Raw genomic sequence first — 71,280 nt, forward strand, 5'->3', positions numbered from 1 at the left:
GTCCCCGGCGGCGTGGAGAGCCGGGGCGCCGGGCAGCAGTGGGAGCCCACCCCAGCCCCAGCTCTCGGGCCATTTGAGCCACCCACCCGCCCGCGCCTATTGACATCGGGGAGAATCACACAGGCAGATTAAAGGCAGCATATGGCCCCCCAACTGGAAGCCAGCGGAGCTGAACCAACACTGGCAAATTGTGTTCAAACCGCATTGAGAATCCTGGCAGCTGCACCTGGCATGGGGAGCAGCCGGCGACCTGCATACAAAGGGAGTTTTATACACAGGGGGAGGCGGTGGCGGCGACGGCGGCAGCAGCGGCGGTGCGACACTGCCACCTCCTCCCTCCCACAGCCCGCTCTCTCCTCCCCCTCATCCGGATCTGGGCATCGGCCCTGGGAGGCGGAGAGTTATTTGTCCAGGTTTCTGAAACTGGAGAAAGGAGGCCGCGAGGGCAGCTCCGCTTTAGAGCTTCAAAACCAGGACGGATTGATCAGGGTCCTCTGCTGCCCCCCACTGCGTACCTATGTGCCCCCCCCAATTTAACAATGGCCAGATTCCCCTAGCCGAGGAGGCAAGGAGCCCACAGGGGACAGCAGGAGGCCTGCAGCCTTCCCAGCCTGACCTGTAAGGAAAAGGGGGCAGTGCATCCTTCCCAGCCTCTGTGGGACAGCCCAGGGGAGGGAGCCTCCAAGGGTTCCCCAGTGCCAGGGGGACATCGCTTGTCTCCCTCCCTCCAACTCCAAGTAAGAATTGGGAGGCAGAGATGGTTTTTATCTCATGAAAGAGCAGGAAAACAGTATGTTTTTTGATATATAGAAATCAATAAAGTTATTAAAATAAATAACGGAGTATGACGGAGCTGGGTAGGGGTGGGGAGACCAATGAACTTGCAATAAACCAACTGAACAGGTGGGGGCAGCGTTTGTCGAGTCAACATGCAAACTGAGCCTGGGTTCCAGCACCTGGGTCATCTGTGGTGCACTGCCGGTCCGCTCCAGACCACTGAACATGCTCAGTGGTGAAATCTGGTGAACCAAGGGGATGTGAAGTGGGGGGTTGTGTGTGTGTGTGGCAGTTTTGGGATAGGATGAGACAACACCATCTCTTAGCCTCAGATTCTTTCTCCAGCCGATGAGAATCCTAATTATTTTTTTTCCCCAAAGGATGCTCCGTCCTGGAGGATGCTGCTACCACATGACGTCATTAAAAATGCCCTCTTGTCCCTCCCCCGGGGCTGGCATTTGGTGTGCTGGAGGGGAAGGTCTAGGGAAGGGAAAAATTCAAATTCTTTCAATAATGCAGCTTCTGCACCGTGGAGAGGTGGTGTGCGGGGCCATGGTTTGACCTGCTCTCTGGAACCTGCCGGGATGCACCCTGACAGCGGCCTGTGATCACCCCCCAACCACCGCCATGGTGATCCCTCCTTTCCTGTCAGGCGCCTCCCCTACCCCTGCCATAGTGAGTGAGAAGTAGGGTTTCCAGGGACTGTTGGGATATCCTTAGACTTTGGGATGGCTCCTGGGCAGAGGAGAGGGAGGCTATCTGGAATCATGCCATAATGGCCCTTTGGATGAAGGGAGGGCTATTAGATGGGCTGCCCAAACAAGGGTTTAAAAGCAACCTCTGTGCCCTGTTACCCTGGCCTAGGTTACAGAAGCTCTCTTGTCTAGTGGCTTGGGAGAGACAGCCATTTTGAAAGACAAGCCTTGGTTGTTAAGTATCTTCTACGTGCTCCGAACTGTCTGTTGTATGCAAGCGTTAGGGCAGGGGTCCCCAACCTCCTGGCCGTGGACCGGTACCGGTCCGCAGCCTGTTAGGAACCGGGCCGCACAGCAGAAGGTGAGCAGCAGGCGAGCGAATGAAGCTTCATCAGCTGCTTCCCACTGCTCCCCATCGCTCAAACTACCGCCGGAAGCATCCCTGCCCCCCTCCACCGTCCGTCCGTGGAAAAATCGTCTTCCACGAAACCGGTCCTTGGGGTCAGAAAGGTTGGGGACCGCTGGGTTAGGGCCTAGGATGCTCTGGATGGCCCTGCAGGAGGGCTTAATCTAGTCTTTTTTTTTTTTTTTTTTTTTTTTTGCGGTACGCGGGCCTCTCACTGCTGTGGCCTCTCCCGTTGCGGAGCACAGGCTCCGGACGCACAGGCTCAGCAGCCATGGCTCACGGGCTCAGCCGCTCCGCGGCATGTGGGATCCTCCCGGACCGGGGCACGAACCCGCGTCCCCTGCATCGGCAGGCGGACTCTCAACCACTGTGCCACCAAGGAAGCCCTATTCTAGTCTTTTTACTTAGAGGAAGAAACTAATTGGATGAGGCTAAGTAACTTGCCCAGGGACACTCAGCAGTGGTCGGTGGCGCTGACCCAGGCCGTCCAGCCCCCTGTATAAACTTGTGCTGTCGGTGTGGGTGCTTCTCTTGCCATCCATTTAGCTGTGATGGCTGGCCTTCCACAGGTGACTGGGGCAGGACAAACCCCCACCTTCCTCCCAGACAGACAGGGGGTCACCTGTGAAAGGGCACAGTCAGCTTTCCCGGGGCAGGGCAGAAAGGGAGACTGTGGAAAGAGTCATTTTCTGCCTCCTCACCACTTTCCAGCCCTGATTTTCAGCGTATCAGTGTTGTTGGGGACAGGGCCTGGGAATCACCGTTGGCCCGTAAGGGGTGGATGGGTCGGGAGAGGATAGCACTGCCACAAACCCGGCTGGGGGCACCCGGCTTGCTCCCCTAGACTTGCAGAAACCCCCGAGAGCTGAAGATGTGGGCTCTGTTCTGGACCTCCACGGGGAGACTTCATGCTAGAATGTTCCCTTTCTCTGGTCTGCATTATTAGAAACCACACTCCTGCCTGGAGGCATCTTGTGCCTTTAATGACTGAAGTAGCTGCTGGTTTGGGCAACCAGCTCTCTTTTCTGGTTTGAAAATGAAGGCACCTGTGCGGTCACACACGTACGTTGTCGTTGTGACAGTAGTTCGTGGGCAAGACGTGTAGCGGTTGTGACCCTCCATCTGCTCACATCGCCTTGGATTCATCCCCTGGTGTCGTCTCCTCTCATACTGATTCTGGGCTTGGCAATGTGACTTGCTTTGGCCAAAGGGACGCTATCAGACATGACTAGCAGAGGTTTGCAAAGTGCTTGTTACTGGGACTTACCCTCTGTTGGTGTTCTTGGGACCGCCCCCCCCCCCCCCGCCCCGTAAATACCAAGCTGTGAATATACCTCGGTTATGACAACACGTTCCTGGATTAGGCAGCTGAAGGTATGTGGCTCAGACTGCTGACACCCGCACCGACCACTAGACAGGAGTGAAGCCCTCCTCGGCCAACCATTGTCAGGCGACCTGCTGGCTGACCACGGCTTCTTGAGCGAGCCCGGGTGAGTCCAGCAGAACTGCCCAGCCTCGCCCAGCCCAAGCTGTGGACTCATAGACTCACGAACTGATAAATGGTTGCTCTTTTAAGCCACTGAGTTTTTTTTTAATGTATTTATTTAATCTATTTATTTTTGGCTGCGCTGGGTCTTCGTTGCTGGTCGCGGGCTTTCTCTAGTTGCCGTGAGCGGGGCTACTCTTCGCTGCGGTGCGCGGGCTACTCACTGAGGTGGCTTCTCTTGTTGTGGAGCACGGGCTCTAGGCGTGCGGTCTTCAGTAGTTGTGGCACGAGGGCTCAGTAGTTGTGGCTTGCGGGCTCTAGAGGGCGGGCTCAGTAGTTGTGGCACACGGGCTTAGTTGCTCCGTGGCATGTGGGATCTTCCCGGACCAGGGATCAAACCCAGGTCCCCTGCATTGGCAGATGGATTCTTAACCACTGTGCCACCGGGGAAGTCCTGCCACTAAGTTTTTAGGATGTTTTTTATTGTGGTAAGATGTGTATTACATAAAATTGGCCATTTGAACTTTTTTTTTGCCTCACTACGTGGCATGCAGAAACTATTTCCTTGACCAGGGATCGAACCTGTGCCCCCTGCAGTGGGAGCAGAGAGTCTTAGCCACTAGACCACCAGGGAAATCCCCACTTGAACCATTTTTAAGTGTATGGTTGAGTGGCATTAAGTACATTGCCATTGTTGTGCCACCGTCACCACCATCCATCTTCAGAACTTTTTCATCATTTGTGACGGTTCTTTACATAGCAAGGCTCACTGATTTATAAGCTGTGGGGGTTGCCCCCACCTCCCTGACTCTCTCGCAGTGGTGAGCCTGCCTCTGAGGGGAGCCAGGTGGGAGGCTCAGGCTAGGGCACAGAGCTCTGGAGCGTGACCCAGCCCGAGCTGAAAGAAAAGAGGCTCCCGGTGCTTCAGCTGTGGCCACCCCCCACCCCCATCCCCAGCCAGCTCAAGGCTTCTGACAACCCCACTGTGGAGCCTGCCTGCTTCACAGGAGACAATGGGGCTGTTCTTGACTGAGGTGGTAGGTGATTAAGAATGACACTGGCTTCTTGCCCTCAGGCACACTCGCTGAGGGTCCTGAAGAAGCGGAAAGGAGAAAGACGTGGAGCATCTCCATAGTGGAAGGACCTTGCAGAACACAGGTGCGCCCTCTGAGGAACGCAGGGAGGGACACGCTTGGCCCTGGTGTTTAGGGTCACTGCCCCGGCCTTGTGCTCGGGGGATGCGCTGTGTGACTTTGAGTGAGTCACTTACGTTTCCTGAGCCTCAGTTTTTTCATCTGTTAAATGCAGATAATAGCAGTGCTGGATCTCAGGGTGAGGATTAGATGAGCCAGTGCCGGACAAGCTAGCAGATGCTTAATTAATATATGTGGCAGGCCAGGTCCCCTACCCCCACCCAAACTTACCATCTTTCCTCATCCTTTGTGGAAAGGGGTCTTTAGAAAGAAGAGAAAAGGGACTATGTCAGCATCAGAAATTATGCCTTGAGGGGTGCCTTCAGTACTGGCTGGAGGAGCACTCATTTGTCTTGTGGGTGTTCAGTCTGAAGGTCTATAGTTTCTTCAGCCTTGGTGTTCAGGTGGTTGAGAGTATAGAAATAAATTTGGGGGGTGGTAAGGGAGGAGGGCAAAGGAACTTTGGGATGCGGGGCAGACTGCTGTAATATTCATTTTCTTCATCTTCTTTGGTAATTGAATTCCTGATTTTTAGTTCAGTACATAGTCAGTCATCTAGAATAAAGACAATGTTTCCCACCCTCTCTTACTACTAGGTATGGCTACATGACTAAATATTAGCCAATAGGATGTGTCATGTCCTGAGACATCCTTCACGAACTTCCTTAATAGGGTCATGCCCTTTGCTTTTCTTCTTCATCACTCCCAACACCCTGCTGTCTCAGATGCAGATGTGATGGTTGGAGCTCTAGACACCATTTTGAACAATGAGGACAAGGCTATCCCTCCCGACCCACCCACCCAGGTATGGCCGAACAATGAACTGGATGGAAACTGAGGGCCCGTTCCAGTCACTTTTGGTATGTAACGCCTCAGACTTCATGGCTTAAAACAGCCATTTTACTGTGCTCATAGATTATGTGGGTCAGGAATTTGGGCAGGGCTTGGCTGGGCAATTCTTTCACCCTTGGTGGTGTTGATTAAGGTCACTCAGTGGTAGGCCGAAGGGCTGGTCTGGAGGATCCAACACAGCGTCACTTGCATGGCTGGAGCCCGAATTGGATGACTAAAGAGATTAGGACTGCCAGCCAGAGCATCTACGCATGGCTTTTCCGTGTGGCTTGGCGTCCTCACAGCTCATGTCTTCCATGAGCCCCAAGCAGGAATATTCCAGTGAACAAGGAGGAAACTCACCCACTCTCAAAAATCTCTCAGCATCGGTTCTGCCAACTCTATTGGCCAAAAACAGCCACAAGTCTGTTCAGGGTCAAGGGGAGGGGAACTAGACTCCCCATCCTGATTGGAAGAGCGTCAAGGTCACATCGTCCAAAAGCATGAGGGATGAGATGTACTGTGGTGCTCAGTTCTGGAAAATACCACCTGCCACATTCCCTTAGAGTTCAGGGAGAGAGCTACCATACCAGCCTCAATCACCTAGCTTGGAAGTCGAGTGAGAAATATACTCTGACTCTCTTAAGGCACTCTTATCTTTGGCCTTCGTTACTCAGAGTAACTAGTACTAATCATAGAGATCTGCTCTGTGTGGGATTTTAAGGGACTTTAAGTAGAGGACCGTTTAGCCATCTCCTGGACTTGGTGTGAACTAGTGTTTGACTCAAATAACTCTCCTTTTCTAATACAATAGTAAAGGACAGGACTTCCACCTTCCTGCCCTGTCCTTCAGGGGCTATAAACTAGAAAGGATCTTCTCTTATGTAAACCCAGGACACTGTGCTTGCCGTTCTCAGGCTACAGGCGCCTTCGTTGGAGAGTCCTGTGATGGGCCTCTGGGTTTGGAGATAAGGTCTTATCCTGGGCCCTTATCTCCAAACCCCCAGGCCCTGGCCCTGGAGGAGATGGGAAAAGTGGTGATTTTATTCTTTGCCTGAGGTTTCCAATTCCAGTGTGAGAGGGGGCGGGGCCCACCGGGAGGCCCATCCCCAGCACATCCAGGACCTCTGTCACGTGGCCAGGGGCACGCTCAGTGCCACAGGCTGCTTCTGGTGGCCCAGGGCTGAAGCTCAAGTGGCCCGGGCCTCTGCAGCAGGTGAGTGTCATGGTGGTGAGAGTGGGCAGGAGTGTTCCAGGCTCTTTATCAGCCGGGGGTTGAGATGAAACACAGCTACCAGGTCATCACAGGTGAGGGATGTTCCCTTTGGGCTGGACTTGACCTGGGAGCCCAGAATCTACTAGCTGACGAGGTTCCCAGGGAGTCAGAAGAGAGTGAGGAGAGCCTTTCACCACCTGGTGGTTCACCTGGACGTTTCTGGAGCCGGCACCCCACTGCCGCAGAGCAGGTCACAGGTGCAAGCCAAAGTCAAGGGGTGGAGAAATACACTCCACTTTCAGTGAGAAAAATGGCAAAATCTCATGTCAAGGGACGTGGGTGTATCATTCTAATGCAGGGAGCAGAGAGGAATTGGGGAATGATGATCCACTGACCGCTCTATCCTGCAGCCTGTAAACCAGCCATTAATACCATCTGAAATCTACCAGAACCAACCCCCCAAGTTCCAATGTTAGTGGTTCCAAAATGTGTGTGTGGGGTGTGTGTGTGTGTGTGTGTGTGTGTGTGTGCGTGGTGGGGAGTGTGTGGGGAAGATAAGGGGCCCACTGTTCCTCCCCACACCCCACAAACCCCTGCCCTAACCCAAGTACCTTGTAACTTGCTGCTTTGGGCTCAATAAATATTTGTTGACTGACTGATAAATACAGGCTGACATTCACAGGGACAAAGTGAATCCCACCGGGGCTTGGATTGAATGTCAATGAGTCTGAAGACGACCTCCTTGCTGTGAGTACAGGCAAGACCCCACCTCAAGGTTCTATGGCAGGAATGGAGTTTCTGGTGCCCCTTCTTGCTTTTTTTTTTTTCTGACTGCCTCAAACTGGCCCATCTGGCGGCTCTGGTATGTCTGGTCTGAGGCACACACTTTCTTCTCGATTCTCCCCACTCGGGTAGGATGTCTGGGGCTGGCGTGATGCTTCCACCCACCATAACCTTCCAAGCTGTCTGCACTGCCCGAGTGTTTCTAAGCTTCCGGTGTCGGTGTCGGTGTCGGGCAGCCAGTGGGTAGATGTGTTTTCGGAGGCGGGTTATCTATGTCAAAACGTCAGCTGCTGTGGGTGATGGCAGGATGTGTGCAAGGCACGGTCTGCGCTGGGAGGAGTGGGGATAATACACACGTGTCTGCCAGATGCTGGGGCAGTGAAACCAGGGGGGTGTGCGGGTGGGGGGGGGAGGTGGAAAGGATGGGGGTGTGGCTTGGCGTGGGGGAAGCAGCTGCGTCTCCGCAGTCACTTAGGACCTGCGAGGTCCAGTCAGATACTGATGGAGAGCTGCCAGCTTATTTCTTCCCAGTGATCAAAGTAAATCGTGCTCTATTGTGGAAAATTTGGAACTCACGGAGAAGTGTAACAAAGACACTGAAAACCACCTATAATCCCTAGCTAGACGTCACGGCCGTGAACATTTAACCCGTCTCCTTCCAGCCTGTTATAAGTGTGTACACAGCGCGGTGGTGAAGAGTATGGGAGAGGAATCTTACTCTCTGGGTTCAAATCTGTGCCCTGTAACATCAGCTGCGTCATGTTTAGATAAGGTATTTAACTTCTCTGTGCCTCAGCTTTCTCGTCTTTAAAATGGGGATACGAAGAGTGCTTACCTTATAGGGCTGTTGCAAGGATGGAATGAGATGATTCCTTAAGTGCCGGCACACAACGAGTGCTTAATAAATGCTAACTCCTACCAGCCTATTTCCATATATCACAATTTAGATCAAACCCTTAAAACATGTTGAATGCTACTTGTTTTCCCACCGAATGTTTTAGTATGAGCATTTTCCTGTACCATCAAAAACTCTTTCTAGAGCATCACTTAATTCTTCACTTTTAATTTATTTTATTGAAGTATAGTTGATTTACAGTGTTGCGTTAATTTCTGCTGTACAGCAAAGTGACTCCGTTATACATATATATACATTCTTTTTCATATTCTTTTCCATTATGGTTTGTCACAGGATATTGAATACAGTTCCCTGTGCTGTACAGTAGGCCCTTGTTGTTTATCCATCCTGTATATACTAGTTTGCATCTGCTAACCCCAAACTCCCAATCCAGCCCTCCCCCACCCCACCCCCTTGGCAACCAGAAGTCTGTTTAGAGCATCATTTTAAATAGCTTTCTTGTGCCCCATGGATTCATCTTCATTTACTTAGCAATTTTCTTGTTGCTGGACATGGACGCTGTTCTCAAGTTTCTGTTAATATAAATAATACCGCAATGAACACCTTTGTCAGGGGTTCCTTGGATTTGTTTCTGACATTTGTTTCCTTCTTATGAAAGTACAATATACTTGGTTTAGAAAAACCATCGAAAAATACAGAAGAATGTAAAGAGGAAAATAAAAATTATCATTGAGAGAGAGAGAGAGAGATTGAGAGCAGAGACTCTCTCCCCAGGAAGAAGGTGTCTGGGCCACTCTGCACTCTGTCCTAGAGGCTCCACCCAGCGCCTGGCAGCATAAACACGACCAGAGTTAAATAACAACCCAGCACAATATGCAGGACGTCATAGGGCTTTAAGTGATTAATTGCCAAGTAAGCGCTACGAGTTTCCTAACCAGCAGTGTTTGCTCCTAGTGACCAGCTGGGACAGGGAGAGTCCTTAGCGTTTTTTAAAGAACGCGTTGTTCTGTTGTGTGACAGGTTTCCCAGAGTCTTTACCAGCCGGGAAGCTTTCTTTCCTAAGGGCCTTTAGGAAAAGGAGGTCTCTAAATCATCCTCAATCAATCAAGAGGTCCCTCTCCCTCACCCCATCCTCCGGCCCTAGTCAATTTGGGGGCTGCCTCAGAGGTGAGAGCCCACTCTGGCCTCAGCCATCTCCCCAGATCTCCTCTGAAAGCCCTCAGTATTCTGCTCAGGTGGCTTCCTCCCAACCCGCTGAAGGACGTTCTAGGGCAGGTCTGAAAGGGATGTACCCAACCCAGAGTGGGTCCACAGGGGGAGAGATGGCCTTGAAGAAAGAGCCTTCTGAAGGGATGTGGGCTATGCAGCCTGCAGGAGCTGAGAGAGAGGGGCCACGATGGCAGACTCTACAAACGTAACCGCCACCAATTTCTCCCAGCCCTACGCGTGCGCGCTGCTACTCCCATCCAAAAGAAGGAACGGTGAGTCTATTTCCCCTCCCCTGGAATCTGGGCTGGCTTTGTGACCTGCCTGGGCCAACAGAATTCATCGGAAGTGTTGCCACGTAACTTCTGAGCTGGGGCATTAAGAGGTCCGGCTGCATCTGTTTTCGTTCCCTCAAACGGAGGCGCCAGGTGAGAAGCCCAGGCCATCCCGCCGGAGAGGCCGAGTCGGGGAGAACAGAGCCCCCTCAGCCAACAGCTGCCGCCAAGTGCAAAAGACGTGAGTGAGGCCGTCTGGGATGTCCCAGACCCAGCCAGACTCCCAGCTGAGTGCGGTTGCGTGAGCAACTCCAGCCGATGTGGAATAGAAGAACCACCCGCTGGGCCCAGCCAACCCATCAATCGTGCGAAAAAGTCAATTGTTGTTTTATGGCGCTGAGCTTTGGGTTGCTTCTCAGGCAGCAGTGGATAACCAAAACACTGCTGTTTCGAATACAGCTGACGCTCCCACAACATGGGTTTGAACTGCACGAGTCCACTTACACGCAGATTTTTTTCCAGTAAATGCGTCTGCACGATCGTAATACACGATCTGCAGTTGGTTGAGTCTGCGGATGCGGAACCGTGGAAACGGCGGGCTGACAGTAAAGGTGCACGTGGATTTTTGACTGCGTGGGGTCCGGCGCCCCTAACTCCCGCGTCATTCAAGGGTCAACGGTATTTGAAGGGCTGTTGGTGGCAGAGGAGTGAGACTTGCCTTGCAAGCCCCTGGGAGCAGAGCAAGGGAGCAGCCCCTTTTGGCTCAGTAGAGGTGGGGACTCTGAGACATCGAAAGCCATTTAAATGAGACCATGTGTGACCTTGGTGCGCTCCCTGCGGGGCAGGAGGGGAAAGCCCAGGCTGCTTGTCGGCGTCTGGAAGGGGACCTGGGGGACCAGATGACTGGCACACCGTCCCACCCGAAGCTTCTTCGATTCTTTACTCTCCTCCACATTCATTCCATCTGTTTCCCACACAGGGAACTCTGCCGGCCCCGCCACTCCTGCTGAAGGGCAGAACCAGTCCTGCTGTCTGTCCCATCTCCACGCGCTTTTCTCAGCCTAGGCGTTTTTGAAGTTCAAATGCCACCTCTTTCGGAAAGCTTTTGCCAGCTACGGTACCTGGATGGCAAGCTCTCTAAAGAAAGGGATCCTGTTTTATTTATTTCTCTGTTCGCCCAGTGCCTAGCACGGGGCTGATGGCTCGGGCTCGATCCAGGGGTTTGGACTTAGCAGGCAAACCACACACCTGGAGGCTCCCTTGCCACGTCAGGACCAGCTTGGAACAAGGGGGTGAAGGCCGGGCAACCCGGGGAAGGATCTCCTGAATCCGGCAGCCACTGGCTGGTGTGTCACATCTGTTCTCCGTGTCTGTGGGCCCCACGAGTGTTCAGGAGGGTCTCTGTCAAGCTGGCTGTGGAGCTTGGAGAATCCTCCTCAGAGAAGCAGGATGTGTACACACACACACACACACACACACACACACACACACACACAGACTCAGCACTCAAGCACGGAGACTGCCTCAGGGGAGACACTGTCTGCAGGAACCAGACTCCACAGCCTCCCAAGGGACTCGTCATCACATCTCTCGTCAAAGTGTCACTTGTCAGGCGCGGTTCTAGCTCAGCGGAACTCACACTGAAGGAAGGGCCTCGGAGGGGAGTGGGCTCCGCGGAGTTTGCAAGCAGACACCGCGTGTCTTGTCCTTGGCCCGGCCCCAGAAAGCCTAATGAGCCGGTGGCGTGAAGAACAGACACCATGGGGGTTATCAGAGGTGCGGGGCTTCGGGAACCTGCCCCGTCCTCCGCCGCGTGCGGGCGTCACTCAGTCAGATTCCCAGCAGTGCCCAGAGAGGAGCAGGTCTGAGAAGTACTGGTCCTCTCCTTTGTGCACAAAGAAGAAAAGTAAAAGGGATCTCGGGTCAGTCAGGCAGCAGCAGGGAGGGGATGGGACTCAGGGAAGACGGTCTGAGGGTGAGCGGGTCGGGCGGCGGCCTTTAGCTTCCCAACGGCCTCAGGCTTGGTCTGAGGGGTTTCTCTGTAGAAGGGGAGCCCTGTTGCCAGTTTTGATTCGGGAGCCTCTCGTCCAGCTCAGCTCTACCCTGAGCAATTCTCCCCGCCCAGCCCTGGGGTCTGAACTGCAGCCCCCGACTCTGACCCCAACAGCCCGGAGTAGCCAAGCCCGTGGCCCAGGTTTCCTTGAGAAAGGCCTGGATCAAAGCTTGCACACGCTTCTCAACTACAGGTGGTAGTGAGCGTCCGCTCGTGTAGGGCCTGAGCTCTAGAGGGTCACCAGAAAGAGACAGCAAACGGAGGAATGAATGCTGGGCCAGACCATCTGGCCACACCCCGGGCTGTGATCAGGCATCTGGGGCCACCTCCCCTCCCAGGACCTCAGCCCAGCTAATGGGCCTGGGCAGTCAAGGCCCCTAACCCCTGTCCCTTCTCGCTGATTCTTCCGCTCCCCAGCCCTGCCCTCTGTACTTAGGAGCCCCTGGCTGTACCCAGGGAGCCATGCCCCTTTAGCCAAGGGACTGGACCCAGTGGTGTGCTGGAGCCGCCTGCAGCTCACAAGAGCCGAGTCCGGGGCTTCCCTGGTGGTGCAGTGGTTGAGAATCCGCCTGCCAATGCAGGGGACAGGGGTTCGAGCCCTGGTCCCAGAAGATCCTACATGCCGCGGAGCAGCTAAGCCCGTGCGCCACAACTGCTGAGCCTGCGCTCTAGAGCTGGCGAGCCACAACTAACTGAGCCCGCGTGCTGCAACTACTGAAGCCCGCGCGCCTAGAACCTGTGCTCTGCAACGGGAGAAGCCACCGCAATGAGAAGCCCACACACCACAACGAAGACCCGATGCAGCCAAAAATAAATAAAATAAATAAATTTATAAAAAAAAGAAAAAAGAGCCAAGTCCACTGTGCGTATCCCTTCCCACCTCTGTGTTCAGGGACAAGTAGGTAGCTTGGAACTGGCTAGGGTAGGAGGATTTCTTCTATGGAAAGTGGCAAATGCTAGAAATTGAGACTCCTCTACCCCAGAGCCGGCTGTTAAACCTTCACCAGCGCACCACTGGTTAGACCCCCAGAGCGGGCAGCCGAGTGGGTCACTGCCAACCCCTGCAGCCTCTCCTGGAGAAGCTCTTCGCTGTGAACGTGGGCAGGGCCAGGCTCCGGCTCAAGCAGGCCTGGGGTGGGCTCCTCTCTCTCCGTCCTGCACTCCCCACCCAGAAGCCTTCTCCCCAGGCAGCCTGGCCTGGCGGTTTGCCTAAGCCGTTCTCAGGTATTCTGCCCCCCTGGTTGCAAACATCATCTTTCAGACTTTTGAGCCGAGAGCACAGATCACCTTGAAAGCCAGGAGAAAAACCCCACCTTTGTCCATGGGCGTCTTGGGTGGGCAGTCCTGGGACAGGAAGTTAGCCTGAGGCACGGGGGGACACCAAACATCGAGGGCACCGGAAGCTCCCTTCTCTGACCCCTCACGCCAGCACTCCATTTCTTTCTGCTCCTTGCCATTTCCCGTCTGGAATTTTGCTCAGGACATTCCTCTCCCTGGAATAATCACCCACCCTACCCGCCCGGTGAATGCACTCTGTCCTTTCAGTTCTGCTGCAGATGTCACCTTCTTGTGAAATCTTTGCCAGCCCCCAGCTCTCCCCCCTCTCCCTGCCCCCAGAATGCTCCCACCCACCCGGTGGGTCCTCCACTGAAGCAGCTGTCACTCGCTTGTAGAGCTATAGTCTCCCCCATTAGGCTGTGACTTTTGTCCCCCTCTTCCCAGGGTATTTTTTCCACAGATATGTCCTGAGTCCCCATTATGTGCTTGGTCCAGGCACGGGGGTGTGAAGACGAGTGAGGGAGTTTGGCCTCTGCCCTCGTGGGGCAACCAGTCTGCAGGGAAGATTACACAGACAGTAGCAATACCCAGTGACACGTGCAGTCCTGGGGAACTGGGAACCATGGCAGCACACAGCAGGGACCCCCAACCTATTCGGGGATGGGGGGGTCAGGTAAGTCTTCCTGGAAGATAAGCCTTTTCTTTCTTCCAGACTTTTCAGTGGAGGCTTCCAAGAGAATCAGAGTTCACAGAGTTGACAGCGTGTGCAAGACCTGGGGCATGGAGAGGGTGCAGGTGTGGGTGCTGGGTGTTCGTGGCTGCGAAAGACCAGGGAAAGATGAGGGTCATGCAGTGGAAGGGGATGAGAGAGAGAGAAGGACACGTTAATTGCTGATGGAGACGGTGAGGCTGGGGACACGGGAGGACAGGGACTAATGTCTAGAGTTGCACTGTACAGTACGGTAGCTACTAGCCATGCTCAATTCTCTCCATTAATTAAAATAAACAAAATAAAACGATTCAGTTCTTTGGTCAGACTAGCCACATTTTAAGTGCTCGAGAGCCACACGTGGCTAGTGGCTAGGAAAGTGTAGAACAATTCCGTCATTGCAAAAAAGATCTACTGTAGATCTCTGCCCTAGAGTTTGAGCTCCTGGGACTCAAGAGCTCAACGGGGTTGGCCACGAGATGAGTGAGAGGATACTTCTCCCTTGGCACTGGAGGGCAGGCGGACAGGGTGGTGTGGACAGATGCTGGGGTGGGGGATGGGATGGGGTTAACCGGTGACTCCCGTGGTCTCTGTGAAGTTGGAGCTGAGTGGAGAGTAAGAAGTAGGTGTGTGTCAGGTGGGAGAGAGCTGGCTAGGGGAACTGAGGACCCTCAGGAAAGTGCTGGGCTGAAAGGACGGAGCCCAGAGCTGAGCGCCTCAGAAGAGGGGTGGCTCTGTGTACCGTGGCAAGCAGGTCCATGGTGTGCTTGGAAGGAAGTAGGGGGCTGAAGAGAAGTCACTTGAGTGGGAGATCCAGCTATCTACTACTGGGTAGCAAACTATTAGTGACTTACAACATCCATATTTAGTTTGCTCATGAACGTGCTACTTGGGCAGTGCTTGGCAGGGACAGCTTGTCGCTCCACTCAGTGTCAGCTGGGTAGCTTAAAGGGTGACGCCACTTGGCATTGACTAGGGTGGATCAAAGGGATCGTTTGAAGGCTCCCTCTTTCACCTATCTGGTGCTTGGCGCTGGCTGTCAGCTAGGACATTAGTGGGAACATCAGGCTGTTGGCTGGGACACCTATCTTGGCCTCTCCATGTGGCCTGGGCTTCCTTACAACATGGTGGCTGGATTCCACGGGTGACCATCCCGGGAGAGAAAGAGAGTCAGATGGATGTCATATCACCTTCTATGACCTAGACTAGGAAGTCTGCAGTATCACTTGGGCCACATTCTATTCGTGGAGGTAGTCACGAAGGCCAGACGTGGCTCAAGTGGCGGGGAAACTCCTCCTCCTAAAGGGGGCTAGTGGCAAGGTTCTAGAAGAGCATGTGAGGGCTTCCCTGGTGGCGCAGTGGTTAAGAATCCGCCTGCCAATGCAAGGGACACGGGTTCGTGCCCTGGTCCGGGAAGATCCCACATGCCGCGGAGCAACTAAGCCCGTGCGCCACAACTACTGAGCCTGCGTGCCACAACTACTGAAGCCCGTGCGCCTAGAGCTTGTGCTCCACCAGAGAAGCCACCGCAATGAGAAGCCCGCGCACCGCAACGTAGAGTAGCCCCCACTCGCCGCAACTAGAGAAAGCCCGCGTGCAACAACGAACACCCAACAGAGCCTAAATAAATAAATAAAGTACAGAAGAGCATGTGAGACCAGAAATACTGCTGTGGCCATTTCTGGAAAATACGATGTGTGCCACAGAACCCAAGGAGTGAGAAGCCAAGGTCTTATCTGCTTCTGGGAGAGGAGGTGAAGAAGTTGGGCCAAGTTCAAATTCCTTCAATTCATTCATACAACTAATACTTATTGAGCACCTCCTATGTTCCAAGCTTAATTTCAGGTGCTGGAGATACGAGATGGACAAAAATCTGTCCTTATGGAGATTACATGGTAGTGGGGAAGACTGATACTGAACAAACAAGAGCTTATTATATTGGGTGATGTCAAATGCTATAAGCATGACTGATGGTCAGTAACAGAAAGTGCAGAATGGAAGGAGGGTAGAAGAAGTTGGAGCAGCCAGGGCCTCCCAGAAGCCCGGATTTTCGGATTTTCTCCAGAGGGAGGAGGGTCTGCAAGTTACAGGGAGGATCTGGAGGGTTTGGCCATGCCTTTGAACGCTGTATCCCAGGCACCTAGCTGGTAGGGCTGGATAAACGTGGCAGGGTGTAACCGAAAGGGCTCCCAGGCGCTGAGTCTTTGCCCAAGGTCACCAGCTAGTTAGAAGCAGTGCAGGAACCGGGCTGGCGAAACAGGGAGCACGTTTGACCCGTCATCCCCGAGAACTCTTCCCCCTGTCCAGTTTCGGAGCCAAACAGACCGGGGGCTTCTTGAACGGTACCCCGGGGTGTGTGTCTAGCCGCCGTGGTTCTACTCGTGCAAAAAGCTGAAGGGGCCGAGGAGGAGCGAGTTTGAGTTGGAAAGGGCTCAGAGAGGAAAAAACGTGGGGATTTCATTGGACTCAGCGAACCCTTCCCGTACCAGACGGCGCAAACACTCAGAGGCGGCCGCCAGTGCCTGGCTCTGCTCCGGGCCTGGGGCACTCGGCGGAAGCGTGGTTGCGGAGGGGGGCGGGGCGCAATCCAGGATCCGTCCTCCCGCTACATCCTTGCGCCTCCCCGACAACCTGCCCTGGCTGGAAAGCCACCAGGACTAGGCTGCTGGCGTGGTGTGAGGACAGGAGGGGACGGAGAGTCCGTGAGGGGTGGGAGGGTGTCCGGGGAGGCGGGGGCCTCCCCGGGCTGGGCAGAGGCTGCGTGGGGGGCTCGGTGGTGGGGGAGATTGGGGGCCCCCGCGGCATCTCCGACACAAAGGGCGGGGGAGCTCGGCCCGGCGGTCTCTGCAAGCAGTATTGATCGAGGGGCGGGCGCAGCGAGCGCGCCGAGAGCGGCTCCATCCATTAGGGCCGCTGTTCGCCTCCAATTAGAAAAAAAATCATTACTCAGCAGCCAGCAGCGGCCTGCGCGCCGCCCGGGACCGCCTGCGAGCGAGCGAGCGAGCGAGCGAGGGAACGGCGGGCCTCCCCCCCGCCTCGTGCTCCCCACCCCCAGCCCCCGGCGCCCCGCCTCCCCCGGCCCTAATGACAACTATTAGAACTGCCTCCCCGCACCCACCGCCCGGCGAGCACAAAAGCGCGAGATTCATTTGGTAATCGGGGTAATTACAGCGGGGCGCGGGGGCGCACGCGGCGATGGCGGGCGCGCCGGCAGAATGCTAAGGGACCGGGCGCGTCGCCCGGTCCCACCCCGCCGCCCTCCCTGCCCGGCCCCTCGCCCGATTGGCGCCCGGGGCCACGTCTCCCCCGCCCCTGCCCTTCCCCCCACCGCCAGCCGTGGGAAGGGGGCTGCCGGGGTGGGGGGGCTCCTGGGGGCGGGATCAAAAGTCCCCCCGCTCCCCTCGCCACCCCCCGGGCCCCGACCGGCTCGCCATCGGCCTCGGCAGCGTGGCCTGCGGCGCTCAGGACAAGATTTGCCACGTCCGGGAGCCGGAGAAACCCTCCGAGGCCCGGACGAATAATAAATACCGTGTGTAATGTATTTACTCTGCTGCCCCCAGTTAATTCACACACCCGCGCCGAGCCGTGCTCCCTCCCCCCGCGCGCGCCCCGGCATGTCGTTCCTACTTACAGGCGCGAGGCGCTGTCCCTCGAGAGGGCCTTTTTTTTTTTTTTTCTGAGCGCTTTAGGATGGATGCAACGTGTCATTAAACCTGAAAAGGGCTGTTACTTATCTGTAATGGTGTTTTCCACAGGCCTTTCTACTTACCTGTGCGGGCCCAGGTACTACCTGGATGGCGAATGGGGGTTGGGAGGTGCTCCAAAGCCCGGGTAGGGTGGGTAAGCGGCATATGAGCCCAGCAGGATACGGCTGAGGGATCGCTGGAACCCAGCCATGCCCCAAACCGACACCGAGGCCCCGTCTCCACAACCTGGAGGCAGCCCCTCTTTTGCCCCGTACCGTGCTGCACCCCGGGCAGGATTCTTCCTCCACAGCGGCCCGAAAGAGCATTGTGTTAGGGGGCCCCTCAGAAAGGCTTCCCTCACCTTAGCCTGCAAAAAGTGCAGCCTCGGGCTTGGCCATTCTTGCAGCAGAAAGGCCCCGTATGCCTCCGGCACTGGACGGCCCTTATCTGGGGCGATTTCCCATCTGCCTCTCGGGGAAGCAGGATTGTCTTCTGCACAGGACTTATCTTGTTGGGAAGCAGAGCTGTGAGCTAGAGGCAGGCCCGGCGAATGGAATGCTCACTCGGCCTTGTGTGTTCTTAATGACCCAGAACAGAGTCCTCAGAGGTGAAAAACAAAACCCTACACCCCCTTAACCCTTCCATGCCCAACCCGGCTGAGAGATTTCCTCATCCTGCTGTGGTGGCATGCAGACTCCTCTCAGGACTGCATCCGGGGGCTGCCTCGTGGACCTCAGCCCCAGCAGGTCGGAACTTTAGTCTGGCCTGCTCCCACTAGGGGTTGGTGGGTGGGGTGTTCACCCTGGTTTTGGAGGGTTTGGAGGAGGGACTCGTCATGCACTGAAAGCTTGGGGAAAAATTTGAGTTGGTTAGCATTTTTCTGAGAGGAGGGTTCTTAAAGGGATCTGAGATCGCCCCAAAGGTTAAGAACCACCTAGCAGCTGTTTCACCTTGCTCAGATCTTATCTCCGAGCCCAGCTTCATTATCGGGAAGAATGAGGCTACTCCAAAGCAGTTGTTGTGATCAAAACAATGAGATAATGCTTTAATATCTGTAAACTGTACAGAGTTCTACAAAGATAAATTATTAACGATGCCAAAGATGGCTCTGTATGTGTGCGTGTGCGTGTGTATGTGTGTTTTGTGCGCGCACGCGCATTCATTTGTGAATGGGCAGTGTGTGTGTGAGGGGGGCGTTGGGATTACATGCTCCATCTTAGGGAACTTCTGAACCCCTCATCTCTCTACCTCAGGGGTGGGGGATGGAGGGAGTGGACGGCAGGGTCTTCCTGCTCCAGCTGCTGTGGTACTCAGGAGACTCGTGGCCTCTCTTGGGCACAGAGCCTGTGCTGAGTGCACCTTTGAGGAATAATCAAATCAACGGGTAGCTGAGCGGTCTTGGCCCACCGCACCTCCCTTCTGGACTTGCAAATACAACTCTGGACCCTTTCCAACTTGAATGTAATTATCTCTGGGGTAGAGGCCCCTCAGTCCCCAATCCTTTCTGATTTCCGTATCTACCTTCGAGGAGCTCAAAGATGAAAATAACCAGAATCCAAGGGTGTTCAGGATCCCATAGAGACGAGGACAGATGAGGTGACAGCTAATTCTCTTCATCCACACACCGAGACAAAAAGGGGGGAGAGTTTGTCTGCGGTCAGGAGACCAGGGTTAGAGCCAGTGCACCGCACCCTCCCATACAGCCTCTTGCTTTGGCACAAAAGCACTGTGGCAGCCATGGGGGGGCCCTGCTCAGGCTTCCCTTCAGTGGAGAAGGTTCTGGAAGGAGTGCTCTTAGCTGACAGCCCCCAGCTGCTGTACCTCCAGGAGCCACAGCAGCTGAGACCACAGGCTCCCCAGGCTGCCCCACTCAGTGACCGCAAGATGGGGACACCAGAGCTGGGCCACTCTGCCGGACGTGGGACGTCTCTGATGGGCGGTCTTTGCTCCGGGGCTCCCCATCGGCCTGGTGCAGCCTTTCTCAGAGCTGCGCTGTGTCTGAGGCTCTTCCCACCCCATCCTCCTTCCTTTCCCCTCCTTTCTCAGGGATCAGACCTGTATCTTGGCCTGAAGGCGCTCCCACCTACTCCTTCTCCCTCCCCCGTGATCCTTCACTCACATTACCCCCAATACATCTCCTGAACTTCTGATTCCATGTTGGTGTCTGCTACCTGGAGGACCCGGACTGCCACAGGGACCAACACTCCTGTGCTCTCCATCATTTTAGGTAGAACGCTTGTGTGTGCAGGGTCACATAGAGTCAAGGGTGAAGCTCGGAGCTCTCGGCTACTCCTTTGCCCCTGTTCCAGAAGGTTGTAGGCACCAGACGCTCTCCCACGTGCCTCTAAGGCTAGGTGGCACGCTGCCACACTTGGGTGGTCGTGATGCTTGTGACTTGTATTTATTCTTCCAGTTGCTCCTGGGTACAGTCGGACTCATCTCTGCCCAGGGCCCCTGCTGCCAAAGAGGCTGACTCTACCCACCAGCTTGCCCGGCTGCTCTTGGAAAGTCAGTCCTCAGGCCAGGCTGCACTCTGAGGCCCAGAGCTCCTTCCGAATGGCCACTCCGAGCATGAATCTGAGAGTTGAATGCCAACCCTGCAAATCTGTACATCGAATCAGAGGCTCCCCTGACCGCCTTCCACCTGATGCCAGGGTGAGCCAGTAAGCCTGGGCAGCCCTGCTCTTTAGAGACATGGACTAAAATCAGATTGAAAGGAAGGGAATCAAGGAGAAAAAACATCATTGGAAAACAAAAGAACTGCTAGACTCTCCGCCTGCTCCTGGAAAGGCAGTCACCAGCCTAAAGACAGATGAAGTGGAGGGCTGTTTTTTTTTTTTTTTTTTAAAAGGCGGGGGGCAGAGGTCATTAGCTCAGAGAATGTGTTATATTTGACATAAGGAGGGTGGTAATTTGAGGCTGGAAAGTGCACTCTGGTCCGGGAGATGCAGTCCGCAGATACTATTCGCTGGGGAGAACGGACAGGCCCTCGACTAGGAGAGTGGCGGAGAGGGAGGCGTTGCGGAGGTCTCCTGTTCTGCCAGCCATTCACGGCACCTCTGTCCATCCCCCCACCTTTCTGAAGAGGACCCATCTGTGAACTCTCACTTGTGCCATCCCTGGCGACTGTGAAGTCTCACGGGACTGAGACCAGCACCCAGTGACCTGGGTTGTAGAGCTTCCAAGACAGCCAGTGCCACCCCTGCGGGCTGTTTGTTTTGTGTTTTGTCCTCGGAGCCCGGCTTTACTTGGCGGTGCCAGGCTGCAGCCCCGTGGCCAAGGGTTTTGGGGACAGTACTTTCCCTCGGTTCCTGGGAAACCAGCCTGAAGTGCACATGCCCTCTGAGGGGCTAGCAGGCTTATCTGCTGCCGGGGACCCCTGGGCACTTGGTTCTTCCCAGTGAAGAGAGACGGAGGCTACGGGGGAGAAACTCCTAGAGGACGTGCTCATTCCGCGGTCCTCATCCACTCCTGCCCGTCCCCCAGACATCGGTTACAGATGGAAGGATGCAAGGGGGCAGCCAGCCAAGCCTGCGGAGAGCTGGGCGAGCTGCCTCGGATTGCGGCGCGCTAGCTCCGAGCGCATCGTCGCCCGGGGCCCTCTGGATCAAAGGCCGGCTCCTCCAGCTGCACTCAAACTTCATCCACTTCTCCAGGCTTTTCCGGGCCTTCGCTTGGGCCCTGCCCTCAGCCTCAAACACTCTTATCTAGCTCCTACCCTTCCTTTCGCTTTCAGCTTAAGCTCCAGGAAGTACGGGTAACCTCCACTGCAAACAAAGGCAAACGGTTTCTTTATCCGGAGCCTTTACTATGCTAATGGACACCGTGAATCTTCGGGGGGCTGGGGGGAGCGCCAATCTTTTCCAGAGTGTTCGGCCACAAAAGGCCTCCGCCGACCCCCTCATATCTATTAACCCTCTCCCTGAGAAGGAAGGGATTGGGAAAGGGTCCTCTGAGAGAAGCTGGGGCCGGGGAGAGCCGTGCGTTTCTCTGCTAGATCCTACTTCTTAGGTAGCAGCCCAGAAACCCCTCTTTCCCCTCAGGACGCGGGGTGGTGGGAAAAGAGTCCCTGTCCCGTGGCCTGAACATTAAGCTTTATTAGCGTCAAGGTAAAATCCACACCTGTGCAGATGCTTAATTATAGGCATACGTGCAGCTAAGACGCGTTCACACGTTAAGCGTGGGTCAAGTGCACGGTCTGGGACAGCTCTTCTTTGACTCTTTGGTATAGCTGTGCCAGACCACGGCCAGCCTGTCGTTTGTTCTGCCGGGCCAGGCCTCAAGCAGGGGAGTGGTCTCTGGCGCGTCCTTTTGGGGCCTGCTGCCCGGTGAGGGCAGCACCACATTGGTTGGGCAGATCCTTTTGCCGCGCCCCCCCCGCCCCCCCCCCCCCCCCCCGCAGATCTGCTGTCTGTGGTTCCCAGGAGGCTGCTCGTCGTGGACCAGATCAGTTGGGTGGCCTTGGCCACTGACTCCTGGTTGGGTTAAGGTTTGGCCAGTGAGACGCCCCAACGGGCAACCTGGCTGGCAGGAAGAGTCAAGAGGTGGGAGTATTTATTTCCCTGGCTGGGCTGCAGTTTGGTGCGGGCTACATTTCTATGCCCACAGCAGCCTTCACCTATAGCCCTCTCCTGTTCGGCTAACAGCCCTCAGCCCTCGCCTCTTCAGCCCGGGGCCTGGTAGTAGCTTCCCACTGTGACTAGTCCCAGGGCACTTCCCCGTCCCTTGTGGTTTCTGTAATCTTCCCACACCTCTGTAAACAGCCCCTTTGCTAAACTCTTTCCAATTCACCGTCTTGTTGAGTGCGTCTTGTTGAGTGCGCCATCCGTTCCCCACTGGGGCCCTGACTCAGGACAGCGAGAGCTGTGCTGTGGGCGGCCTCTAAGTCATCTCACCAATCACAGACAAGATAGCTTGAGTTCCCTATTGATCAATTTGAATATGCAAATGCTAGGCGTCAATTACTTGGGGTAAGCTTTCCGTAACAGTCTAGAGCCTGGCTGCGGACCCCCTGACTCACCCCTGTTGTGACATTTAGCGCTGAACTGGCTTATCTGTGCAGGGTCCCCACTCCTACTTGTCTAGATGAGGTTATGGGAGGAACATGAGCCCTTTCTCTCCCAACTCTCTGTTTTTTGGAGGTGGGGGAGGACATCGTCCTTTTCGGGGAATGTGATAAAACTGTCCAAAGTACATGAAAATTGGCCACCTAAATTATGAGCTTGAATTCTGGTTTCAGCAGTGTGCTGGTAAATGCTTAACGACTGGCTGCCCCACCCACTTCCTTTCCTGAGCTGTAGCATCTGTTGATTTCCATGATGGAAATACTCCAACCCCGGCCAGTCTCATGCTACTCAGGCGCTGGCTCTGACTGTGGAGCTGGGGAGCGACAATAGCACACCATTAAGTAGCATTTCCACCACACAGAAGCACAGATTAGCTAATCTCAGAAACACAGATAATAGAAACGGCAGCAGAGTCATCAGGAAGGCGTGAGTTTTGAGTATTTATCACCGTTGTTTTTTAATATGGTTTATTCGATGTTCAGTTTTTAATTACTTTAATTGTAATTTAATTTTAGTGATTTTAATTTCATTTGTATTGGGGCTTGCGTTTAACAATTGGCTTACAAAACTCCTGAAAATTTAATGATCAGCTCTCACAAACTGGTCCTCTCCAGCTCCAGCACACCATGGAAGGCTTCTATTTGCTCTGTGGCAATGGAAAGAAAAATTAATTTTCATCAAGATAGAAAACAAAAACAAAGAAAAGCGACGAGTATTTCAATTGCGCCACCTTGTGGCACAACCTAACACTACCACACCCCCTTGTCTGAACTCCCCCACTTTGGACACGTTGGATCTATATCTGGGGTGACCAAGGGTCCTGGTTTGCCTGGGACAAGTCTTGCCTTATGCCTACAACCTTGGTTTCACTATTAATCGCACACCCTTTTGTTCTCAAAAGCGTCCTGGCTTGAACAATAAATGATGGAGTCACCCTCCCTGTGTCCCGCTAGACTGTAACTTCCCTGAGGGTAAGGGTTGTCTTGTTTGCCACTGCGTCCCTCTGGCCGAATAAGTCTTTGACTGGGATCTGTTGAATGTGCAGTGAAAGTCAGGGCTACAGAAAAACTTGGTTCTTTGGTTCTGTTGACAGCGACTGGGATTTGGACATCTTTTCGTTTTGCAGAGATTTTTATTGTAATGTGGTTGGCCCTGTAATCTCTGACCCTGCAGCCCTCCGCACATGAAAAGCCAGGCGGATAGACGTCAGAGCCCCGTCTCCCAGGGGCGTGTGGCAGCCAGAGGGTGTTGGTCTGGCCATCTGGTGCAGGAACAGTGGAGCCGTGTGGGAGCCCAGCTGGCATGGGAATCCTTGGCTGTCCCCGGCAAACAGCACGGGGAGGCGAGCTGTGGGATCAATAGTAATTTCCTTCAGAAGAACGGCGATGTAGCGCGCTTGGCAATGGTACTGGGCTTTCCCTGGCACGGAGGTCTCTAAATGCACTTGTGCACTTGGTCCTCTTAGCTAGGAAATGGACTTGCAGCAGAATGCTGGACGGGGAAGGAAACAAGGACAGGACTTTCTTGGCTTGAGCCCAAGAGAGATTGCCAGGTTGGCCGTGGAAGCAAGCGTTCTCTGTGCCTGCCTGTCACGGGCAGAAGCCACGTCGACACTTTGAGGCACTGACAGAGTAGAAATCGTGGAAGCTGGAACATTCCCATGGACCTGCTGGTACCTCCCATGCAATGTCCATCCACTCAGCACTTAGGGAGAGACTTCTGTGTGGCAAGGACAGTGCTCCAGGCTCAGGGGGTCCCTGGGAAGTAAAGGTGATCCCTGCTTCTCACTGTGTAGACACGGAGAGTAAGGAGTTGTCTGACTTTTCTGAAGCCCAGGGATCAGTACTGAAATAGTGGCGCGTCCCAGGCACCTAGGGGGTGGCTGGAGTCTGGCAAGGATGGGGCAGGCTGGAGCTGTTAATGGAAAGCTGAGCAGGAACTTTGTACAGATGGGGCACTCGATGCGGTGGTATACCACCTAGATCCCCCCTTCAGGGGTTAGTGGGGGACTGCTGTCCACTTAGAATTGCCCTTAGCTGAGGGGTGCTGAGCTGCCGTACCCAACGTAATGCCCCCCTACCCCGGGGGGGCCAACTTGTACTCAATGACTGGTCTTGGCGGGGGGTACTAGGGCACACCCCCTTGCCTCAATTTGAGACACCTCTGAAGGGCCAGCCCAGCTCCAGAACTCTTGGTCGGCTGACGTCTTTGTTGCAGCTGCACGGTAGTTCAACTTATCTGCCCCATCCTGTGGCCCTCAATCCCTCTCGGGCGTTGTTCCCGAGAGCACCCTCCAGCCAACCTGCCAAATACTGGTCTCCATCTGGGGGCTCATCTCCCAGGCAACCTGACACAAGACTGGGAGGGAGGGAGGAAGGGAAGGAGGGAGGGGAGGAGGGAGGGATGGACAGTCCTTCTGAGGGAGAGAAACAGTGTGCAGAGGGGCACGGAGCATGGAGAGCAGGCGTTACCTGGGGCAATGCAGGAGAGTCCAGATTTCCTCCTGCGCATGGGGACCGGGTCTGTGATGGGCTGGTGACAGAGACGGACAGTAAGTCCTGGGAAGGTCAGAGGAGGGAGGGAGTGTTAGGATGGGCGTAAGGAAGATTGGGAAGGGGCTGTGGGCACAGAAGGTATCAGGAAAGTCTGCAGTGCACACAGTCAGAAGGAAAAAAAGATAATCCTGGGAAGCAGGTTCTTGATCCCTAATTTCTAGTGGTCAGCGAGGATTCATGGCCCAAAGGTCTTGCATTCCTGTGCTTCTGACCGAGGTGTAGCCCGTAAGCGTTACTTTTAGCTGCCTAGTCAGACTTTGGGCTCTTCTTAACGTAATTTATGTGTTCCCGCAATGAGCCACGTGTCCCCTGGCCTCTTACTTTCTTAGGTGGGCGCTGTGTCCCCGTTTGATCTGGAAAGAGGGTTTGAGAGCAGCTGGGGGTGGGTCCAGATCCCTGCCACTACAACATAGTAGCCGTTGTGGAACTAGGGGCAAATGCCTTGACCCTTTAGAGTGTTTCCTGCAAAATGGAGATAGTGCCTCCAAACGCTCAGCGCGAGGCCTGGCACATGGTAAACACTCGATAGTCACCTTCATTTTCGGTCCTGCCATTTCGGGTTCATTTGCTCTACCTTGTACCCCTTTATCAGAACTGTTTGGTGTATGGGTCGGGGGAGTCATTGCGGGGGGGGGGTGGTGTTGGTAGGAGTGGGAGAGGCAGAATACACAGACAGACCCCCCCCCCCAAATAAGTCCTTTAGAGATCCGGCCCCCTCCCAAAGCCATCCGACGTGCGGGGCAACCTGACAGTGGAAGCGGGCTTGCCTTTATCACCTCCATTTTCCAGAGGGGAAGACGGAGGTCTGGAGGAAAACTGACTTGGGCAGGTTTCAAAGGAATTGGGGGGGCCCCAGCCGTTTGCCCATCAGGTCTTGTGACACCATGTGCAGGTTTCTGTAATTCCCAGAGGCTTACCCTTGCTGTTTCTGCAGCTGGTTCTCCCGGTCTCCCCAAAAGCTGTGAAAGAAGCTGCAGCTTTGGGGCATGGGCGGGGCTCCCCATGGAGTCAGGCCCCGGGCCAGGAACTGCTCTTGTTTGTTCCTGAGCTCGCCAGAAGGACACCTCCTTCCTCCCCACTGATGTCAGCCGATGACGTCTGGGCGCATTCAGGCCGTGCTGTCATTTGTCCCATGCTCATTCAGCTGATTAAAAGTCATCAATTGTTTTTTAAGCCGGCAGCAGGCGAGCCACCAGGCGCCATTTGTTATTGCTCGGCCATGCTGTGAGATGCTGTTTAAACTCATGGAGCAAAGCTTTCACCAACCAGAGGCCAAAAGTGTTTTGGGGAGGAAAGAAAATAGGAGAGAAATGAGTGGGCCCACATCTCCGCCAGAAGGAACAATCGGGCCAGCCAGCTGAGGGGCTGGTCCCCCTTTTAGCAACTCCCACGCGGTTCTTTTCAGGGCCTTTCTTTTGGGGCCAGAGCTCCCCTTCATCTCTCTCCCCGGCAACATCATCACCGCTGTGGCTGACAAATGGTTCATTTGGGGACTTTTTCCCTTGTCGCCCCACCTCGGAGTTACTCCCTTGCTTTTTGGCCAGGTTAATGTTCCCCAAACACAGCTCAATGCCACCCCTGCTCCAGCACCTTCGGTGGCTCCCCACTGCTTATGAATGAGGAGTAAAGCTGTCGCCTGGGACAAAGGCCTTGCCTTCTCCACGGGGTCCCCCAGGTCCCCCTCCGACCTTCCCAGCCACTGCGCTTCGGCCAGGTTGCACCTCTCAGCCTCCCGCAGACAGGACCCTTGCTTGGCTGTCATTATTCGTGTAGCACCATCTATGTGAAATGATGACCTCTTCCCCACCCCGCCTCAGTCAACATACTGGATTCCAGAGGACCTTTCGAGGACTATTTCGGGAACCCATCTCTGTCCTGGTGTCTTTACTGAGGTCACAAGTCCGTGTCCTCTTCTCCCCCCCGCCCCCGTTTCAACCACATGTGCAGCAGATGTTACGCGTGCCTCACCCCCATCCCCTTGTGCTCACATTACTTTCTTTCTTTTTTTTTTTTTTTGGCCGCACCGAGGTATGTGGGATCTTAGTTTTCCGACCAGGGATCGAACCCGCGCCCCCCGGCCTTGGAAGCGTAGAGTCTTAACCAGTGGGCTGCCAGAGCTCACCATTTCTGTTCTCAGCTGCCAGCACCTGTGTCTAGCCACCCAGGAGCCAGGAAGTACCGGGGGATTAATGCTGCCTGGGAGCAGCCCTCAACCAATGGCTTCTGGGAGCTGGTGGATAAACACCCCGGCTCCCTCACCCCGTGGTGGAACATTCTGGAGTGATTGCCCTGTGCCGGCTTTCAGAGGTCCCCAGTGGGACTGAGCCTCGATTGTCCACAGGGTAACCTGCTCACTGGCTGCTTTCACTTCCTGGCCTCCTACCAGATAAACCACTTGTCTTTGTCTCAGTGGCGGCTACCGGGGGACCCAAGTTCAGATGACATGTCCCTTTGTTGCGATCCTTCGTCCTCGCTTGTTCGGTCCTGGTCTTGCTGAACCAGCCTCAGATCCCCTGCCTGACCCACAACAGGTACCCTGCAGTGGGTGCCTGGTAAATGCTGAGTGGCTCCAATCTGTATCAGAAAACCCTCTAAATGAAGTAAGCAAACGCTGTTTTTCTACGGATCGTTCTCTCTGCTCGCACAGGCCGGGGGCATTCCCACCCCTGCCTGGCCCTGCCCTCTCAAGTGGGCCCACCCCCAAAGCTCTTGAATTGCTATTGAATTTAAATAGAGCCATTCAGCTTTGCCCTTGCCCCTTATTTGTCACACGTGTTAATTTTCTCTCTCCTCTGGGCTCTCCCATTCCCAAGGGTGAAGGCCCATAATCCCAAGGGTTTCCTGTTCGTCACTTCTTCTGCACCCGTGAGGAATCAGAAGGTCTGACTCCACATGAATCAGAGAAGTTCAGTGTCATCGGCAGAAACATCTGTTTTGCCAGCCATAGCTCAGACCTTTCCTGAGTAAGAAACCTACAAGCCGAGGCAAGGCCAAGGCCGATTTTGGTGTCCACGGGGGCAGGGGAGGTGGGATGCAGAGAGACGGGAAGGAAGAAAGGGTAGAATGGCTGCCGGCTATGACCTGCCTTGGCCCCGTGAGCTTTATCACCCTGTTCTTGGACTTCAGTGAGAAGTCATGAGTCCCACAGGGGGCGTCTATCACCCAGCTTAACGCACCCCCCTTCAGCTGTCGGGCCAGAGCTGGGCTGCATTAGGCAGCGCAGAGAGCTGACAATCACAGGGGAGAAAGCCTTACATGGACAGCGGTTCCCAATGCTCGCCTGCGGGCCTCCCTCTTCATTTCCAGGTTTCCTTATCAGATGGCGGAAATGTATCTTGTTCAGGCAAGAAGGACACTGATGCTTTATCTTTGCACCAAGGTCAAAGGGGCACAGTCAAGCTCTCTGGGCCTGGAGTCACTCAGGCACCTGGAAAGAGCATTCCTTCCCCTTCGAGACACAGTTTTCATTTCCACCTTGCTCCAAACAAAAACCAGGCAGCTGGCCTCCAGCTCCACAGTGGAAAAACAGACTCCAAGCAGGAGTCCCTCTCACATCTCTGCTGGCTTTTCCAGACCGCAAATGGGGACGTGCTGATGAACAGGAATGGGTGGATTTATGACAAGACAACAGGAAGAGGTATGGGAGGCAGGAGGTATGGCCTTAAGTGCACCGGGACTGGTGGTGTGTCCTCACCGTGGGTGCTGGCTCGTTGGGCCAGGACCAGGGGGAGTGTCCCTCAGGCTCCAGGCCTGTGTCTCTCCCCAGTGGCCTGGACTCTGAGAGACGTGCAGGACAGGAAAGGCCTCGCTTCCTTAGTGTGGAGTTGCTGTTACCCTGGAAACGGCCCTTCTGGCCTACAGGGCCTAATAACATTCCTCAAAGTTTTTAGGAGTTGTGAGTTTTGGAATGATTACATAAACGTGGCTTTGTGGGCGCAGAGCTCTGCACGGGTAATACCCTTGGAGTTGCGAAGAAAAACACAGCAAAACAAAGGAGAAAATGCAGCCTTGTGGTTTCGAAAGACTGGGGTTGCAGAATCGTAGCTGCCGGATGGGAAACTTCCATGCGTTTTTCTGCGTCTGAGATGGTAACTCTTTGAGGTGCCTTAGAGCAGTCGGAACTGGGATATAGATGCGGGTATTTTATTTTATTTTTTGTTTTCGGCCACGCCACGTGGCATGCAGGATCTCAGTTCCACCCGTGCTCCCTGCAGTGGAAGCACAGAGTCCTAACGACTGGACCTCCAGGGAGGTCCCCAGATGCGGGTATTTTAGAATGGCCTTGGCCACGTGCAGGGGTTCCTCTTTCTCCAAGCATTTGCCCTCTGGGTCGCTGCAGCTGTGTGATTGGGCAGGAAAGCAGAAGTTGTCGTATTAGATAAACAGTCAGTAATGAACTGACCACGTGAAATCGGTCCCTACTCGAGCATCCCTCCCTGCTTAGCAGCCAAGTCCCTCCCGAGTCCCTGAATCTCCAGGATGCGGGCTACAGCCCAATACAGTGCAGTGCAATTGCGAAGTGAAGTCAATAACTGCTAGATTTCTTGAAGTCAATGAAAACGATGCCAGAGAGTTGCTCCCATCACACAAGAAGCCTCTAATTGGGGTCTGGTTGAGTTGGCCAGATTCTCAACTGGAGAGACTGTTCACAAACAGGGAGCATGATGGGAGTTTCCAAAAGAAGACCCTTTGAAGAACAGAGACTCAAGAGAGACTTGGGCTAACTCATGGAGGCCTTGAACCATTTTGCCAAATGACCCTCTTTATGATGGCATGTGAAATTTAAGGGTGAATTAGAGGTCGTTGTGCCACTAGATGCTTTGGTGGGGCGGGGGGAGGGAAAAGCTTTGAACTCCCAACCAAACTTCTTAGTACTTTGCTACTGTTAAGAATTAGTGCACAGCTGCACTTAGAAGCTCTCTTTTGTTAAAGATGAAATAACTTATTTTTATGATTCAAGTGTCATTTTTGAGATCGAGTCCCAGTTAAAAAAATTTCCCCCTGTGTACTTGGGAATGTTGATCTCTATTTGAGTGGTTTCAGGGTAAGTGGGCTTTCCCCATGTTGGCTGACCTCAGGTGACAAAGGTCTCCAGTATTTCCAGGAGCTGATGAGCCTGGGGGCTTTGTTGTTCTTTGGTGGGGGGAGAGGGCAAAGACTCAGGAGGATGGAGGGATGTAGGCTGCCTATGCCCCAGCCCAGGGAACACAGCAGGCTGCTCCTGCCTCAGGGCCTTTGCACTTCCCCATTTTAGGGTCCAAAGCTCAGAAACAGGGCATGGAAGCCCAGTCATCTACCAACTTCCTTGACATCACCAATGGGATGTCAGAAAGGCCCCTCCAGCGTGGCCTGGTACCCCCCTCCCCAGCGCCTCTGATCTCCAATCTCCCTCCATCTCAGTAAACAGCTACCCACTTCGTCCTGCATCAAAGGCCCAAACCCTTCGAGTCCCCCTTGGCTCTCTTTCTTTACTACTCCACATCTGCTTGGTTAGTAAATCCCATTGGCCTCACTTTCAAAACACCCCCAGACTGTTTTCATGGGTGCCTGCCACCAGCCTGGGTCGAGCCCTGATTTTCCCTCTGCTGTGACTCCCCGCTTCCCTCTCAGCTTCACCCCTGCCCCCTGCAGTCCGGGTTTCAATGAAGAAGAAGCGGGCCCCTGTCGGGTCATATCATTCCTCTGTTCAAAGCCGTCCAAAGTTTCCCAGCTCACTCAGAGGGAGAGCCTCGCTGATGGCAATTCTATTGCCTCTTGGTGGTGTCTTATAAGGGCTGCACCACCCAGGCTGCCACCTGTCTGACCTCATCTTCTAGTCTCTCTTCCTTGTGTCTCTGCTGTGGCCACACTGCCTAGAACACAGAAGGCTGCTCCTGCCTCAGGGCCTTTGCACTTCCTCTGCCCTCTGCCCGGAATCTTCTGCCCCCTGACACTAGCTGATCCCTTCCTCCCTTCAGGTCTTTATGCAGATGTCAGCTTATCAGGGAGGATTTCCTTGGCTGTCGACTCCCGCACACCCTGTCCCCCCTCCCTGTTTCTTGTACCTCTCGGCATTTATTACCATCTGAACCACAATATGGTTTATTCGGGTATTTATTTATTTTTGATGTGGACCTTTTTTTTTAAACATCTTTATTGGAGTATAATTGCTTTACAATGGTGTGTTCGTTTCTGCTTTATAACAAAGTGAATCAGATATACATATACATATATCCCCATATCTCCTCCCTCTTGCGTCTCCCGCCCACCCTCCCTATCCCACCCCTCTAGGTGGTCACAAAGCACCGAGCTGATCTCCCTGTGCTATGTGGCTGCTTCCCACTAGCTATCTATTTTACATTTGGTAGTATATATAAGTCCATGCCACTCTCTCACTCCGTCCCAGCTTACCCTTCCCCCTCCCCGTGTCCTCAACTCCATTCTCTACGTCTGCTTCTTTATTCCTGGATGTGGACCATTTTTAAAGTCTTTATTGAATTTGTTACAATATTGCTTCTGTGTTATGTTTGGGGTTTTTGGCCGCGAGGCTTGTGGGATCTTAGCTCCCCGAGGAAGGATCGAACCCGCACCCCCTGCATTGGAAGGCAATGTCTTAACCACTGGACCTCCAGGGAAGTCCCTACACGGTTATTTTGTTTACTTGGTTATCTTATCTCTGGCCTTTTACCAGAATGGCAGCCTCCATGCCGACAAGGGTTTTTGTTTTTTTAAATAAAAAGAGCTGTTTTGTGGTTTCTTGCTGTATTTTCAGCATCTAGTTCAGTGCCCGGCACAGAGTAGGTTCTCAATATTTGTTGAATATGTGAACGAGTGGGGCTGGGGGCAAATACTGGACTCGTGCGTTGGTAATAAAGTGGGGCTGGAGTGTGAGAAAGAACTACTCTCTCCCCACACCCAGCCCCTCAACTCCCTCACCCCCAACTCCCATGTCTTTGACCGAGGCCTTGCCTGGCCACCCTGATGGCCCCGGGAGTCCTGTATGCAGTGCTGTCAGGAAGGCCTCCCCGCTTCCCACCATGGCTGGAGGGCCCCTGAGCAGAGCAGACAGCTCAATGCTGGGCACCTGGGAGGCCCTCTGGGGGTTTCAGGAAATACCCAGGGGAACTTTGGCTAGCGCTCAGCTGAGGGGTGGGGTGGAGGGATGACTGGGGGCATCTCGCTGTTGCTGCCAAGGCTGTTTTCTTTATGCACACTGGTAGGTAAGGCTAGATGTAGGCAGACCCTTTTCTATCTACCGCAACCCCTAGACCAGCTGCTTGGGCTCTTGCAGATGTTTTAGCTCTGTTTTTGTTGAGTGAGAGGGAAAAAGACAGAACAGCAGGTGTCTACACTGGCTGATCCCGTGAAAGCAGGACGGGCGGTCTTACTTCAGAGAGTTCCTAGAATCCGCGTCTCATCTCTCTAGCCCGCCGCTGGCCCGCCTGCGGGTTTCTTCTTTTGGAGAGCCTTCCTGCCCTGGCAGTGCCCCGCCCATGCCTGCAGCTGGAAGAGGAAAATTGTTTTCCCAGTCTGCCGCTGTGGGGTATCACTGCCAGCTAGGGTCCTCAGTCCTGGTCCTGTTTTCCAATCATCGGGGGAGAAACCAAACAAAAAAATCCCTATGCCTGGACCTGACCTCACTCAAATTAAATCCTAATCTCTGAGGATGGGACCCAGGCAGCACTGACTTAATCAAATCAAATCAAAACAAAACAAAACAAAGCAAAAAAATCACCTGGTGCGGTGCTGCCAGGTCTGAGGCCCCCGGGGGGAACCAGTGTAACCGGTGGAGAGATGTACCCTTGTGCCCTGGATCCGGGCCTACTGATCTTTGCCATTGGGCCCCCTCGCCTTGGCCAGTTTACATCTTGCCGGCTCTCAAGGCCCATCTCTGGCCCTCGCGTTTGCAAAAGGCTTCTGGACACAGGGTCTGATCCCACCGAGGGCTCCCTCTCGCCACGTGCTTGCTTTTTTTTTTTTTTTTTTTGAGGTACGCGGGCCTCTCACTGTTGTGGCCTCTCCCGTTGCGGGGCGCAGGCTCAGCGGCCATGGCTCACGGGCCCAGCCGCTCCGCGGCATGCGGGATCTTCCCGGACCGGGGCACGAACCCGTGTCCCCTGCATCGGCAGGCGGACTCTCAACCACTGTGCCACCAGGGAAGCCCACGTGCTTGCTTTTGGATGTGGGTGCTGGGTTATTAATCACTCCTTCCTGGGCCTGATCTGACCCTTGTGTTATTATTTATCTTCCCCAGTGTTTACTACTTTGACTCGAAGCCGGGTTATGTACTCTCTCCTCTCACTTAACCCCACTTCCGCTGGGTGCAGAATCAATGCGACAAAGAATTTGGAGCCGCAAATGCTCCCATTTGGGAATGAAGGGCGTTGAGAGATGAGAAGGACAGTCCTGGTCCTCTCAGGTCGGCTGGGGAGGGCGAGAGCCGCCCGTAGATCATTCGATTGCAAGGCAGGCGGCAATAAGGGTTTTTGGAGTCGCACCAAACTCCTGGAGGGGAGCTGGCCGGGAAGAAAGTCTACATTTGGGGCTTTACGCTAGCTTTCAGGTTCGGGAGGGGAGGCCCGATTACATTTGGGAAGCAGAGGAGCGCCCCTCAGGGGTTGCCAGCCTTTTAGCACAGGGTGAGCCCACATTAAACATGTATCGATGGGTTGAAGACAGCTCCAGAGGCAGCCGTGGAGCTTCTGGGGACAAGCACACAGCCAGAGGCTGCAGAGAGTGCCTAAGTGCGACCTCCTTTCTTCCTCAGAGTGGACCAGAGCCAGAGGGAGGAAGTAAGCTCTGGAAGGCCACCCAGTGAGCTCCTGATACAGCCAGGCCCCAAATCCAGCCCAGCTGCCCCTTCTCCTTCTAGGGCCTCCGGCTGCTTCCTGGAAGGCAGGATTATTAAACTGATAGACGCCAGAAGGTCCGTGAACTTGGATGAGAAGAAAATTTACATCTTTCTTTTCACTAACCGCTAGCGAAATCTAGCGTTGCCTTTAATGGACGTAGGAAAGAAACCACAGTGAGATTGGCAGTCGCTGTAACTCTGTCACCAACAGAAATCACAGATATTTTCGTATCACATTACCGTTATTGCAGATAGTTGCAAATATCATGTACACTCATCATTATTTTGAAATTCTAGCTGTTATTTTGCCTCTCTATTTAATGCATTAAATAAGCACCTATATGGCTATATCACAAGGTATTTGGATGCCTCTTTCAGTATAATTGGCTTGCTTGGCAATTCATGGTGTTTTATTGTACGCGTTTAAAGCATTATCCTGAGAAGGGGTGCATAGCCTTTGCCAGTCTGTGGATGCCACAGGGATCCGTGGTGTAAGAGAGTCCCACCCCTTCTTAAGGGCCGCCGTCCATAAAACACACAGGACACCTTTTGTGGTAGCCTCAGTTTGATGGGAGGGTTAGCACTCAGCCTTGGTGACAAGAGGGCTGGGTTCCATTGTTAGCCGCTACTCAAGCTCTCTGAACCTCAGCTTCCTTGTCCATGAAATAGGATAATAATTGTCCCCATATTTCCGGGCTGTTACGAGGTGAGGGCACACATGCAGTGTTGGTAGAGGCTTGGTCCAGCGTAAGCGTTCAGTACATACTATGGTAGTTGCCAAACCCCAGTGTGCTGGCCCGTGGGGTCTTGGCTTGGCGAGAATCATTTCTTATCTTGGCTGATTCAAGAAGAAGAAGAAGGAGAAGGAAAAGAAGAACATCTTTGCTGATTTGTCCAACTTTTTCAAACCTCAGTTCCCAGGTATCAAAAACTATCGTCTGAGGTCACATGGACTAAAATACATTTTTTTGACTGAAACTGTAACTTATATATCAGAAAGTGCACTTATCTTAAGTGTACAACTCAATACATTTTTACATATGTCTACGGGCACGCGGGATCTTTCGTTGTGACACGTGGACCCTTCGTTGTGGCGTGCAGGCCCTCTAGTTGTGGTGCACGAGCTCCAGAGAGCTTGGGCTCAGTAGTTGTGGCGCTCGGGCTTAGTTGCCCTGCGGCATGTGGGATCTCAGTTCCCCGATCAGGGGTTGAACCCATGTCCCCTGCATTGGAAAGCAGATTCTTAACAAGTGGACCACCAGGGAAGTCCCAACACAAACTTACTATTTTATATTTATTTACTTACTTTTGGCTGCGCCACGTGGCTTACAGGATCTTAGCTCCCTGACCAGGGACTGAACCTGGGCCACGGCAGGGAAAGTGTCGAGTCCTAACCACTGGACCGCCGGGGAACTCCCCCTACCCCGCTTTTTAAACCACCAGCCCGAGTTCTACCACCATTGATTAATTTTGCCTGGTCTGGAACTTCACGTAAATTGAATCAGAATGTAGGTACTCTTTCATGCCTGGCTCTGTTCAGTCCGAACGTCTGTGAGGGTCATCTCTGTTGTAACATGTGTCGCTAGCTCTTTCTCCTGCATTGCTAGGTGGTATTCCATTGTATGAATACACTACAATTTTTTTATCCATTCTCCTGTTGACGGCAATTTGGGTTGTTTCCATTTTTTTGGTTCTTATGAAGAAAGTTGCCACAAATGTTCGTATCCGTGACTTTGTGAGGGTGTGTGTACTCCTTTCTCTTGGGTGTTCCTAGGAGTGGAATTCCTGGGTCAGAATATTTTCGTGTGTTTCTGTTTAGTTCCAGTTACCTTTAAAAAGATGGATTCTATCAAGAACGAGGCTTAGATAGTGCGTTAGGTGGGACAGCGGCTCGTGAACCAGGGGTTTCCCTATACCTGCCTCCCCAGTCTCACCTGGTGATTTTTCCAGACACAAGGCAACAGGAATTCCAGTCCTGAAGTGTTTTTAAAAGTTGATATTATTGTCATTAATAACCAGCCTTTGTTTGCCAAGCATGACTCCCTATTTTAGTCCAAGAAAGGGGCCGCAGTGCAGAAGCAGGTGAGGGTGAATTCGAGATAGACACGCGGGAAAGAACTTCCAAAGGGAGTTGAGAAGCCAGGTCCAGGGGCCTGACATACCTTGGAGGGGATTAGAGCAAGCCGGAGCAGCCAGCTTGTGTATTCATACAATGGAATAGCACCTAGCAATGCAGGAGAAAGAGCTAGCGACGCATGTAACAACAGACATGACCCTCACAGACGTTCGGACTGAACAGAGCCAGGCATGAAAGAGTACCTACATTCTGATTCAATTTACGTGAAGTTCCAGACCAGGCAAACTTAATCAATGGTGGTAGAACTCGGGCTGGTGGTTTAAAAAGTGGGGTAGGGGGAGTTCCCTGGCAGTCCAGTGGTTAGGACTCTCCAGAGGGAGACAGCCCAGCTTCCCCTCTCTCTTCTTCTTCCTCTACTTCCCTGCCCACCCGGCAGCAAATCCCTCAAGGTGACCAACTAGGGCTGACCAACCTGACCTCTGTCTCCGGGTATGCATTTTTAATTAAGCAGGTGGCATGTCACAGCTCAGTCGCCTTTCCCTAGCAGTCTCCTGCCTCTTCCTCTCAACAAATAGCTTCTTCACGGGAGGGAGGCTTTCCGTAAACCCCAACTCCAGGGCTTCCAATTAAGTAACAGCTTTATACCTTGCACCTTCTTTTTTTTTTTTTTTTGGTACGCGGGCCTCTCACTGTTGTGGCCTCTCCCGTTGTGGAGCACAGGCTCCGGACGCGCAGGCTCAGCAGCCATGGCTCACGGGCCCAGCCGCTCCGCGGCACGTGGGACCTTCCCGGACCGGGGCACGAACCCGCGTCCCCTGCATCGGCAGGCGGACTCTCAACCACTGCGCCACCAGGGAAGCCCACCTTGCACCTTCTTAATCAGGGTGAACCCCGGGTGGTTGACGTCAGGCAGGTTTTTCGAAAACGCTGGATCTCAAAGTGTGGTCGCTGGACTGACAGCCTCAGCATCGACTGGGAACTGGTTAGAAATGCCAATTCCTGGGCCCTACCCCAGGCCTCAGGATCAGAAGGTCGAGGCCCAGGAATGGGTGTTTTGACAAGCACTCCAGGGGATTCTGATGCACACTGAGGTTTGAGAACCACTGATCCATTGAGGTTTACAACCTTGGCCTCACATTGGAATCACTTGGGGATTTAAAAATACTGCAGCCTGGTCCACCCCCAGGGATGCTGATGTAATTGGTCTGGGATGCGTAGTCTGGGTCTCCGCATTTTTAAAGCTCCCAGGGTGATTCCACTGTGCAGCCAAATGGAAAACCTTGCATCTAGGAGAAAGCTCTTTTGTTCTATTGTCTCCCTGGGCTTCCTGGGGGCCTGGCTTAACGCGCCTCGAGGATGCAGAGGCCAAGTGGCATATTGCACGGGCAGCGCTCACCTGCACACACAGCAGGCAGTGGGCATCTCTCCTTGAAATTGCCTGTGGCGGGAGTGTTTACATCACTGAAATGGGCACATGCTACAAATCAGAGCTCTGTCATCCCTGGAGAACTTCTGTTAATCATCAGCGGGTCACCACTGGGCCGGTACCCTGATTGGAGAACCCAGGCATGGCTGCAGACGGGGAGGGTCAGGACCCAGGCCAGAGGGCCCATTACGGATTGAAATCAGCGAGGGGCCATCTAGAATGTGTGCCAGCACTCAGGATCAAAATATGGGTAAAACATGGGGACAGGAAGAGCTACCTAATTTGGGGACCTGGAACAAAATGAAAATTCAAGGTTCTTTATTCAAAAAGGAGGAAAAGAGCTGCCATGAAAGGTACTAACATATGAAACTTTTCCCTTTCTTCTGCAGTCTCTCTTTCAACCAATCATGTTTTTAATTTGCTACTTCATGTCGTGTCCCCTTGGGTACAGGGATACTTCTGGGGCAAGTGTACACTGTCACAGGGTCTTGGGGGTCCCGCCTTACCGTTCTGAACCCTTGGCCCACCAGCTGCCAGGTTCCCCCTTTCTTCAGTCAGACCTATGTGGTCTTCCGGCAGGGGAATTCATTGTCGTCTTTACACAGGAATACCCTAAGCTGCCTCCCTGCTGAGATGTGCTTGGTACCAGATGTGGGTGGTGCTACCAGCCTGGGGTAGGCGTGGCCACCACCGTGCCCCTCCCTACTGTCCTGGGAGAGCCCATCCCACCTCAGCCCTCCTACCAGGGATGGAGAGCCTGGTTGGTTGCTGGGTGGATGGGCAAGGAATGGGGGAGACTGTCATGAGCTGAGCCTCCAAGTCCCCTTTATTATCCTATTAGACTTCACTTACCAAACAACAGTCCAAAGATAAAATTGTTCAGCATTTCAAGATGGCCACCGCAGAGCATTAAACCCCCAGCCCAGGACCCTTCTGAGCCCAGTGCCCCGTGTGATCAGCCATGGAGCCGGCCCAGCCTGATGATACGACGAATGCTCAAAAGGCTTAGTTTGACAAGACTTGCCACTAGAGGGGTTGCCTATATGTCCTCAGTATTTGACCTCTAAGTCAGGGTACATCCCGGCCAGCTGGACACCCACCCTGGGCGGCGGGAGTCCAAGAGAGTAGATTCAGCGCACGCCTGGACCAAAGTAGGACATGATGTAGCCATTATTGATTTTCCTATAGAGAGTGAACTTTTCATTAAAACAATCACATAAATTATTTAATGCACCCCCGCACAGCAGTCTCCGGTAGTTTATATAACCAAGAGGGACGAGCTCAGGCAGGGCCTTGAATAGACTCCAGAGCATGTGGTCCATGACTTGAGGGGGTTGGGGTCATGACTTAATAAAACTGTTGTGTTTTTTTTTTTCTCTAGAGCATTGGGATCACACATGGTCCTATCCCTTCCATCTCTGGTAACTTGGGTACCAGGAGCCACTGTTCTTGAAATGAGACCAGCTTCAACTCCATCTTACCCTTATCACCCCTGTTTTAAAAGAGCAAAGTGCTCCTAGGCGCTTTGTCAGTTGTGGGCCATTCCCCACTCTCTTTTTTCTGCCTTGGTCAGAAGAGCAGGGAGGCTGGGACCGGTGAAGCACAATAGATAAAATGCCACCCTTTTCCAAAATGTTGCATAAACCCTCCAGAAAGCGACCTTCCAGGGAGCAGAAGGATTGCCTTGGAAACTCTGTTCTTAACTTCTTTCAGTAACTCATTCCCCACTGTTGTGCCAGCCTGGATAGAAAAGTGATTTTTGCATCGAATAGCTAATGATGATCGTTAAGTACCCAACAGCTTCAAACCTGCTTTGGGCCTTTCGGATTTTTAAAGGGATTTTTACCATTTGGCCTCTGAACATTTCGAATTACAGTACATTTGAAGGAAGCAGTTTTTTATTTTTAGACAGTAGGTTATAGGGTAATTCCTTTGCTTGTGTGCTTACTTTTTTGGAGCTCCTGGTGTGAAAAGAAAAGCCATTCACTTCTGCCCAGGCGGAGGAGGGTGGAGCCCTGCTTGTTGACTGAATGGCCCCCATCTCTGCCTTTTGTCTCTAGCTGTCTTGGGTGGAGGGCTACTGCACATGGGGTTAATTGCCCGGTCGTAACTCTGGTCGTTAAAATTCAAGAGGTGTGCGCTGTAAGACACTTGAGGTAGATGAACTGTCCCGTAACTTTTTATATACGGCACTCCCCCCATTTGTGTTCCCACACTACTGTTGGTCTAAGCCAATGAGGACTCAGTGAGCAGGCCCCAGCCAGTCCAGGAGGCCTCAGCCAGGTCCCTTCTTGTGTTAACGCTTGTTTCCAGCCACAAAGGGTTTGTGTCTTCAATTACAAAATACACCACCTCCTCCTTTCCCTCTAGTCACAGTTCCAACTTAAATTAAGATCTAATTTTTTTATTATCGTTTTTTTTCTCTTTCCCAGTGCCTCTCATGCTCCTTTTGGAAGGTTCCTTTTGAAATTTATCTTCTTTGTGTCAATACTTCACAGCGGTCGAACTGGAAGATTTTTCACCAATGCAATATAACAAAAGCCACCCCCCCCAAAAAAGAAAAAGATCCCCGATGATTGACCCTTCTGGTTAAGATTCTTCAAACTGGCCAGCAGCAAACGGCTTCCTCATTGGCTCTGTCGCTTGGAATCCTCCACTTCCTCGTGGTACCATCTTGGGAACATTCGAGAACAAAATGGAGAATGAGGAAACTTCATCTGCTTGGGCCATGGAGACGGTCTGCCATCTGTGGGGAAGCTCTAATTTCACGGGCTGGGTTCCTTTCCTCATGCAGAACTACAAGCCACACAGATCAGCCTTGTAGGAGCCTTCCAGTGTGGTTAGCACCTCATTCTCTGTATCTTCTATCCCCTGCTGCGAACTCTGTCATCTCCCTGCCTCTGGATTCTGCCCCTGCCATCCCTCCCCTCCCTCCTGCCCTGTTAGAACGTTCTGCCCTCAGTTTCTCACATACCCACAGACTCCTTTCTCACTTGTAGAAATCCTATCTCTCCTTTCCAACTCCTTTTCGGCACAGAAACAAATCATCTTCCTTAATAGATTGTAAATTTCTTGAGGGCAAAGACCGGTGATATGAGCCTTTCTCACAGCGTAACACACCAGAGGAAGCTCTAGAAAGGACCAGCGACAGCGAGCCAGGCCAAGCACACTGCTTTTCTTCTGCCTGATTACCCTTGGGTCAGCCTGACTGACCCCTGAAGGAACTGGAAAAGTTAGGGGAGCAGGCTTCTGGCATCTACAGGAGACCCGCTTCTCTCTGAGAGTTGTTTCATTCTCTCCCTACTTTGAGAGAGAGGATTCTTCCTCCGTTGGATTGCTGGTAGCCAAGCATGGGTTCAGGGCCCTGTTTTTATAAATGAGGGACTTATCTGGAGCTTGTTTGACACAGTTTACCAGCAGCTAGAAACACTCCAGCTGGGTGAGTGACATCACCTCCTGCATCAACGAAGAAGGTTTCAATAGAAATTGATGAGAAAAAGCTACCCAGACTTCTTGGGCTCCCATGAGTAAAAAGTCAACAAGGAGAGTGGAGTTCCAGAGCAGGTAGATTCAGGGCTGTGATGCTACCACCACCCCAGTTCTTGGCTTTGCTCCCTCGGGCGGGCTCCATCTCTAGATCTCTGTGGCTGCCCTTGCTGGCTTCCAGCCCACCCCTGGTGGTTTTCTGATGGTGGTACCTCCGGACCTCTCCCCAGGTAGCACCCAATCCTGTAAAAGAGAAAAAATTCTTTCCCCAAATCCCGGACAAATATTTCCTTCCATTTCACTGGCTCTGGGCTGCAGCTGGACATCAGAAACATTCATTGGCCTAAGACCCTCAGGGCTGGGGATGTTGTGAGTTGAATTTCTAGGAATGGTCCTTTAAGATCCCATGTCCCCTCACAAGCTGTACATTTAATGAGATTTCACTCCTATGATTGTGTTATGTTATGTGGCCCAGCTGACCTTTAAAAAGGGAGATGATGGGCCTAATCGAATCCCACGATCCTTTAAAAGCAGAGAACTTTCTCCGGCTGGTGGCAGAAGCCGAAGAAGAAGGAAAAGTCCTAGAGATTCAAAACAGGAGGACAACTTGACGTACCCTGGCTGGCTTGAAGATGGAGGGGGCCGGGTGGAAAATGTGAGGAGGAACTAGGTTCGGCCAACAACCTGAAAGAGCTTGGAGTGGATCCTCTCCCAGGGTTTCCAGAAAGGAACGCAGTCCCGCCGACACCTTGATTTTAGCCTTGTGAGCTTCTAAGCAGAGAATCGGGCTGAATGACTCTATGCCGGGGTTTCTGACCCGTGGAAACTGTGAGCTAATAAATGGATGGTGTTTTAAGCTGCTAAGTTTATAATAATTTGTGATGCAGCAAAAGAAAACTAACACGGGGTTAAAGCCAGCTCCATGCCAGACACGTAGTTGAGAATGGAGGCAGAGTGGTCTCCTGTGTAAGGTTGCCAGATAAATAAAAATACAAGACTCTCAGTTAAATTTGAACATCAGATAAATTTACAATGTTGCGTTAGTTTCAGGTATACAGCAAAGTGATTCAGTTATGCTGAATATATATGTATATATATATACTGAATATATACACATATATATACATTGTTTTAAAAATTCTTTTCCATTATAGGTTATTACGAGATTACTAATATATTTTTAAGTATAAGTATGTCTCCATTTTGAATTTCAGATAAACAATGATTTTTGTTTTAGTGTAAGTACATCCTGTGCAATATTTGAGATATACTTATACTAAAAACTGACTCATTAAACAATTGAAAAATTAAACAATTAATTGAAAAAAAACAATTGAGATTCAAATTTCACAGCCCAAGTCCACATATAGGCGCTCTGGTCGACAGCTGACCTCCTAGATGACAGCCAGCATCTACCGCCAGGCCTGTGCGTGTACCATCTTGCATGTGCAGCCCAGTTGACCCTCCGGAGGACTCCACCTCCAGGGAGCACCTGATTGCAATCATAAATGGTTGGTTTGTGTCACCACATTGTGGGGTGGTTTGTTATACAATAATAGAGCATTGAAACAGGGAGAATGTTCTCTTCATGGATATGACAATTATTTTCAGGGGGATAAGCAGGACTTTCTTCCCCTTACCACCGCTCCCTCCCCACCTTGAAACTCATTCCTTAGCCATTCCATACTACTGCTGGTGAGCTGAACTTTTCACATTCACAAATGTGGCAGCATAGCCGCTGAGGGCAAAGGCAGATCAGTCAGACGAATCTTGGCTTCTATCTGACTTTCTGCAAATTACTTCACCTCTTTCAGCCTTGGATCACCCATCTGTAAAATGGGCATGATGGGCTGCTCCCCCCAGTTACAGCACGGTTGTGAGGATCCCATGAGAACATAGAGTGCCTGGCATATAATAAATGATTAATAAATGTTAGCTATTGTTATTATGACTAATGACCTGCAGCAATGATTTTCATAAAAACTTCTATCTAATTATTGGCAGGAAGAACCCTAGTTTAATTGTCATGTATCCAAAGCCATTGTTGGCGGCAGCGATCTCCCAGCTTGCACCTGGTGCTTGGTTTGTAACCCCCGACACGCATCACCTGGGTCACCTTGGAGCACATTTGGCACTAGTTGAGCTTGGAGGATTCATTAGGAAGTCACACTATCAAAGATGAATGACTTTCTTTTTTTAATGATTTAGGTGGGTGTTTAGTTATAATTGTCTTAAATTAGAAAAAAAATTCTCCTGGTAGAGATTACTGTAGCCCTGCTTGATGGCCTGGAACCATGGTGGCACCTTGGTCACTCTGTTATCTCAAAGTTACCCTGTCCCTGAGGGATCCCTGAGCAAGTCTCTGAGCAGGTGTGGGAGTGGGGGTCTTCTAGTTAGAAATTGTCCTGATCAGCTCAGTTTCATGGGAGGATCCCTTTTATCCCCAGTTCCATTCAATGTTAAAGCTACACTTCCACCCCTCACCAGCAACCAGAGAGGTTACACGCCAGGAGTCCGGGAGAAGTAGCGTCGATGGAGAAGGTTTTCTTAGATTGAAGTATAGTTGTTTTATAATGATGTTTCTGGTGTACAGCAAAGTGATTCCGTTATACATATATACATATGTATATATATTCTTTTCCCATATAGGTTATTACAAGATATTGAATATAGTTCCCTGTGCTACACAATAGGACCTTGTTGTTTATTTTATATATACTAGTTTGTATCTGCTAATCCCAGACTCCTAATTTATCCCCCCTTTCCCCTTTGATAACTATAAGTTTGTTTTCTGTCTGTGGGTCTGTTTTTGTTTTGTAAGTTCATTTGTATCACATTTTAGATTCCACATGTGAGGGATATCACATATTTGTCTTTCTCTGCCTGACTTACTTCACTTAGTATGATAATCGCTAGGTCCATCTGTGTTGCTGCAAATGGCATTATTTTGTTCTTTTTCATGGCTGAGTAATATTCCATCGCATATGTGCACCACATCTTCTTTATCCATTTACGTGTCGATGGACACTTAGGTTGCTTCTATGTCTCAGCTATTGTAAATAGTGCTGCAGTGAACACTGGGGTGCATGTACCTTTTCGAATTATAGTTTTGTCCGGATATATGCTCAGGAGTAGGATTGCTGTGCCAACTACAAATTGGCACGTGCCGTCTACTCTACAAGGATTAAATCATGAGCCGCTGCAGCTGCTGACCTTCAACACCCCCTGAAAGGATTTCAGGGTGGAGATCAGGAATGAGGCGCTCTGTGCTCTGGGAAAAACTGGCAGAACAGGTCTTTAGATAGTTAGATATTTTCAGGAGAAGATTTTATGAGCCAAATTCTTGCATCTCTTTGTATCTAGAAAAGCATTAAAATCATTAATGGTGACATCTGCTCCTCGTGACTAGCAGCCAGCCTCTGCCAACATGTGTGCTTCGCCGCACGTCCCCCTTCACTAAAGTCACATAGAACACTGACCTTCCGCCTGCCTCTCTGGAGCACTTCCTCAGAGCTCTCTGAAATGCCGTCTCCTGGGCTATTGTCCTCATTTTGCCCCCAATAAGACTTAACTCACAACTCTCATGTTGTGCATTTTTTTCATTCGACAGCTGGATCATATGGTAGTTCTATTTTTAGTTTTTTAAAGAACCTCCATGCTGTTCTCCATAGTGGCTGCACCAATTTACATTCCCTCCAACAGTGTAGGAGGGTAACCTTTTTTCCACACCCTTGACAGAAGTTTTGAAACCTGTGCTGCCTCTTTTTGGGGGCATTCTTCACTTTCTTTGGATTCACTGACACCTTTGCGAATCTAATGAAAGCTATGCACCCATTCCCTGGAAGCAATGCACACAGGCATGCACTTTTGCTGATAATGCCAAGGAATCCTGAACCCCCTGAATTCTGGTGCATGGCTGGCTTCTAGGCTACACATCATTGCTTTGGGTATTCTGAAGTCTGTCCCATGGGAAGCCACCCCAGCGCGGAGACCGCTTTTCGTCCCCACAGAGTGATTTTCCTTGAACGGCATCTAGAGGTTCTCCATCAGCCTATTTTGAAAGAAGTTAAGAAAGTCTCTATGGTTGTGCAGAGGTGTACCTTGCTCGCCCTCATTGCCATATAGCAGTGTGCGTGTGGGTAGAAAGCCTTGTGTTCTGTTGGTTGTGTGTAACGTGAGAATATCGTTCATGATACTATATTTATGCTAATCCACGGTGGAAACTTGCCTCCTTGATCTGCACGTTAAGAACACTTGTGCTTCTCCTGATTGTTGGCTTTGCTTTTACATCACCAGCTCTGTAAATCACAGTGTGACCCAGCTTCCTTTTTCGCATGGGTTGCTAGGGAACTCAGCCTCAAACTTGTGTTCTGCTTCCCGTATTCTTGTATAGTCTCCTCACTCTTAGCTCCATCTTACTTTCCTTTCCTTGTTTTCCCTTTATCTCCTTTGTTCTTATTTGTCCCTTATTTACTTGTAATTTATTTTATGCTGTTCTAGTGCATGCATCTTTGCAAACCTTAAATACATCTTTGGAACAAGGCAGATATAAATCAATAAAAATGCAGAGTGGCTAATGGAAGCTCTGGACAGCTTTCTCTTTGTGAAAACAATTGTCCCTGAATATAGAGGTCTGTTTCACGGGGATATGGAGGGCAGTTGAGGAGGGAGGTGAGAGAAGAAATGAGGAGAGCCTTGAGGAGTCTTTAAGCAGAGAAGTGCACATGGCTAGGAAATCTACCCTTACTGGACTAGAAAAAAGTTCAGGTCATTGAATTTGGACTTTTCCCCCCTATCTTCCATTAAAAACAATAATCACAACCCTCCCCCACCCCATGCCGGAAGATATGCATTTTAAAAATAAGGTGATTTTAAAAAAGGTATTTTATCATGGAGAATTTCAAATATACCTGGAAGTAGATTAAACAGAATAGTGAGCCCCCATGTACCGCTCACCCGGCCTCAATAACCATCAATCCATGGCCAGTCTTGCCTTATTCATGTGCTTCTCCTGTGTGATTATGATTTTTAATTTTTAAATGAAATATATGTATATATGTGTGTGTGTATGTGTATATATATATATATATACATCCTGTAAGTAGACACTGAGTTTTCTATCAAGTAAGGAGTGTGGTTCTGGGCTCACAGCAGCCACTGAAGGCTGGAGTGTTGGTTCCAGCCCTTCACCCCTGCATCCCGGCTTCCGCTGTCTTCACCTGACAAAGCACTCCGCTCCATAAATTGTCTCAAGCCACACCGTGATTGTCAAAGGCTCTTTCAAACAGGGGAAAGGAAGGCACCGCTCTCCCTGCCCGGCTGTCTGATAATCACTGGGCTAGAAGACAGCCGCAGAAACAGCTTGGAGAAAATACTTTATTCAGTAGCAATTATTCTTCAAACACTGAGTTTTACTTTCTTCAAAAGCTTTTAATTATGGAAATTTTCAAACATAGTCAAGAGCAGAGAGAAGAGTGTAACGAACCTCCATCATGAATCCATGACCCAGCTTCAATAACTCCTCCAAAAAAAATTTTTTTTTCTGGCCGCCTCATGCGGCAGGTGGGATCCTAGCTCCCTGAACAAGGATTGAACCCTTGGCCTCCGCAGTGGAAGCACAGAGCCCTAACCACTGAACCACCAGGGAATTCCCTCCTCCAGCATTTATGAAGAAACGAGCTTACGTTTCAAGATTGCTGATTTATCATTTGTCTTCCCTCTTCAAACTCCATCAAAATGGTCAAAAAGTAAAAATAAAAAAAAATAAATATGTTGGGGGGTCCTGAGGGGAAGTGTGACTACAGATGTACCAGTTTTGTAGTCATTAAAGCTGGGTGATGGGTCCATGGGGGATTCCTTACAATATTAAAAATAGTTAATTGTAGTAAGATACACGAAACATAAAATTTACCGTTTTTAAGTGTCCGGTTCAGCAGCGGTAAGTACAGTCACATTGTTGTGCAACCAATCCCCAGAACTTTTTTCATCTTGCAACTCTATTCCCATTAAACACCAAGCCTTGCCCCCCGCTACCTCCCGTCCCATCCTCCCCGCCGCCCAGCCCCTGGCAACCACCTTCTTTCCACTTTCTGACTCTATGATTTTGATTACTAGGCACCACACGTAAGCAGAATCTTACAGTATTTGTCTGTTTGTAACTGGCTTATTTCACTTAGCGTAATGTTCACTATACATTTTATCTACTTTTGTACATACATGAAGTTTTTCATACTGATGGGGGTTGTCACCCAGGAAACCAGCCCCTCCCCCAGTGGCTGGAGAAAAGGGCACGCGTGGCCCAAGTTGGTGGACAGTAGGCAAGGCAGTCCCTACGCTCAGAGAACATGCTAGCAAATGTCAGCAAGGAAAGGTGGCTTGATCCAAGTCCTTCGTCACCGAAACGGTCCTGAGAGTCCGGGCTTCCGTAACCAGAACTGGCTTTCCCTGTCTTGAGAGTGGGCATTTTTCACTGGAGCTTAGAAAATGCCCACCAGCCTCCACTGTAGATAAGCCTAGAGCTTCGTCTATAATAGGAACAGACAGTACAGAATTATCAAACGTATTCGAGGAAAACCAACATTGTGAAAGAGAGGCACCAAACTAAACAAACAAGAGAACTAATCCCCACAGAATTCTCCGAGGATATGGAGAGAGATTTCAATTAAGTAAGTGCTATCCATAAATAAAGAGCTGATTGCTGTCAAAAGAATATATCAGAGTTCTGGGAATGAAAAAAAAACTGCTAACATCAGAAGCTCATTGGATGCGGTAGCTGATCGGCCATGGGCAGAGACTGAACTGTTGCCTAGGCTGAAAGATTCTCTCAACAGGTACAAAAAGACAGGGAGATTTAAAAAAAAAGTATCAGAGAAAAATTAAGAGACATGGATCAGGACCTGAAATTCACATATCGATCTAATAGGAATTTTCAGAAGCAAAGAACAGAGAGCTTGTGGGAGAGGAAATTATCAAAGTAATACTAGAATAAACAGCTTCCCTGAGCTGGAGAAAAACTTCAATCTTTAAATTTAGAGAGCAGACCAAGTGCCCAACAGGAAGATTTATAAAAGACCTGTGCCTACAGGCATGGCGATTTTGAACTCCGAGGGTAATTACAGAGGAAATCCACATTTTCCAGAAAGATAAAAAATAGTAACCTAGCGTGAAACACCTCAGCTGGAAAGCTAGAAGACAATGTTGCATTTTCTTCAAAGTTCTGAGGGAAGATTATTTTGAGATTTGAATCCCATACTTACATCAGCCAGGGTATAACCAGGGAAAGAGGGACCAGGGACTGCATCTCTTTGGAGGCGGGAACGTCAAGTTTCTCCTTTTCTCCTGCCTTCTCACCTCCCGCCAATGCCTCCTATTGGCAGAACCTACGAGAAAGGCACCTGGGAAATGTCGTTTGCTATCTCTCAGCCCCAGCAGTACACAGCTGAGTTTAAAAGGGCGGGTATAGCGCTGAGACAAGTAAGTGTATTCAAGTGTGGGATCATATGAAGGATGTTTTCGGATACAGAAGGACTTGGTAAGTTTAACACTTTCTGAATGAATTATTCGAGGTGTTCTCCATCAGACCAATCCAGTGAACCAATGGAAGAAAGAAGACAGAACTGTCGGACACAGCAAAGACCAAGACAAATGTCCTGTGTCTGTGGCGTCCCCTGTGAGGGAACCAGTGTGGTGCAGAACATCCCAATTCAGCTGCCTGTTCACTTTCTGTGGAGAAGCTTGACGGGCGAGGGAGGGAGAGCGGGTGAGTGAATGTGCGGGAAGGTGGTCTCTGAATGTTGTTTCATCGGAGGTTGAGATGCGGTGGAGGTATCGGGTCTTCCCTGGGAAAATACTTGATCCTGATCCCATCGCCTTTCCCCTTTTAGCAAAGCAGGATGAGCCCAGCAGTGTTCAGGGACCCCTCTGCTGGTAGCATCCCCACCTGGGCCTCCTGTGCTCTCGTTCTGGCCTCTGGTTCTTTGGTGCCCGCTGCCCAGCCAGCCTCTCTGGCCCCGCCCTGTGCTCTCCCCAACACAACCTACTCTGGGCTGACCAGAGCTACATCATTTGCCATTTAATTTGCACTTTCATAGGAAATAATAGATTAACCGAAGGCTTGAAGCACCGACTTTAGACTTTCAGGCTATTTATGGCCAGTGGAAGGGAGGGAGGGCTATTTCGGGACTTTGCAAATTGTTCCAGAGAGGCCATGGTTTTATATAAGCATTTCCAGGGAGGAGAGTCATGCAAAGACAAGAGAGAAATGGAGGTTGGTGGAGAGCTGGTGAGGGAAGGGTGGGGACGGTGCAGGTCCTCCGGATGCCACCTGATGAAAACCACCTTAAAAAAGGATCTTAAGGGCTTTCCTGGTGGCGCAGTGGTTGAGAGTCCGCCTGCAGATGCAGGGGACACGGGTTCGTGCCCCGGTCCGGGAAGATCCCACATGCCGCGGAGCGGCTGGGCCCGTGAGCCATGGCCGCTGAGCCTGCGCGTCCGGAGCCTGTTGCTCTGCAACGGGAGAGGCCACAACAGTGAGAGGCCCGCGTACCGCAAAAAAAAAAAAAAAAAAAAAAGGATCTTCAAAAGCTCAGGTAATAAAGACACGGATTTCCCAAATGTGCCAGGTACTGGTAATTGCCTACCCCTGACCATTGTTCTCTTTTCCTCACTTCTTGTCTTGGTCTACTCAGGCTGCCATAACAGAGTGCCACACACCAGGTGGCTCAAACAGCAGCGGTTTATTTTCTTATAGTTTGCCAAGTCCAAGATCAAGATGGCGGCACCTTGGCAGGGCTGGTTTCATCTTGAGATCTCGCTCCATGGCTTGTAGCTGGTCACCTTCTCTCTGTGTCTTCACATGGTCTTCCTTCTGTATGTTGTCCGTGTCCTAATGGCGTCTTCTCCTCAGGACGCCAGTCAGATTGCATTAGGGCCAGTTCTAATGACCCCATTTAACTTAATCACTTCTTTAAAGACCCTATCTCCGGGCTTCCCTGGTGGCGCAGTGGTTGAGAGTCCGCCTGCCGATGCAGGGGACACGGGTTCGTGCCCCGGTCCGGGAAGATCCCACATGCCGTGGAGCAGCTGGGCCCGTGAGCCATGGCCGCTGAGCCTGTGCGTCCAGAGCCTGTCCTCCGCAACGGGAGAGGCCACAACAGTGAGAGGCCCGCGTACCGAAAAAAAAAAAAAAAAAAAAAGAATTAAAGACCCTATCTCCAAATACGGTCATACTCCGAAGCACCGGGAGTTAGGACTTTAACATATGAATTGTAGGAATACACAAGAAGCCCATGACATTCATAGAGCTCCGATTTTATGGATGACGGCAAGGTGCCAGGCTCGATTGTAGCTACTGGTCAATAAAATGTTAAGCTGGAGTTCTTGGGTGGGATTTCTGGAAAGCTCTTTAGAAGGGAGGCCGAATCAGCTTGGGAGCCCCCTTCTGCCCTTTCTCTTTACCCTGCCTGAAATTCTGATGTGATGGCTGGAGGTCCAGTGGCCATCTTAAGAGCCTGGGGTGATGGTAACCCCCTCAGAACGAAAAAGAAAAGGGCTGGTCCTTGGTGGCTTTATGGAGCAACCGTACCAGCCCTGGATGGCCCACCTCTGGACTGATATTACAGGAGAGAAAAAGAAATCCCTCTCTTTTTTAAGCCACCAGTTTTCAGGCCTGTGTTACTGCAGTTGAACATAATATCTAATTGTCAGGGCAATAAGTACTTTCATTCTCCAGTCCTAGAAACGTGTTCCCTGCAGCTTGACAGGGCAATCTGTAAGGTGGGGCCGGGCTGGAGAAGCAGCAGGTTGGGGAAACCGTGTCTCCGCCACTGATGGAAAAGAGACAGAGAGCGACGCTCCGCGCGGATGACTCCGTAGCTGAGAAATTGGCAGGCGGCGTTAGCCCCTCTGAGGATCTCGAAACAGACGGCGTTTGAAGTGGGGTGGGGATGCCATCCTGCGTCTTCTGAGAAGCACCTGAGGATAAAAGCTCTGGAAGCTGAGGTGTCTGTAAAAGTGACATGCCGAGAATCACTGAATGGCTGTGAAGGCTCCTCGGGCCCTCTACGTTCCCTCTGCGGAGAGCGGGAGGCCCCTCCGCTTACGCAGACGTTGTCCTACTCTCGAGGGGTCAGTGTGAGTGGCGTTCGTCTGGTGGGGTGTCACCGGTGGGGAGGGAGGGCTGTCGCTGCACGGAGCACGTGGGCAAGGCTTTCAGTGGCATCTTCTCCCTGGGCATGCACTCAACATACGAAATGAACCTGAAGCTGGGATTCGTACATGACAGCAGGGAGATAAGCAGGGAAGAAAAGGCACATGAGGGGGATGATGAATATTCTATTTGTGACATTTCTCCTGTATTCAGTCAAATAGAAGAAAGTGTTCAAATAACGAGCAGTCACTTTGGTGGCTAGTGTTGCAGTTCCTTGGTAACGCGGCACTTAACTCGCTCCCTTCTGAGGAGGGGCGGCCTTTCGTGGGGTGCTGGGGGCAGGTGGGGCAGGGGCGTGGGAACCAGGTAGAGACTCTGGCAGAACGTTCCAGGCCCAAGTCTGCCCCTGGCTTTTGCTGGAGGGGGACCCTGAGCCTCTTTCTCTCTGCTCTTCCCCCCATGGAAAGAATGGAAAGGAAGATGTTCTGTGGTGGGTGGGAGGAACCAAATAGGGCCCCGGTGTGTGAGGGAGATATGAGTCCTAGGGATGGATACAGGGGTGCCCAGTCCTGGGCCTGACCCCTGGCCCTGAGCCCTGGTCTGTTCCTGCTTTGCCACAAAGGCACACATGCCAGCTGTGAGCTGTTCTGAGGGGGCGTCCGTCTTAGCTTGGATGAAGGAGTTGATTCGTGATGGGGGTAGGTATGAGAGAGAAGGAAAGGAAGTCGACACAGAATGTGGTACAATGCGCAGATGAGCGCTGGGGGCCATCGGGGCTCAGTCCCACTGAGGACCTCTAAGAGACAACGTAAAGCTTGCTCACAGGCTCAGGGGCACGAGCCACCCATTCTGTCCAGCAGCAGGAGCGCCAACCCTGCAGCCCTTCAATTTCCCTGGCACGCAGCCCAAGCGTGCTCCCGTGCACAGGAAAAGCCCTCGGGCAGAGCTGCAGACGCCTTCAGTAAAACACTGGTGGTGTGGGATCAGTCAGTGCCAAGGGGTACAGATGCGGCGTTGGGAGTGACTGCTTCTGTGCTCGGGCAGTGTGTTGCCTGGGTGTACGTACAGGTCTGGGCCAAGTAAATGCTATCACATACACCAGTTTGTTTCCAGATCCATCCCTGCCTTTTCTAGCCTGTTCTGTCTCAAGGGGAACTGCATTTCCCTGCCCCCTTGCTTTCTGACTTCCTGGTATGTTTGGCCAACAGGAGACACTGATGGAAGTCCCAGGGCAGGAAGAGGGAAGTCACCAGGGTATTTCTCCCCACATCCCTGCAGCAGCTGGGTCTCCTCCACAGCTTCAGTTTCTTTCATAGACTGTGGCTGCAACTTTTGCCAAGTGGCCCCAGCTTCTAAAGCTGTATTTCTACCACCCCCTCCTTTTGACTTTCTAGCTGGAAATGTGGTTGCATGGCTGGTCTCGCCCTTTTGCATCTCTGTCATTGCCATGAGAAAGTATTTCCCCCCGTAGCTGCCCCTTGTCCTGGGACCCAGAGTCAGACTTGAGCCCAATCTGTGATGAGGAACCACACCCGGACAAACTAGCAGCCGGAAGCAGAGCTTCCCAGTCGAGCCCAGCTGAGATTAGCTGACCTAAAGATGTAAAAGCAAGCATAAATGAGTGTGGTTTTAAACTACCAAGCTTGAGGTGATTTGTTATGCAGCAGACGCTGACCGATACACACCACCCATCCTCAGCTTCCTTTATAACAAGCACTACTGTATCGTCAGGGAAAGCTGAAGCGTGAGAGAAGCATCCAGGGTAGTTAGAGAGTTCAGGGAATACGGGATAACATTTTGCTGAGGGGCCATTATGTGCCAGGCACTGTGCAAGAGACTTTGTGTGTGTTTACGTGTTCTTCAATTCTCGTGAAAGCTTTGTGGGATGTATACTGTTTGCACCGCTTTACAGCGAGGAGGGTGAGGTTGAGCACCATTGATTCTCATCACCTCTCATCAGCTTGTCACACAGATGCCCATCCGTCCTTTGGTCCAGGTCTCTGGCCACGCCCATTTTTCGTGGCCATGCCCCGGAACCACCTGCCATCCCTCACCCTCTGTGGGTGGATACTCAGCAAACGTGGCTCGGTTAAGTCTCTCCCTGAGAGCTGCCAGTTCAAAACTGCTTCCCAGGGATTTAGGCATTTCTGGGAAACTTTGAGTGAATTTATTTCACCAGGATCTGTTCATCATCTCTCTTTTAGGACATTTCCTACAAGGAGGAGATTAGGTCCGTTGAATGCTAATCACATCCAGTGATGTCTGCATGACATCAATACTGTGGCTTTGTTTGATGGTTCACATTTATTGGTAACTCAAATTAATTCACTTGGCAAATAATTACTGCTCTCCTACTTGGAGACAGGCACCATGTGAGAAGCTGGGAAGGCAAAGATGCATAAGTTACAATCTCACTGAAATTAGAATTTTAAGGACCTCAGTTTCCACCTGGTATGGCTACCTAACATATGCGTATGGTTTTTAGTTCCCTCTGAAGAAGTAAAACCAAGTGGCATTTTGGGGCCACCCGTGTCTCTTTGGGGAATGACAACCCAAAGGAAAAGTCTGCTGCAGACGGAAGATGGGCATTTTCTCTCTCTCTGCTCGCATGCATATGGTCCTCTGAGTAATCAGTAATGGTTGGATGCCTTTCCTGAAAATTCTGCTTAACCTGTAATAAGAATAGTTTCTTGTTCGTTTTCTCTGTTGGTTTTCAAATAGAAGATGAGGAAAGTTCTGTGATGGGCAAGTCTATCTTTATTCCAGGTAACCTTCCCAGGCCATCAGCAAGTTCTGTAATTCGGGGCTGGGGAGGGGGTTATGGGAATCTCCTGACTGAAATCAACAGCCCGTTGCCACTGTGGATTAATACCCTCTGAAGCAGCGTCCTGCAAATTGCAGTTCACCAAAAGCCTCCTCCGAATCATGAGGGGAGGGCTTGGAAAAGTACAGATGCCTTGGCCATGCCCCAGATTTACCGAATCCAAATCTGGGGGGCTGGAGTCAGAAGAGCTGCATTTTTAATGTGCCCCCAATCCCCCTGCTCCCGCCCCAGTGAATCTGAAGCACACTAAACTTTGAGGTCATATTCTCCTGCTTCATTGCAGCTTGAATCTCACCCTAATATTGTCCACTTAGTGTTCTGATTCTTGGGGGGGAAAATCTAGAATTTTCTCTTTAAGGTCTAAAAGCACACATTACGAAAGGGAACGGATACTGTTGTAGTTATCTGTTGCTGCCGAACAAACCATCCCAAAGCTTAGTGGAATTAAACAACAGTTTATTATTATCGCTCATGATTCTGTGGTGGTTTTTGCCTGGGGTCTCTCACAAGGTTGCATTTAGAATGCAGCTGGGGCTGGAGTCATCTGAAGGCTCGACTGCACTGGATCTTCAAGGTGGCTTCTGCACTCACGTGTTCGGTGCCCCAGTACTCTCGCACACGACGTCTCTCTCTAGCAGAGTAGCCTGGACTTCTTTCCCGGTGGCTCAGGGCTCTAAGAGGCAGGAAGTGGAAACCTCCAGTTCTGTTAAAAGTAAAGTGTACAACCAACAAAGCTCACGTCTATGGAACTCTACTGGTCAAAGCAGTCACAGGTCACCTAGATTCAGGAGGTGAAGGAATAGACTCAACCCCTCAGTGGGGAACGGAATGGACATGGCCGGCTCCACTCCACAATTTGTGGAGCTGAGCGCAAAATAAAAGTGTAGGGCCCCTTGTTCGAAAAACCAGGAAAAAGTGCTGTTACAGATTCTTAAATATAAAGCTTTTCTCCTTTCTCTCAGGGTCTTTCCCTTGACCTGTCATGGTGCTTTAAAATTTTCTATTTAATGTAGTTCTAAGTAAAGAAAAATTTAAATTATTAACATGAATTTACCATTTATCTATATCTTGTGCAATGTCAGTTTTACGTGCAAATGTAAGAGCATTGAACTCACGCAGAATCGGTGAAATTACGCAATTTGTGTTTCGAAGCTTGTACACCCATATGTATTTCGTTCTTAGCAGAACAGAGGAAACGCTGCACAAAACGAACTCGACTGTTTTACTTGATATGCGCGCATTCTGCCAGCACTCTACCTTCTGCTCACTGATAAACAAGGAAGGGGAAGGAGTGAAAGAAAAGGAACTCCGAGGTGCCTTGTCTTTCCCTTTTCTTCTACGTACATCGCCATTTTCAGTGTGAGTGGTTGGCTGACACGGAAGTGACGCAAGAAGGAATATGATAGGGCTCCTTGGTCGTTTGTGTTTCTTCAAACGCCAGTACTTTCTTTCTGCATCTGGAGCAAATACTGTTTCACATGGAAAGCATGGCCTCTTAGGGCTGTCAGCTCCCCCACTTACTCAGCTGTAGACATCACATACTCACTTTGCATCTGCCTTGAGTCTCACTGAACTCCCATGCCTTGTGGGTTCCCCAGAATTCTGTGCTCATGGGGCATCGTGAACCCCAAGGCTAACGGGGCAATAAGAAATGGCGGACACACATCTTGTATGTATTTCCTCTCGTCACGTGATGTTCTATCGGCCCATCAGACTTCACTGACAAAACACAATTTCAAACATAAAATTATTAAGATTGCTCGTCCATGAAGTTGGCCGTGGGCGTATATATACACAGTGGTGTACTGGTAAATGTTGAATAACCAGATATCTGGGGAAAGAAAAGCCCTGATTGATACTATTTACCACCATGGCTGATTTCAAGCTATCAACATGATGTCACTTAACACAGAGTCGGGAGGAAATGCCCACTATCAGCTCTGGAGAGCTGGTATGAGCTGCTTCCAGAACAGAGGGGAAGGCATTGATGACGGCAGCCATCTTTGGAAACAAGCTAGCGCATATATAGTGACCCTAAAAAAATAGAGATAGACAGATACATATGTGTATACCTGTGTGTATAGATACCTGTGCGTATAGAATGAAAAAAGACTGAAAGGATATAGACTAAAATGTTAACAGTGGTTATTTCTTGGTCATAGGATTAGAGGTGATAATAATTATTTTTGCTTATCTGTAGTATCCACATTTTCTAAGATAGATAGGCATTACCTTTGTAATAAAAACGTCCACAAAACGTCTCCAAAAAGTTAGTACAATCTTTAAAACATAGCTTTAAAGGAGTGCAACTCTGTGAGAGTTGCTACACGCCGTGAATAATTTACAAATTCAATTGATTTTAAAGCACAGCTAAAATAAATTTGATAAGATGGGCCACAGTTATGTTCTTTCTTATCATTCACATTTGTACATTTTATAGTCAACGAGGAGTGACAGCCATTATTTAGAATTCCAGCAAAGAGTAACCATAACTCTGTGTCACCTACTCAGCATCTAAACAATAGCTTGACTGCTCACCTGCCTGGCCTGGGCCGGAGGGAAGGGAACCGGAGTCCACACTAAATAACCAAGTTTATGACCGCTGAGCCAGAAAGGAGGAGAGGATGGTCTCTTCGCAAAACTGATGAGAACAGTAAGGAGGGTTGAAATATGTCAGCGAGACCTAAGAGGAGGGGAGAATGGAGGGGGATATCAGCGTCTATCAGAATCTCGCACCGAGGCCGTGACATTGAGTTTCATAAAGATGAGGAGATAAGGAAACATTTCAGGCCAGGAGCTGGGGAAGGAGAAACAAAGCAACCAGGGGTGGAGGAAAAGGACTCAAATGACAAATCCCAGAGAGCCCCTGGGGAGTAACCAGCCTGTAATGAGCCAGCGTCCTACGTCCCTGTGAATGTTGAATGAGCACAGGACCGGCCAGAGATATTCCTAATTATCTTGGGGGTGAATGGGGAGCTGCAGCATTGTAGTAAAATGAACTGTGGTCACAAGGAACCTAGCTGGATCCTGCTAAGAGGTTCCTTTCTCCAAAGGAGAGTCCTGGGAGGAAGCCCGCCGGCGAGGGAGGGGCACGCCTCTGGTTTGTTGGAAGGGAGGAGAATTGAGCATCTGTTTGGCGCATTCAGTGCAACATCGGGGACTCTACCCGCTTCTCAAACTCTAGTGTGCCCATGAATCACCCTGGGAGCTGGTTAAAATGCAGCTTCCGATTCAGCAGGGCTGGGGTGGGGCCGGAGAATTTGTATTTCTAAAAGGTTCGCAGGTGATGCTGACGCAGCTGCCAGTGCGTGGACCACAGTTAGCAGCTGGGTCACAATGGCTAGATGGGACAGTCCCCTCCTCTGTGCTCAGGTTCTGATGAACTGGCGGAGCATCCTGCCCAGTGCTGTTGGCTTTTGCAGCCTGCCTGGCCGGGCATCGGTCGGGAGGAAGGAGCCAAGACAATTTCCCCACATCCCTTCTTCCTGTCTGGGTATTCAGTATCTCTCCCGCCTCCCTCGGTCTTTCTTTCTCTGCACAGCCTTCCTCTTTGCAACAGCCTCGTCATTACTGCAGGAGATTTATTTTTAGAGTCAAGGCCACAGAGTTGCAGATTCGGCAAGACCTAAAACAAATCGACAAACGGAAAGTGTTTGTCTTTGAAGCGGTGTGAATGAGGGGCCCGCTAGCCCAGCCTGTCGAGAAGCTCTTATCTCTGCTTGTTTCCCCAGTCACCCACGTGGGCTGCCTCTTCCCCCCTCCCAGATCAGAAAGGAAGTGGAAACACAAGAAGCAACTGAAATCTCCTAATCGTTCCCCTTGAGATCTTGCCCAATCCCCCTTTTAGCCAGCCACCCCGACAGAGGTGGCGGCTTCCAGAAAAGGGGCAGCACGAAATAAGACAGAGTTCGGCCATGTCTGAGCCCCAAATCCCGAGTGAAAGGATCAGGGTCAAAAAATAACATTCATAAAAATAAGTAAGTACGAGGTGGAAATGACGGAGGTCGTGAGAATTTTCTTTCATTTTCCTCGAGCTCCTAAGTGGGGACTCAGTGAAGGACATGGAAAAAACAGCCTCGCTGCGTGACAACTGTCTCAGAGCCTTTCCAAGTCCCGCCCTTAGGGACAGAACAGCGACTCGGCTGACTCTTGTTCATCCTCCCAGAGGCCTCACCAGTAAATTTCCTCTTGATTCCCTCCTCTGGGTTCCGGGGGCCATGTCCCCCCAGCTCCATTGCTGTGCTCACCTTAGGTGGTAATTACTTGACAGTCAGTTCTTAGAAACCCGCTCAAGACCACCTTTCCCAGGTCCTCCAGTGTACTAGACACTGCGTCACGTGCATCCTGATAATAGAAGAAGAGTCCTAAGCTAGCATTTATTGAAGGCTATCATGCATCGTGTACAGTGCTGAGTGTTTTTATGTGAATTTAATTAGCTCCCTTAGTTCTCACAGCAGTGCTCTCAGGTAAGTATTACGCCCATTTTACAGAGGAGGAAACAGAGGCCCAGGTGGGGTTAGAATGGATTCCTTCTAATTTTTGGCACTCCTGATCGTGTAAGCTTTGGACTCGGGGTACAGAGGTATTCCCCTCACCCACACACACAGTTTCCCAGCTCAAGATTCTGAGTTCCTGGTTTTCAGATTGCCTCTTTTTTGGGGGGGGCTGGCCTGAGAATCCCAGAGGTCAGTGACTGCTTAGGTCAGAGGTTTATGGGGAGTTGGCAAGGTACGTGGGAGGGGGTGGGAAGCAGTTTTAAAGGCTTTACTTTTTAGAGTAAAATGTAAATACACTAGCTATCTATTTTACATTTGGTAGTGTATATATGTCCCTGCCACTCTCTCACTTCGTCCCAGCTTCCCCTTCCCCTTCCCCGTGTCCTCAAGTCCATTCTCTACGTCTGCTTCTTTATTCCTGGAGGTGGACCATTTTTAAAGTCTTTATTGAATTCTTTCCAATATTGCTTCTGTTTTATGTTTGGGGTTTTTGGCCGCAAGGCATGTGGGACCTTAGCTCCCTGAGGAAAGATCGAACCCACACCCTCTGCATTGGAAGGTAATGTCTTAACCACTGGAACTCAAGTCCATTCTCTACATCTGCGTCTTTATTCCTGTCCTGCCCCTAGGTTTTTCAGAACGTTGGACCAACCCCCCCACCCCGCCCCCCACCCCACGTCCAATTTCCTCTGCTTTGTATGAAGAGGTAACTACTCCTAAAATCAGATCATGAAGGAGGTGGAGGTGCCCAGGTCTGTTCATTTAACCAGTATTTCCTGAGTGCCTGCTATGTGCTCAGGAAAGCACATTCCTGTCCTCAGGATTCGTCCACTGAATGGGAAGCCCGGCAACAAACAAGTAAATGAATGAATGTCTCATGTAACTTACACGGAAAGGAGTCACACTGGGTAAGGAGACGGTGGTGGGGGGCTATTGTAGACAGGCTGGTCAGGGAAGGGATTTGGAGTAGAGACCAAGACAAGGTGAGGCAGACGGGAAGCAGGGGGAGCAGTTGGCTGGTGGGAAAAACAAGTGTCTAGAGGCAGGACCAGGCTTGTAGGGTTCAGGAAACAGGCCAGCACAGCCTAAACAGGGGCTGCCGAGTGTCGGGGCAGGGAGAGCTGGGGCTTGATTGGTAGGCAGGACAGAACAGGAGGGTCTTGCGGGCCATGGTGAGGAGTTGGGATGCTTTTCTTTCTTTCTTTTTTTTTTTTTTTGCGGTACGTGGGCCTCTCACCGTTGCGGCCTCTCCCGTTGCGGAGCACAGGCCCCGGATGCGCAGGCCCAGCGGCCATGGCTCACGGGCCCAGCCGCTCCGTGGCATGTGGGATCTTCCCGAACCGGGGCACGAACCCGCGTCCCCTGCATCGGCAGGCGGACTCTCAACCACTGCGCCACCAGGGAAGCCCGGGATGCTTTTCTTGAGTAGTAGGTCAAGATGGCCTTTGGTGGCCATGACTTAGCTAGAGAGTGGATAAAAAGTGTCCATTCCAGCCCCTCCTCAGGTACTCAGGCTGAAGGTCTGCACGGCTGGGGGAAAGCATAACGAGTCACACTGGTGGTTCCCAAGTGGAGGGTCCTGGACCACACTTTGAGAAGCTTGGCTCTGAGCTCTGATCCCTGGTGGAGCAGTAACTGCTAGTGCCCTGCCCATTGCTTCCCAAGTCTTTCCTCTTGAGGGCTGTGACTGGCTGCCTGCCGTGGGAGTTAATCCCCTCAACCAATGACCATCAAGGAGTTGATGGATGGGTACTTTGCTTCCTTGCCCCTTGGTGGGCCAATTCAGAGGTGTGTTCCACATGGTCCCCAGTGATTTTGAGTCCCAGTTGCCCACAGTGGGAACCAGCTCATAAACTCTCCCTGTATTGCCTTTCCTCCTCTCTCCATCTCACTTCCTCATTTCCCTGCTGATACTCCCTGGGCTCACCTCCCAAATAAACCACTGACATCCAAATCTTTGTCTCCAGGTCTGCTTTGGGGGGAACCCAAATTAAGACATCTGGTCGGGACTTCCCTGGTGGCACAGTGGTTAAGAATCCGCCTGCCAGCGCAGGGGACACAGGTTTGAGCCCTGGTCCAGGAAGATCCCACATGTCGCAGAGCAACTAAGCCTGTGCACCATGACTACTGAGCCTGCGCTCTAGAGCCCACGAGCCACAGCTACTGAGCCTGCATGCCACAACTACTGAAGCCCACGCGCCTAGTGCCTGTGCTCCGCAACAAGAGAAGCTACCGCAATGAGAAGCCCGTGCACTGCCACAAAGAGTAGACCCTGCTCACTGCAACTAGAGAAAGCCCGTGCACAGCAATGAAGACCCAACGCAGCCGAAAACAAATAAATAAATATATAAACAAAACAAAACAAAAACTTATTAAAAAAAAGAACATAGGCAGAACACTCTATGACATAAATCATAGCAAAATCCTTTTTGACCCACCTCCTAGAGAAATGAAAATAAAAACAAAAATAAACAAATGGGACCTAATGAAGCTTAAAAGCTTTTGCAAAGCAAAGGAAACCATAAATAAGACAAAAAGACAACCCTCAGAATGGGAGAAAATATTTGCAAATGAAGCAGCTGACAAAGGATTAATCTCCAAAATTTACAAGCAGCACATGCAGCTCAATATCAAAAAAACAAACAACCCGATCCAAAAATGGGCAGAAGACCTAAATAGACATTTCTCCAAAGAAGATATACAGATTGCCAACAGACACATGAAAGAATGCTCAACATCACTAATCATTAGAGAAATGCAAATCAAAACTACAATGAGACATCATCTCACACCAATGAGAATGGCCATCATCAAAAAAATCTACAAACAATAAATGCTGACGAGGGTGTGGAGAAAAGGGAACCCTCTTGCACTGTTGGTGGGAATGTAAATGGATACAGCCACTATGGAGAACAGTACGGAGGTTCCTTAAGAAACTAAAAATAGGGCTACCATACCACCCAGCAATCCCACTACTGGGCATATACCCTGAGAAAACCATAATTCAAAAAGAGTCATGTGCCAAAATGTTCATTGCAGCTCTATTTACAATAGCCAGGTCATGGAAGCAACCTAAGTGTCCATCAACAGATGAATGGATAAAGAAGACGTGGCACATATATACAATGGAATGTTACTCAGTCATATAAAGAAACGAAATTGAGTTATTTGTAGTGAGGTGGATGGCCCTAGAGTCTGTCATACAGAGTGAAGTAAGTCAGAAAGAGAAAAACAAATACTGTATGTTAACACATATATATTGAATCAAAAAATGGTTCTGAAGAACCTAGGGGCAGGATAGGAATAAAGACGCAGACGTAGAGAATGGAGTTGAGGACATGGGGAGGGGCAAGGGTAAGCTGGGACGAAGTGAGAGAGTGGCATGGACATATATACACTACCAAATGTAAAATAGATAGCTAGTGGGAAGCAGCCGCATAGCACAGGGAGATCAGCTCGGTGCTTTGTGACCACCTAGAGGGGTAGGATAGGGAGGGTGGGAGGGAAACCCAAGAGGGAGGAGATATGGGGCTATATGTATATGTATAGCTGATTCACTTTGTTATAAAGCAGAAACTAACACACCATTGTAAAGCAATTATACTCCAATAAAGATGTTAAAAAAAAAAGACATCTGGTCTATGTGATAAGCAGGAAGTCCCCATTTAATAGTATCTCTCTCACAAGTGATGGCACAAAACAGTTGTCCAGATATCTTGTAGGTGGAAGGTGGGGGCCATTAGCTGGGGAAAAGGACAGAAATAGCAGTTGGGAGGGCCACAGGCCAGCACTATCACATCCCATACAAGGACCACGGTGGACCTCAGGAACATGGGCACAAAGAAGAGAGAAAACAGTTTGCATAGAAAATTGAACATAACGTCAGCTCCATGAGAGCCGGGATGTGGTCTGTTTGCTTCACTGCAATAAAGCCTGGTCTGGCATCTAGTAGGTGCTCAATAATATTTGTTGAATGAATAGATGAAGCAAAGAAAAAGTACAAAACCACGGGGTCCCATAGAATGGGAAGCTATTGATGATCGTTACTCTCTCGTCCAGCCCCTCCTGAATCTCCTCAGTCAACTTTCTTTCGGACTCTGTGAGGTATCCAGCATCCTTTTGGTCATCACCATCCAATATTTTCCTGCCCCACTTGAGCTAGTGTCATGTGCAACCCAAAGTACTTTACTAGGACAGTAGTATAACATTAATGACCATGGCCATGCCAACACTGTTCCCATCGTATCCATTTCTTCATCTTCCTGAGTCCCCAGCTAGACTACATTTCCCAGGCTTCCTTGCAGTTAGGTTGGGGCCACGTGACTGAGTTCTAGCCTATGGAAAGTAGGCAGAAGTGGTATATCTGAACCGTAAAAATCTGTCACTCAGGAGCCTCCATTTTCTCATCTTGTTCGACCTTGACCTCGGAAGTCACCTATTGAAGTTCGTAGTGCTGTTCTCCACAAGATGAAGGGATCCTGGATCCCTGAATCACCATGTGCAAGGCCATCCCTGGAACGCCTGATTGGAATGTGATGTGAACGAGAAATAAGCCTTTCACACATTCTGTTACGCGACAGAGATTTGGGGGATGTTCGTCACAGCTCCTTGCCTGTCTCCACTAACTGAGAGACCTTGTAGCTCAGGCGTGACTGTTGACCTGAAAGGCAGTGGGGAAGATTCCTTGGGCAAAGGAGCAGCTCCACACCAGAAGCATCCTGAAAGCATTGTCTGTGATGCTGATGGAAAAGGAGGGATCCACCCTTTACCCCACACTTCTAGAACTCCTCAAGGGGTCTTTGAAAATAAAAACAAACAAGAATTCTGCACAGAACCTTCGGTCGTGCCAGGTACAGAGAATCTACTGGGAACAGAGCCCCCTGGAGCAGCAGTAGCCCCAATTCCCCTGACTTAATCAAATGGTGACTTTGTATAGGGATGAATTTGCAATTTGTTTCCCTGACCTGAGACAGATGGTTACGATGTCAAAATCTTACATTATTTATGAGGCTGTACAACGTTGGGGAAAGGACTGGCCGGGTGGTTCCAGGTCTGTGTCACAAGGGCAGGTCATGCTGCCTCTCCCAGCCTGTGTCCTGGTTTGTAAAGCGAAGGGTGGGGCGGGGACGGGCGGGATGTGCGGAACAGACAATTTTTGGAGGTGTCTTCCAGGACAAATAGCTGAGAATTCAACATCTGCACGCCCAAAGGAAGGAGAATAGATGCATTTTGAAAATGAAAGGAAAACAGCAAGGTGAGCCTGAGGACCGGGGATGTAGCCTGTGCTCCGTGATTGAAATCTCCAGGCTGTCTTTCTCCCCCATGCTGAGGCTGAGAAACAGGCAACCAGACGCAGCAGTAAGATATCCACGAAGCCGGCCTTTCAGGCTCCTGGGGGACAGCACGGCAGAAGGGCAGGGTTGCTATAGGAGAAAGAAGGCTGGAGTCAAACACGGAGCTGCTGTGTCTGTGACCCAGACTGGCCATCGCTGTGGAGGACCAAACCGGAGAGGCCTGGCACAGGGCCAGAGCTGTCACCGTCTGGGCATCTGAGCCCAGGGAGCCCCCGAGGTCAGCTGTCTCCCCAGAGTGGAGAGCGGCCAATTTGCACTATCTCAGCTGCCAGTTGCCGCCAAGTCACAGCAAAGCATTCGAGGTACCAAAGACAGCCCATGTTGCCCACATCCGCTCCTGTGACTGAAGCCGAGGCTGGGAGGCGCCCTGGCACACACAGAACTTGCAGGCAGCCAACTTTGGCAGGGGGTTTTTAACCTTTTGTGGACCACGCACCCCTTTGGCATCTGGTGAGTCTATGCGCTTCTTCTCAGAATAATGGATTTAAATGCGTCATATAGGATCACCGAGGAAACCAATTCTATTGAAACGCAGTTCTCCAAATATTTAAAAACAAGTTTGTGAGGGAGTCATACATGTGCTTCTTTATTAATTCATTCAACAACAAGATTTAGCGGCAGATCTAATAACTACTCTCATTTCACCCTAGTGAGGAGTGTAAGCGATCTTTAAAGATATCTGCAACAGCTGTGATGTGCTGTAACGATAGCTGTGGTTTCTACTGGTGACAGTCACAGGGACTGCTGATGCTACTATGGTTTCTTGTGTATGTTCATGATGGAAGGAAGTGCTCAATTTCAGTTAGAGGTTAGTAAAACTGAAGATGTAATTTTTTTCCCATCCGAGTTCACGGACCCTTAAATGTTACGCACAGACCCCTTTGCCTGGTGTGGAACGGCTGCTAGGGGATGGAAGTGCTCTGGGGACACAGACAGGGCTCTGGAGCAGTTCTTTTCTCATCTGTAGGCAGGGCAGGTAGGACTAGATCGGGGTTGGCTAATCGGTGCAAAGTGCTGTCTCCCCGCTCCCCTGCCCGTGGTAAGCCTCGCTAATTGATCGAGGCTCGGCTCCCCACAGAGCCCCGAGATGGGCAGCCCGCTTCTCAGCCCAGCGCTTCAGGCAGCCATCGCTAAACGATTGGAGCTGGCACTGAAATGAAACCGATTTGCCATTCCAGGGCTGGAAGCTCTCTAAGGCCCATTTCTGCCCTGACATGATATGATTACCCATGATTAAAATATGGTCCCTGCCCTCAAGGAACTTCGGAACCAGTGAGCATCTTAAAGGTCGGTGGGGAGTGAGGAAGGGGGACATCCCTACACAGTTCCTCACCAGGCATTCAGTCATTTCACAGTCAGGGCATCGATTTTACTTTTCGACTTGTAATTTCCACCTCCTGGATTCCATTATCACTCGCTCAATATCCGACGACTCGCCATTTCTCTGGCCACCACTCTGAGACTCATGCATTGCTGAGCATAGCAGAAGACATTGCCTAAAACACATTACTACCTGGAAGTAATGATTGGGTTTTACACAGCCAAGACCTTGATGCTTCCGTACATAAGCAATCATTCCACCTTCCTCTTTCCCAGTCACGTGGACTCCCCGGAGGGAATCCAGGATTAACCCTCTGTGCTCAAGCCCCAGACCCGGGACACCCCAGCCTCTCTCATCCACACTCCTTCCCTTCATGTATGAAATACCCCACAGCTGGAAGCTAGCGCTCCTGCCTTATGTTTTAGATATGCTGCCATTAACAGATTTTTTGGAAAACACCCAAATCTGTCCAGCCGTAGCTGCTGGAAGCATTTCTTTATTAACCCGATGGGGAGGTATAACGTAGTGGCAAAAGTTTTAAGCCAGTCGTTCTCCAAGTGTGGACCCCAGCTCTGAAGCGTCAGCATCGGCTGGAAGCTTGTTAGAAAAGTGAGTTCCCTTCAGGATACTGATTTCATTCCCTTTGGATGACTGTGACGATTATTTCACAATGTATACATAACCTGCGCTCTAGAGCCCACAAGCCACAACTACTGAGCCCGTGCGCCACAACTACTGAGCCCGTGCGCCACAACTACTGAAGCCCGCGCACCTAGAGCCCGTGCTCCGCAGCAAGAGAAGCCACCACAATGAGAAGCCCGTGCACCGCAACCAAGAGTAGACCCTGCTCGACGCAACTAGAAAAAGCCCGAGTGCAGCAACGAAGACCCAATGCAGCCAAAAATAAATAGAAAACGAAACAAACCATCAAGTGTGACTCCTGAAATATGCACACCTTTTAATTTGACAGTTATACCTCAAATAAAGATGGGCGTGGGGAGAAGAAAGAAGCAAAGCTAATTCTTGTCCACAGGAGAGACCCACTACTCAGAAACTCTGGGGGTGGGGCCAGCCCCTGAGGCCCCCAGGGAATTCTAATGCGCTAAAGATGGAGAACCCTTGGATTGAGGTCCATTGTCATCACCTTTTTCGGCCTCAGTTGACCCCTCTGTAAAATGGGAGCAACGACACTCACCTCCCTCACCTCATGAGAGGATGACTCGAACAGTGAGTGTGAGAACCGTTTGCAAAGCCAAAGCAAGGCCAGTTACTATTATTATTAAGCACTTTGTTGCAGGATTTTGGGGGTGATGGGGGAGAGTTAGGGGAGATTTCACTTTAAGCTGAGAGACTTGAACTCCATCCTGGTTGGAGGAATGCGGGGATCGTTGTTTTCCACAGCTGGGATACTCTGAGGCCATGTCACTACTCCCCACTGACTGGCTCTCTGGGGACTTGACTTCCCCACCTGAAAGTCACAGGCATTTGAATCCCCCTCAGATCTTTCTCCAGTGACTCTGGTTCACAAAGTTTCTAATTCAGGTCAATTAAAATTCCTGGGTCTGAGCCGCCTGGTGGGGAGGGAGATGACAGGGCAGCAGCTTTGGCAGTGGAGACCAAGGGACAAAACAAGCTGGGCTTGTTTGCATCCGTGGGCCACCCCCTTAAGGTGAAAAAACACAGAAAAATGACAGGCTCTGGGCAGGTAAGCCGGCAGATGGGATGAGCTTACTGCCCCAGTTTAGCGGGCCAGGTGGTCTGTCAACCTCAGATCAAACCAAACAGAAGGCAGGAGAAAGAAGAGCTGGCAGAGAAGCCCTGTGGGCCCAGCGGGCTGTCCTCCCTGGCTCCCTGCTGAACCTGGCCGGGACCTGTCGGTGGCCTGCTCTTTGGGCATGACCAGAAGGAATACCAGTCTCATCCTTCTACTTTACTTGCCATGGGAGATCTGAGGCCCTGGAGATCCAAAACTTTACTTAGATATACTTAGGGTACCATTTAATTTTCTCAACAACCCTATGAAGGGGGGGGGGGTTACCATTATTATCCCCATTTTACAGATGAAGAAGTTGAGGCACAGAGAATTAAGTAACTGGCCCACTTGACAGAGCTAGGATTCAAACCCAGCAGCCTGGCTCCACAGCCCAAGCTCTAAACTGTGAAGCTAAACAATCCCCCCTCCCCAGAAGGACCTTGCAGACAGGAGGAAACCAATGTCATCTAACCTGTCAGAGGGATTTTGCAATTTCTTAGGCGCTGGAACATTTTCCTCTGAAGGATCTCATCTTGAAACCATGTTCTGCCCCCAGGGAAGGACTTTTTAAGTTTGGATGTGACAGAAGGAATCAGAAAATAGAAAGTAAAAGTTAACTGCACAGATAATCAAAGATGCTTAACAGAAAGATAAAAAACTCAAACCACATTCCAATCAGCTTATGAAGAGAAAGCAGACTGAGGACAAAAAAATATGGTTGATATCGTTATTTTAGGAAAGAGCTCATCCGAATTGATGTGGAAATATTAAGAAATGAGCAAAATACCAGATAACTTTTTAGTCATCTGTGTATAAGTATTGGTATAGCAATACTTAAGAGGTCAGAAGGGTAAAACTGCATACATATGTAGCTTGTGGTGGTTTAAAAAGGGGCAGCGACAAGAGCTTCTATTCTCTTTGTCCAAGTGATCTGATTCCTGGGAATTTATTCAAAAGAAGGAAAAAAATTACAGTAAGTCCCCTTCATATGAACAAGTTCCGTTCCGAGAGCAGGTTCGTAAGTCCTATCTGTTCCTAAGCCCAACAAAGGTAGCCTAGGTACCCAACTAACACAATCTACTATATAGTACGGTACTGTAATAGGTTTATAATACTTTTCACACAGATAATACGTACATAAAAAACAAACACAAAGAATAAAGAAAACATTTTAAATCTTACAGTATAGTATCTTGAAAAGTACAGTAGTACCAGTACAACAGCTGGCCTACAGGGGCTGGCACACACGTTCGCATCTTTGAAAGTTTGCAACTTGAAGGTTCATATGTAGGGGACTTACTGTAGATAAATTAGCTGACATATGTCCCTCCTCTTCTGTCTCTGGGCTGCCAACGGAAGCCACTCCTCCTACCCACTGCACTGTCCCCACATTCTAGGTCCTGGAAGTCATCTAATGACTCTGATGTCTGACAAGGGATGGAGGCCCAGGGCATTCTGGAGTCCCCAGTCCTATTGGCCTCAGCCCACTTTTGTGTTTTGGTTTAATTCCAAGGTAATTATTACTGGGAATGTTTGACATCTTAAAAAAATATATGGGCCAATGAGCACCTGAAAAGATGCTCAACATCATTAGTCATTAGAGAAATGCAAATCAAAACCACTTCATATCCATAGAATGGCTATAATATATATATATATATTTTACGGTACGCGGGCCTCTCACTGTTGTGGCCTCTCCCGTTGCAGAGCACAGGCTCCGGATGCACAGGCTCAGTGGCCATGGCTCACGGGCCCAGCCGCTCCGCGGCATGTGGGATCCTCCCAGACCGGGGCACGAACCCGCGTCCCCTGCATGGCAGGCGGACTCTCAACCACTGCGCCACCAGGGAAGCCCCTAATATTTTTTTTAAAAATGGAAAATAACAAGTGTTGACGAGGATGTGGAGAAATGGGAGCACTCCTACATTGCTGGTGGCAATGTGAAAGGTATAGCCACCGCAGAAAGAGTTTAGCAGCTCCTTAAAAAGTTAAACACAGAGTTACCATATGACCAGCAATTTCACTCTTAGGCATACACCCAAGGGAGTTCAAAATGTAGGTCCACACAAAAAACTGTACACGAATGTTCTTAGCAACACTATTCATAATAGCCAAAAAGTGGAAACAGCCCAATGTCCATCAACTGATGAATGGATAAACAAAATGTGGTCTCTCCGCATAGTGAAATAGTTTTCCACCATAAAAAGGAAGAAAGAACTGACACATGCTACCACATGGATGAACCCTGAGGACATTGTGCTAAGTGAAATAAACTGGTCACAAAAGGCCATATAGTGTATGATTTCATTTATACGAAATGCCTAGAATAGGCAAATCTACAGAGACAGAAAGGAGATTAGAGGAGGAGAGAATAGGGAAAGGCTGCTGAATGGGTACAGAATTTCTTTTGGGTGATAAAATATTCTAGAATTAGATAGTGGTGATGGTTGCATACCATTGTAAATATACTTAAAGCCACTGAAATGCACACTTTACAATGGTGAATTTTTATGGTACGTGAATTTGACCTCAGTAAGAAAAAATATGACGTACCACCTCTTTTGTGGACCAGGTCCTGTGGTAGGAAGACCACCGTGTTACTTCTAACTCTTAGACCAAGCCTTTGGGCATTGAGGCAGGTATTAATATCCTCATTTTATAGGCACTGAGGCGTCCAGCAACCTGTCCCGGGCCCAAGGTCACACGGTGGTGACTTTGCGCATTGGATCCACTTTGGGGATCTGCTCCCAAAGTGTGGGACCCTTCTGAGAGGGTCCCCGCCTACTTAGTCTGTGCGGCATCAGGGATGCTCAGGGTTGCCCCCATTCTGAAGCTGGCACAGAAGCCCAACCCCATTCTAGTGGCACACACTGATACATGCGTGTGTACCTGTGCGTACGTGTGCGTGGGCTGGCTGTTTCTACCCCATCTCCCGGCATCCCCTCCGCTCCAACTCCCGACAGGTTGACTTCCTCACAGAGCAGCTGGAGGGCCTTGAATATTCTGGCCTCAGGTGCCAAGAGGGGCAGCTAGTGCAGGGAACCCAGTAAGACCCTGGATTCACAGAGAACTGTGGTCAACTTCCGCAGCAGACGCTCCTGGTGCCAGGCCCCAAGTCCCTTGGCATTCATCAGTCTAGAACATTCTCAAAGGGCATGAGATCCCCACCTGAGGGCTTTGAGGCAATGCCCCTGGGAGCATCTCCCAGGCACTGATACATGGGAATGAGAGGACGAAGACTCCAGCTTTGCCATTGCCCAGGTGGGGTTACGCTGAGGAATCTTATACAGGGTCTCTCAGAGAAGCCCAGTGGGTTGACTCCCAACGTCTCACTCTGGGAACCGGCTTGACAACACCTTCCTTACTGCCCACTTCCCTTCTCTGCCTCACTTCCTCGCTCCCAAATCAATCACTTGGCCCAAGATCCTTGTCTCGGGTCCGGAAGAGCCCAGCCTAAGACATTTTCCCTTGGTTACTCTTGCTGTATGTCCTTGGGCAAGTCTCTCAGTTTCCTAGAGCTCTTTAGGGGTGAAGAGGCCGACCCAGGGGACGGGCTCAATCACGACTGGATTTTTCATCTGACCAGGGAAGACCTAGAGGGAGGATTAACTATGATCAATTTTACTCCTATACCTCTGAGGGGTTCGAGATAAACCAGATCACAACAGCAGGGGGGAATTTTCCAACTTAAATCTGACCACTCAGGGGCTGTCATCTAGAAAATGTAGACAGTGACTTTGGGCTGGCCTTGCTTAGACTACCCCTGGCCTGCCCAGAATGTTCCAGAGCAAGGCTGACAGGTCTGGGGGCTTCAGCTGGACCGCCAGTGTGACAGATGGCCTCCCTTGGCTGGGCTGGGACTAGGCTGGCCTTGGGGCCGGGGCGCCTCTCGTCCCCCTCCCCCTGCCCCCCTTCTTTGTCCCCAGGCCCACTGCAGGCCTGGCTGTAAGCATGTTCGCTTTCGGTCCTATGTGTTTGCCCCTCGTCTATACAGCTGACTGACCTTCTCAGAGGGGGTGTGTGTGTGTGTGTGTGTGTGTGTGTGTGTGTGGTGGGTAGTGTGGGGCGGGTGGGCTTGTCTGTAAATGAGAAAGCAGCCAATGAAATACCTCGGGAGGGTGGGTCCCTGTTCCGTGCATTTAGGCCGCCAGCCTGGCACCTGGAAGAGCAGGGCTGCCTGCGGAGGGGAGGGGGAAGGGTGTCTCTGAGTCTGTGACCTTGGCCTCTAGGCCTTTGGGTGACTCTCCTGGGTGTCTGGCTGGTCTTGGCCAGCTCTGTAGTTGTTGAGGCTGCCTGGGCTGCCCGAGGCCGCCTTCTGCCTCTGCCACATTCTTTTTCGCAGACAAACAGATTCCTTTGCTCCCTGGAACGGCCGAACGGGGGGAGCAGCTGTGAAAATAAACACACGGCAGCTGATTGGAGGGCTGCGGGCTGTTTTCTGGGGTCTGCCTGGGTCCAGAGCTCCCCAGCCCCAGTGGGTGCTCTGGCTTGAAGC

General features: G+C 50.9%; 1 long non-coding RNA gene across 1 annotated transcript; it reads right to left on the bottom strand.

Annotated features, from left to right (window-relative positions):
- Positions 1 to 23,003: 23,003 nt before the first annotated feature.
- LOC137216896 (uncharacterized) lies at positions 23,004 to 26,127 on the bottom strand. Its single transcript, XR_010939882.1, has 3 exons — positions 25,989 to 26,127; positions 24,988 to 25,074; positions 23,004 to 23,162 (listed from the first exon to the last, which is right to left on the bottom strand). It is a non-coding gene; the product is annotated as an uncharacterized lncRNA (long non-coding RNA).
- Between the last annotated feature and the right edge of the window lie 45,153 nt (positions 26,128 to 71,280).

Source organism: Pseudorca crassidens, chromosome X (genome assembly GCF_039906515.1).
Source record: "Pseudorca crassidens isolate mPseCra1 chromosome X, mPseCra1.hap1, whole genome shotgun sequence".
NCBI classification, from domain to species: Eukaryota; Metazoa; Chordata; class Mammalia; order Artiodactyla; family Delphinidae; genus Pseudorca; species Pseudorca crassidens.